Below are 72,089 nucleotides of genomic sequence, written 5' to 3'. Positions count from 1 at the left end.
GGAAATGCGAGGTCGAGATATATGCTTTGGAGAGCGAGGTTCGGAACTTGAAGAATGCTTAGGACAAGTTTCTTCCGTTTCCACACATGTCCGTCCGAGATTCAAGCCCTTTCTACTCAAATTCAAGCCAATGCTAAAGGAGAAGAAGTGGCTCATCTAAGGGAAGACTTGAAAAAGCTAGAAGGCATCGTTCAGTCTATGGGAGATTTCCAACTTGTTCGCGTTCCCAAGCAAATTTGACTTCTTTTTCATCTCAAACCTTTTTATGATGACAAAAAGGGGGAGAGATGCAAGCTTTGAACAACTTTGAACTTATCTTGTTTAATTTTTTAGTTTGTTTGTGTGTCTGGATTTGGACTGAATATGGTGTGGATTTGAATTTGACTGTTGCTTTGATGTTAAGTATTATTGACATCTTGTGAATGACTTTATATGCCAGACTAACCTACTTTATGTGGATGCAGATTCTAGTGTTATCATTAAGTCATTAATCTTTTGAGATATCCATATTGCTTGAGAAATGTTTTGCAGGTCAAAGTTTTCAAATGCGGGGAAAGTTTTGTCACCATAAAAAAGGGGAGATTGTTGGAGAAATCTTTCGGAATATTTTGAAGGACAAAACGTTTTTTATCGAGTCTAGTCGAAGATGCAAACTCTTCTATTCAAAGTCGAAGACTTCGGACTGCCGGACTCAAGACTTAAAGTCTATTCTCGGTGACAGTTTCTAATCCATTTGAAGTAAGGCTATCCAGATCTGTTTGATTCATTATGGACTTAGCCTTATCGACTGGAGAAGATCTCTTGGCTGGATATGAGATAACGGATTCCTCTATTTAAATCAAGATTGATTAAGGATCCGATGATTGGCTAAGTATTCTTGGAAGGTTCTTCTTATGGAAACCAAGATCCTGATTGTATGGGCGAGCAGGATTGATGGGCTATCGACATGTTCCTTTAATAGCTCGAATGATCTTCCTAATGATTACGTCCAACGGGAAGATTGGAAGAATTCCTTTGGTAAGTGCCAACAGGAATGATGGCATAAAGGAGTATAAAAAGAAGACGTTCCAGTTGTTCGAGAGGTGTGCACGATAGAAGAATTCCAAAGTCTGAAGCTCTTTGATTCGTAGTCAATTCATTTACTGAGCGAAAACCTTGTATACATAAGAGAGTTCATATTGTGAGATACCTTGAGGAAGTGTGGTAGAACATCCATACTGTGGAATCAAGGAAGAACATTGCTGTAACATCTTTTGTTAATAGTGAAATCCAGCTAGTGGGCTGTCAGTGCAGAAGAGTGGACGTAGGCTTGGAACAAGCCGAACCACTATAAATCTCGTGTTGAATTTTCTCTTCCCTACTCTCTGTTTTACTTTGATCATAGTTCGTTTCTTTATCCAAAGGATAACTTCCTTTCTATTGATTGCCTAGTATTGCTTTCAAATCAAGAGAGAATTATTTTTATATACCTATTCACCCCCCTCTAGGTACTTATACTAGCTATATCAAATTTTAGGGTGCCCAAGTTGAATATAGGTCACTTAAAATTTTAAAAACAAATAAAAATGGGTTTGAAACATTAAAGCCTCAATTGATATGGGTCTATATGGGTTTGCAACCAACCCATAATTTACCCATTTAAGTTATTAACGTAAACCCAAAATGTAACCTACGGGGCTCCTAGGATCGCCATTGTCCTCGTCGCTCGTTGCTCGGGCATTATCTTCCTCCATCACTCATTGCAATTGCTCGTCTGTTGAGCACCGCAATAATCCTCTGTTCTCAGTTTTAGATCTCCCCCCCACAAGACTCAAAATTTCTCAAATCTAATGCCGACGAGAAGGTCCGCAGCCTTGGTGTCGAGGTCTTGGACCTCCAAATTACCTCCGGTGGAGGTTCGCAACCTCCGATTTGAGGTTAAGGACCTCTATGGCTTCAAATATGAAGCCATGGACCTCCGCCTACTTTGACTATGGTATTGAGCTTGGTTTTCCGAAGGTCCTTGAACTCGAGTTGAAAAGGCGACGACCTGATGAGGGTGGCAGTGTGGTAAGGGTAGTATTGGTGTGACAAAGTGACCAATGACTATGCTTAGGAAGAGGCGTGCATATGCTGTTTGGGGAAGAGGACGACACTCTGCAGTCTCCACAAGGAGAATGCTATGCCACGCCATGGCGTTGTCTTGTGTTTTACAATTTCCTTTTTGCCCTTTTCTTAAGAAATTAGCTTTCTAACTTTTATTTTTTTTATATTAGTATTTTGGAATTCTATTTGCCAATGAAGTAAATCATGAGATTTTTCTTTGTGACCAAGTGAATCATAAGATCAAAAAAGGGCCATTCAAACTTCGAAAATTTATTACAACCGACAACAACATCATAGCACATGCATATTTTTTTAGTTCTTTATGTGCATTTCAATCTTTAGGTTTTTTTTTTTTTTTTAATTTACTCACAAATATTATTTAGTTAATTTAGTTTTTTAATTTGATAAAATAATCGATCCAAGTAACATATTCTTATGAAGAGCTTAAAATGGGTTAAATATATTTTGATATGGGTATTCATGTGTTTTAGTAATATGGGTAGGGCTAGGTTTGAGTCAGACTTAAGTCAAGTAATACATAAAAATGGGTCAATTTGGATTGGACCATTTCAACCTAACCCACTCATTTGACAGGCCGGTATGATATCCCTGACCGAGAGATTCAATGTTGGGTTGTAAGGGGGTGAATGATAACCATTATGTTTTAGAAATACGTTCTGGAAGAGAAATATAATTTTCTATTTTTATTTCTAGAAGAGTTTTTAAGCAAAAATAACCGTTTGATAACGACACAAAATTTCTACTCTAAAAATAGAAATTCATTTGATAACGACACAAATTTTTCTTTCCGAACGGTGGTGGGCGCGGCCGGCAGCGGCGGTGGCCAGTTCCACCGTTGATTTAAGAGAATGAGTAGTAATGATCTTCAAACCAATGGAAGATAAGGGCCTTTGTGTAATTATTTCACACAAGCTTATTGTTCCTTTTTCTAAATGTGACGAAGTTTATTGGGTATTAGTACAGTAATTTGTTCAAGTAATAGTGTCAGAGATATAAATATGCAAGAAATGGAGAAATTATGATCATATAGTTGCATTACTTAAAAAAATTTCTAACTAATTGGCAAGAAAAAAAGGCTTATCACTCAACTACATTCCACGCATAAAATTTTTCATGTTTTTAATATGCTTTCTATCATTTTCCTTATCATTTTCCTTTTCTAATTCAAATGTAGATTTTAAAATTTTGAATTTTTTATTGTCGTTTTGTCTTTTCATATTCTAATGGGTCAAGATTATAATATGGAAGTGGGGCTGAAGTCTACAAAAGAGGCCAAACATACAATGCATACATATATTCATAGATGTATTCTAACAAAAGTAAAAATTCAAGACTCTACTCGAATAAGAGATGCTTCATTCCTAGATCCAGTTTAGATGTTCACATGTAAATCAAGTTTCATTGGGTTTCATTTGGGTTAGATCAAAAGTTTGTACAGTTGTGATCATGTTCGAGGATATGTCGGCTATTGTTTCCAACGCCATCGACTTGGCATCTTCACTGGCAGCGCGGAGGTCTGACAGTGGCATGGCCCCGGCCATGCAATGGTCAAGCGCTACGAAGAACCTTAGGGCACCATTGTGGGCTCCACCAAATAGGGATTGCTAGAGCCCATTTTATCGTGGCCAGTTGGACCAGGAAGGGTTTTGATACAAGTGAATTTATTGCGCTTTCAATTAACATATATACTGGCTTGGCTACCCGTGCCATGCATGGCAAATAGAAAAAGAAAAGCATGAAACTTTAGTGATTTTACTATAATGAAGAATTTATTCTAAAATTATCGGTAAGATGAACTAATATGAGCCCTTTCTTACGATAGTTAAATATTAAAATGCCCATTCATTTGATAACTTGTGCTTCTATGATAGTTGGCAATGATTTTATAAAAAATTTCATGTGATAAAGTAGGAAATCCAATATTGTGTGCTCAAATCTCTTTCGAATTACATGTTTCTACCCTTAGTGTTCTGAAAAATCCTAGTCTATGGGTAAGGGAGAGCGTTCCAACTTTTAAAATTGAAATATGCTCTCATCCCCAAAATTCCTCATGCTTGTATAAGATGGTTTTCATCAATTTCATGATATCTCACATAAAGAGAAAGTGATTTGTTTTCATTTCTTTCTCTTCTTGATTGTAATTTTGATCATGCTATTTACTGAGTTTGAATTTTTATTTTCTAAAGATACTTAACCAGGTCAAATACAAAAAAATACAAATTTTCATCACTATGACCATTTGAACACAACCTTTCGAAGGTACGAAAAAGATGCACAACATTTTTGGTCCATAACTGGAAAGTCTAGACCTTTATCCGAAAGGTCCTATTTTGGAAAAAAAAAATCGTGTGCTTCTTTAAGGAGGAGTTTTTTTTTTTTAAAGAGAAAATAAAGTGATTTTAGTGTTATGGAGACACCATGAAATCAATATTAAGTTAAAAAGGGACTGTATTTTGAGGTTGAGGATGTGCTGGTTCTAGTCGTTACCGGTTCTAGTTGTGCTTTTTTTGTCATAGTGGTAAAACGTCGTACTTTGGCCTACTTAAATATCATTTATTATCATATATTGCTCTCATAATTGATTCTTTCTTTCTTTCTTTCTTTCTTGCTAATTTAATAGTTATTGACAATTTGTATATGTAATAGTAGAAATCTTCTTGAACTTTGTAACACAAATTTTTCATATTATTTTAATACTACTTATGAAATAACTATGGTTCTTGAAATTTGATAGACATTGACAATTTTTTAATAATTTTCCAAAATTTCGTAAAAAAATTTAGAGTAAATTTATTTTGTTTTGATATAAGTTTAAATATTCATTTTTAATTTGCACTGTGTCTTTTTTGTAGTGCTTTTATCTTTCCATTAAGCACATGTAGAAGCATGTAATTTTCAACACTCAATCAACAACAACAATGGATAGTAAGAAAAACACACACATACCACATATCTCCCATGCTTTATTTATTTATTCGGAACATTTTAAAATTTACAAGCCCTCTACTTTAGGGCCATTTCGATCGGTCATCCCCACATAAAAATATATAATAAAAAGGGGGGTTTCACAAGCTTCAAGGGAAATCTGTCTCCTCTAGCAGAGATTTAACCAAAAATGCCTGCCTTACGAGGACTTGCTACCTAGGCACCATCCACAAAACTTAACGGCATGGGAGATTGCGTTCGTTGGTTGAACCGTAAAAGGTCCTGTTGCCTATTCGAGCGTTCGTCGCAATGCAAACGTCACGGGCTTGGTTAATATCTATTATCCTTGCTCTGCTTTCGATAGATTTCGATTGAGATCGATATTCTTTCTTTTAGGATTAAAGCACGCGTTGGGCACGATTGGATTGTTGCCTTGCTCTGAGTGCTGCTGGTTGATCTGCTTCGAATCAGGCGGTGAATTCGAGCCTGAGACAGCGTAATTTTACTTCCCGATTTGTTGACCACCGAGTGTTTGATAATATGCCTCTTAGTCACTGACATTGAATGGATTGCTGTTTCGTTCGAACCGAAGATGCGCAGACGTAGACTCATTATTTTCTTGGTGCATTGATTCGATCTGGGTTATGTTTCATCATCATCAGCATTGATTCTAAACGTGTTCTGTTCTGTTCGTCTCTTCTTTGTATTTGGCATGTTTCTTTGCTGCGTTCGATCACAATAGCCACTGACGAGAGGAATCGGCATTCAAAATGATGGTCCAAGCATTCCGTCTCTAAGTTCTGAGGTACTGGTTTGATTGCGGCGCTTGTTTATCCAAGTACGTTCCTGTTCCTATGCTCTACGTTTGAGTGATTATGGTGTGCGTGTGAGTGACGGTGACCCGGTAGGGAATGGAGAGGCCAGTAATGAAATTGAATTGGTTCCGTGGAGAACCAAGACTGTGATGGAGATCCGGAGATGGTTGCCGGCATTGACGGCAGACGTTGAGGGGAAGGAGGTTTCCGGGAAGGAAGATGGCATCTCTAGATCTCAAGGTTTCGTTGGCAATATAGTTTTGTCGTATTTATTGATGACGCTTCATTCAGCTTTTTGAGTAAGGGGAAGAAATCATCGATCTGTAAAATCTGACAGCATATGAGCGGTTTTGAATATTGGAAGAGTTCGATTTGATGCTCCTTCCTCCAAGTTCTTTACAACTTGTCAAGTACCAAATTATATTTAATACGTTTCTCTAAATAGCATGGCATGTTTATAAAGGATTATGTTTTTGAAATGAAACTCAGGTTGTTATAAAGAAACTTTGTCGGTTGACTACCTTTTCTAGAAGGTTTGATGTTTTGCAAAAAATATGGTAAGCTTAAAAGTCAGCAGTACTTCTCAAAATTTAATTTGAATTTGGGTCAAAATCAGAACTAATGATTATTTGGATTTAATGCGAATCACTAAATTCAACCTTTTGACGAACCTACATTTGGTATATTTTTAGTAGGCTTGGCTTGCTAACTTGCATGTTTTGCAGCATGTTAAATATTTGACATAGCAAGAGTCAATATTTGAAGATTGTCAAAGGGAATTCATGCATATCATTGGTAACAGTGGTTACCAATGTAAAAAAAAAAAAAAGAACGGTATTTTGAAATGCAAGTTGTGACATGCTTTTAAATTGAAAGCTTCAATACCATTAACGTTTTTCGGCTGCTTCTTTTAACATTCTTTACAAGTATAGTAAAGTGTTGTATAGAATTGCTTTTATCGATGGGAGTTACTTATATTATCGTGCTGGTTATTGTGTTTTGACGTTTCATAGTTGGTTCCATCTAGAAGGTACTGAAAATCAATTGAAATCATTTTATGGCATATTTTCTTGTAGAAACAATGAGAAATCTTTGCAGGTGCATTACAATGCCAAAAGATTAATGATTGGATAGCGGGAACCTGAGAATTTATTTTTTATTTGAAGATTTTGGAAATGTTAATTGATTTTGATCAAAGGACTGGAGTACATCATTGATCTTGTGAGATTTTGCAGGACAATTGCACCATTACTAATGTTTAGAAGATTTAAACTTATGAATTCTTGCTTTGATACAATATGAGATTTTGTGGGATTATTGTAACGGTTCTAAAAGCTTAAATTATTAGATAAATACATGGTTTAATATTTATTCATTTTTGATCTCTTTTTTTTTTTTAAATGTGTAAAAAGGAATTACTAATTCTAGTAAGAAGTCTCGAGATTGGATGGCCATCTTGGGTATGACGGTTTTGCTAAAAGGATATCTTTCAAGGAAAATAACATAAAGTATTACCGCAAGGTTAATATCATAAGTGAGGCATAAGTGTCAATTGAGTCTCTGAATTTTTTTGAAGTATATAATTTTACATAGAAATCAAAGGAGGACCGGACTTTAAAATAGCATTAATGGATCACATGAGGACATGTTATTTTCGGCTATGTCATCACATTGACCCATCCCGATAGAATAGCATATAGCATTTGTAGTGATGGTTGTCTGACATTGATTGAGAGGGGGGTCACGATGGTTATGGTTCAATGTTTGTTTTTGTTGGTGGTGGTTGTTTAATGTTTTAGCAGCCTTCGAGTTATTTTATAAAATTTAGTTTTTTCGAAAAAGTCTTGCAATTAACGTTGCCCAAGTGAAAGATTGTTGAAAATACTTATGAATGTGGGTTAACATTAATTGCACAATATTTTAGTTTGTGAAACGGATTGTTATAAAGTTAATAAAACGAGACAATGATAAATCACCAAGTTTGTTCATGTAATTATATTATATTGGGCTTAGCACATCTTAGTTACGGCGATTGTAGTTGAATGGTCAATGTAGGTCAGTGTTTTAACAATGACTTGTGATAGATGGCTCTCTTAGAATATGCTATGTAAATATGTTATAGTCCTCTCTCCTCTCCTAATTTCATACGCTTACTGTTTATCCAATGAGACCGCCCAAAGGAGAAGAAGGACAGGAAGACCTACTCTCGAATTCGTACGATTTCATTTGTTTTAATCAGTTCGAGAATGATGTTTGGCTAAACCAGCTACATGTTTTTTATTTAAGGATAGGTACTTCTAATTATGTATACCAATTTTAGATTGTTGAATCTCTTTCATTATCAAACCCAAAACATGGAGTGAAATGGCAAACTATTTTTTCAAGCCTAGCCCTAAAAAATATTGTGAGAATTTCTTTCATCAATATTCCTACCTTGATGCATGAAAATTTAAAGACAAAAAGAAAAAAAGGGGCCAAACTCTTATATGAAAAAGAAAAACAAATACGTCACATATGGGCATAGTAACGTGAAACACCACTAATTCTCTGGTAATTATTTACACTCATGTTTCGTTTTTTTTTTTTGTCAATTAAAAATATAAATAAATGTTGCGTATCTGGGCAAGCTTCGGAAACACATGTTTTTGCATTGGGCGGGCTTGGGCCTAGGGAAGGTCCCTGGAAAGTCCGAACAAGTCGCTTTGGCCCGAGCCCGTCTAGGTCCGCACGGTGATCAGGTCTAGTTCAAACTTTAAACCCATGGCACATCAAAAACAATTCCTACGTTAGTAGCTGTACGTCGACTGACTTAGCAAAGTTTGCTGATATAAAATGCTTCTACGCAATTTTGACATGTTTATGGAATATTGGATTATTTGTCACTCCTCCCATATATTTGGAAATCCATTGTGATTTTTCACAGTCTAACCGATGTGGTGAATGAAACTATTTCTTTAACTTTTTTGTGCATGTAAAAGCCGTTTTGTTCATTAGATTTGATGACTTTCTAGCCGAAAATAAATAAAAAATAAAAACAGAATTGTGGTGACCTTAGGAGAAATGCTAATCTTTGCAAACATATGGAACACTGGTTCCTTTTTTTTTTTTTTTTTTTTGAGCCCTTTAAAATTTTAATGTTATATGCTTTCACAGACAGCTTTCTAAACCTGGGAAAAATTATTCAGGTTTAAGAGAGAGAGATCTATGCAAAGATGCAATGAAAATGCAAGCTCCTGCACATTGAAGCATAAATAATCTTTCTTACTTTGATACTTCCTCGGCATTTTATTGATTTGTATATTTATAGATGAGGAAAAAAGAAAACCACTTCCCCAGACAATCGTATTGTTGTCTCATAGTCACATGATTGATTGAATTATTACGCCATGCTTCGGTGCTAATGTTGGTTCAACGACAATGGTCTTGTACTGTGACATTATATACACCTCCCAAAATTAATCCATAGACTGGCCAAGTAGGATCTCAAAGAACGCATTGAAGTATGATTGCTCCCTCACCACATTGAGGTCTGACACAAACCTGCACCTTATCCCACTGCAAAACTCCAGAAAATGTGCCGTCATGGTGTACCCATCATTCCATCTAGAACCAGACCCTCACTCCTCACTGGTGGCCAACTTGCTCATAGTGACAGGCCTTGCCTAGCCAGATGATGGGACCTCTCACATTTGTGCAAAAGAGGTGTGAGCAAAGGATCATGACTTTAGAGACCTTACCTAGTTGTGCAAAGGCAAAAGGAGATTCAACAGGAAGAATGGATGCACCTAGATCTAATGAGAAGCTCAAGTAACCCCGTGACTTGTGAAGCTTACGTTAGTGATCCGGGTTTAAAATTGATCAAGACAACTTGCATAACATTTTTTAATTAAAAATAAAATGCACTGAATCAGTGCATTTGATTTTTCTAGCGTAAGTAAGTCTCATATTTATGAATATTTGGTTCATGCAAGTAAAATAAATTAATGACAATTCTTAATTGAATTGAATTGTATGTTAAATCGATTAAATTAAAACCCCAGAGTTACAATTGGTATAAGTTTGGGATATTTTGTGCTAAGTCTTTGGTTTAGTAAGCCCATTAACTTTCCTTTTAATAGGCCGCCTCAAGAAAGGTCGTGATAGCACTCCTCCATGAGAATAATCTAAGGTTCAATGACTTTATCTAGAATTTATGCGTAAGTATAAATATAAAAAGAAAAGAAAAGAAAGGAGCTTGTTGAGCTTGAATGGAGAGCGACTGTGACCATGCAAAAGCCCATGGAAGAGACTCAGCCCATGTTTTCACCGCGAGGATTTCCTCTGACCGTTTTCACAATTCCTGTCTAAGATGCTAGTCACACGCTCGGGTTTAGGGGAGGCCATTTTCGTCGTTCACATCCGAGAGAGGGAGAGAGAGCAGAGAGATTTTTCAAACAAAAGTTCGCCCTTGGGAGAAACATTTCACCGTCTTAGCTGCACCACTGGCGAAAAAAATCCTGTGAGCGAAATAATCTCCCTCTATCTTGTTAGTTTTAACTCTTCCAAACGCCACTCACCATTTCTATCTGTGGTTTGCATTCCAGTTCGCCTGTAGAGCCATGTCGAGACTCCCCTGTTTGACTCTGTTTCAGGATCTAGGAGCTTGAATTGTTGAGTTCCCGCTCACTCTACTCTTATCGGTGTGCTTCTTCATCATTGACGCCTCAAAGAATCTCTGCTCTTATATTTGCTCACTCGCCGAGGGGGTATATTCGTTTCGAACAAAGTTACAATCGTGTCTCTTGTTACGGTTCTTCTTATATGTAAAGAAATAGGTATAGATATAAGGTCGTGATTATTCGAAAACTGGCATCTAATGAGTCTGTTTTGATTATTTGGGTCTGATCTTTGCTGATTGAAATGATCAGAAACAAGTCGCACTTGAAATCTCATACGTGAGTCCCCTTTAGCTGAGAATCGCTTCACCTATTCGATAATTGCCTGAACAAAGCTTGTTTGGATTTGCCTCCGATTTTTGTTTGTTCCGAGATTATATGAAAGTGTATCATAGGATAGAAATCTTTCCTTGATTGTGAACCACTATCCTCTTATTATCCTGCCATTGTTGAGGCCCAATGTAAGTGTGCTTTTGTTATGTGTTTCCTGCACATTATTGCTCTATTCTGTTAATCAGAGTCCATGAGTTGTTGTTTAGGCTTGAATGAAATTCGAACCATGATTAAGGATTGGTTAGTAGTTGCAACTCCTGAAGATGTTGTCTCCTTTGTTAGGATTGAGATAAGCACTTTGCATTTGTTTCCGTGAGTTGCGTTAAAAATGGACACCATGTGTTTGTGAAAATGCTTAAATGAAACCACGGACTTAATCGAAGAACTTCCTCTGAATTATTATCATTCGTATGTTCATAGCATGATTCGAATCATGATTGGTAATTTCGATTCACCCATTTCAACCCTGTTTCTTAAGTTTTGGATGTGTGGTCAAGAGTAACTCCGATTTTTCTTGTGTTGTTCTATGTTTTCATATGTGTCCTGGTGCTGTTCAGTGGCAATTGCCAGAGAGGAAATAACTCAAGATCGATGAGTTGAACGTTAATCTCTTTCATTTGTTTGTCCATAGAATTCCTTCTATCTGCTTGATTCGGTGGTATTTGGGTGTGACCACGAGTATTGGGTGACTGTTGATTGAAATGATGACTGGCGGTGGCCACTAACAACGGTGGTGGCGGCAGCATCGGTCTAGTGACTGGAGATTGTTGATAGGGAAGCGTGTCATTTTCGGTTCAAGAAAGAATAGACATGAATTAATGTCGAAGTTTTGGTTTTCTCGCATGCGTGGGTTCCGAGGTTGCTAGGAAGAAGACGATGGGGGCAAGAAAATGAAGTAAAAGAATTGTAATATTTATTGTTCAACTTGTATCAGGTTACTTCATTGCACTGTATCTTTTACTCTCTCTTCGTTACTGTCTTAGATTAATTGATTGTGATTCTTTTATATTTATTTTCCTATGTTATGATTTGCTTTCTTTAGTTGAATGGTTAGGTTACCTTTTTTTAGATCATAATAAACACCGATAAAAACATTGCATGGACACATTAGTCGTGAAACTAGCCAACTATAGAGTGTACATTCTTTTTCTTATATTCGGATTTCACTATCATTCTGTATATTGGCAATGACTTTTCATTAAAATTTCAAAAAATGCCAGATAGACGTCAGATATTGACAATTGAAACGTAATCACAAACTCCAGATTAAACGAAAGATGCAAGGCTGCATCTACAATCCGATCATCCAACCCTTCTTTCCTACTCATGTCTGACAAAGCCGTGCAAATAATCCTAGTACGGCCACTTCAAGAAATTATAAAGGAGCCTTCACAACTCTATGCCAAGAAGCAAATTCACACCAGATGCCAAAAGAGCAGTCGGATCTATCAAATACAATTAATTCTGACAGCTACTAGGTCTTTCCGTGGAGGAAAAAAAAAACGGATTCACAACTCCAACAAATCAGTGGAATGGTTGTTAACAAAACATATGCAAGAAAAGACAAGACGAAAACAGTCACAAATTGCGAAACAGGGACCTAATTAAGCGAGCCACATCAGGAATTTGTCCATGCCAACAATACAAATTCCGCAGAATATGGAAACTTAGAAAAACGAAATTGCAAAACGTGGTTAAGATCGGGACCGGCATAAAGGAATCAGAACAATGCAGACTTCGATCATGTCTGGATTCATACCCCGGAGTATCCATCAGGGCTCGAGGCCAAAAGTTTGATGTCCCAGAGGACCAACCTAATGTGATCATCATCAGCAAAGCCTCACCGACAGGTTCATCTTCATCTCCGCTAATCATTTCCTCTCCTCTGCAAATGAAGCCGAAGCTCAGCCAAGTGTGGCTGATAGGTAGAAGGAAAAGGATGCTCATGCTCCTATGGTCCAGAGCGACGGTTCATTATGGCTAAAATTGATGACGAACATACCAATGCCACGAGACTGATGAGACCTTGCCATTACTTGCGACAAAGGACAACCAAGTATAACCTTCGTGCCACTTTAAGCAATATTCAGAGATCATCTGACTTCAGAGTTTTCCATTTCTTAGCTTTGTGCATCTTAGCCTTGATCGCTATCTTCTCCAAAGCATGTGAATTTTTTTGGTCGAAAAAAAAAAAGCCATTGTTTCAGCCCCAAACACATGTAGCACTGAAACCTATTGGAATTATTAAATATTAAATTATGCTTTCATCTAATAGCTTAACCTTTTAGAATATCGGCCATGATCTTACAAAATCTTACATGATATCAAAGTTAGAGGTCTTGAAATCAAATCTTTCCAGGTTACATTTTCGCCCCAATTAAAAATGTCCACGCTCAATACTAGGCAAAAGGATTAAACTAAGCGTGAGGAATAGTATCAGAATAATTAAATATTAAATAATGCATTCATTTAATAGCTTAAGTTTTTAGAACAGACTGTTATGATCTCACAAAATCTCACAAAGTCAACAATCTCAACATTCCCAAGATGCTTCGTCAAATTCTCAGATTCTTTGTTTTGTGTCACAGTGCAATTTCTCTTTATCATAGTGATGGTTATCCAAATCAAGCTCAAGCTGCATACAAGGAAGTACTAAGCCCGAGTAACTTAAAAGTTAGATGGGCATAAGGTTGCAATATTGAACATGTTAATAAGGAAATACCTAGAATCTATCAATTAGGTAATCTCTTCACCATAACTAAATTGATATGATTGTTTTTTTTATACCGAAATTTCTTTTTTAAAGAGGCGAAATTAGATTGAATAGGACATATCAATGACTATGTGCTATAACATAGTTTTAAATCTTGATGGTCAATTTTTTTTCCTTTTCCACTAATTCTTAGATGATTAGGACGAGACATGTACAACTCTCTCAAAGTGTTAAATATCCGTCTTACTATTATAATTTTATGTGGAAGGCAATTTGATAGCGACTAGGTATGGGTGTGCGTGTAATATATATGCAATAAACATTAATTTGGATTTCGTGTGTCCTTTCTTTCTTTTTTTAGCGTGGACTTATTTTTCATCCGTATCATGATATAATTACTAATCTCGTATAGACTTATCGAGAATTTCATTCTTTAATTTTGTTCCGCATGTTGATGCTCCTTACTTATATAGGAAGTAACAACATCATAAGTGCAGTAATTAGAAGAGAGAGAGGAATAAATGTACGCCTCGTTCCAAAAATGAGAGTGGCGAATATTCATATTATCAAGGACCATGTTTTACATGTAAATGGCAGGCAAGAAAAGGGAAACTAAAACATGATTAAAAAACGTACGGTAATTTAAGAAAGTTTCACATATCAGAATCTACTATTACAAAATCGGCATATATGTATTTATAAGAATTTTAGGGACAAAGGTTATTATTATAAAAAAAAGTCGTTCTGACATCACAATAATTTAAACTTTACTCATTTTCCAATCAGAACTTAAAATATTAGTCAAAATTCTGGAAATAGTCCGCGTGATTTTTTATTTTTTATTTTTTTTTATTTTTTTCCGTTAATGCACCCTCCCAATTGACAATTACCGACGTCAATCTTTTGGTTTTAACGGAAAGGCAAATTTTCCTTTTTTCGGAAGCAAAACGCGAATAATTTTTCTTCGATGTTTTGTGGGGAAATCAAGAGGGCCCCCCGGCTTGGCTTAAAAGCCAGGCATATGTCACGGGCCGATCGATTGGGATCGTGACTGCGCGGCGACTCGGGCAACTTTGGATCACCCAAGCCAAGCCTTGCTCGATCGAACGCTCACTCGCTCGCCTTACCCGGATCGTAGAGAGAGAAATGATCTAGAGAGAAGAGCTCTGGAAAGAAGACTTGCTTTATATTGCGGAAGTAGTGGATGTTTACAAATGAACGAGGACACCCCTTTTATAGTTGAGGGCCTCAGATTACATCCATTGATCTAGAATTCTATCGGCGGACGAGATCGCACCACCTCAACTACCGACATAATGTCGTCTACCATTTACCGACATAAATGAAAGGAACAGACTCCCGTAATATGACTCAATGACGGTATCGCCCGCCCTTGCAATGTTCGGGGAGAAGGCTCGGTGGGAATCGTGTGACGCGGGAGGTCCACGGGCGAGTTGGGGTCGACTCTGGGGAACCTCTCGGGTCGTCCATCTCTAGGCCCGTGACATTCTCCCCCACTCAATCGAGCGACGTCCTCGTCGCTCTCAGCTTGGCGAGTAGCCTTGCGGGCTTTGGCACGGTCTCTCTTGTGCTTGTTTCTCTTCGCTCGGACGCTCACGAACGAAGGACCGCATCCTTCAATGATGAAGTCGGACTTGGTACGCAGCTCGGTCTTCGGCTTGGACGGAGCACGCGGTGCGCACTCAACCTTAGGGAAGAGCGCTTGGATTGGCATGTCATGAGTCGGAGTAGGATCCAACTCGACCTTCAGCTTGACCTCGGACAGCTTGTTGATGCGCATGACGGCCTTCAAGCTCTTGTCGAGGCGTCGGATCGACTCGATGGTCTTGGTGTCGACTACCCTTTTGATCATGGGGATCATCGACGGGCACTTTTGGTCGAGGATCATCATGCACTTCGTCCTCATGTCGATCATGGCTCCCACACTCTTGAAGAATTGCATGCCAAGTATGAGATCATAATCGTCAAGAGGGATTACCTCGAACGCCATTCGACCCCTCCATCCACCAATCTTGACGTCCACGTCGGGTGTTGCTCCAATGCCATGGAAGTCGCCTGAATTGATGGGCTTGTACGACTTCCCGGATGGCTCCACGTGAAGTCCCAAGGCCTTTGCAACCTCGGTCGACATGAACATGTTGGATGCGCCAGTGTCGACCAAAGCGTAAAGCGTTCGGCCGCCCACCTCGACCTCCACAAAGAACATGTCGATGTTTGGGGCGATTCCTTCTTCTGGTCGGCGATCGGGCTTGGACTGAGTTGATCTTCCTCACAGCTCCAATCCGGATCTGCCGCTTGTCTTATTTGGGTTCCTCATTCTCTTCCTCAACGGTAAGGAGGGCGTTGATTCGACCCTTCTTCGGGCACTTTTGGGTCCAGTGCGGACCTTTGCAAATAAAGCAAGGGGAGGGCGGAGGTTGATCGAACTTACTCGCGTAGTCGATTGGTGGTCGACCTCTTTGGAATGACGGCTTAGAAGTCCCTTCTCCCCACGTCTTGGCTCGGCCGCCTTGATCATGCGCGCCACGGGGAGTGCTTCTTGTGTCGTCTTCGGGTCGATCCGACCTCCAATCCCTTGGTCGACTCCTTTGTTCGGTCTTGGTGAGGTCGACGAGTGACTCAGCCACGCTCAGCGCACGTGCTAGGTTACTCACGTCCCGCCGCTTCAACTCGAGCTGTGCCCATGGCTTGAGTCCATCCATTAACGCTTCGAGAGCCTCCTCTTCGCTCAGGTTGCGAATCTGGAGTTTGAGCTTCGTGAACTCCTTCACTTACTCTCGGATCGTGCCTCTTTGCTCGAGGCGATGGAGCATGCTTCGGGCTTCTTGTTGAGCGAACTCGGGGAAGAAATAGTCACGGAATTCCCTCACGAAGTCATCCCACGTGTTCACGGGATCAGCGCTGCGTCGAATCTCATCGCACCTATTGCGCCACCATAGCATTGCCGTATCAGACAATAACATGGAAGTGGTTCGTACCTTGGTCGACTCGTCTTGAATGTTGACGGCGCCGAAGTATTGCTCCATGCTCCACACGAAGTTGTCCACTTCTTGGGTGGACCGGTTGCCTTTGAACTCCTTTGGCTTTGGCACCTCGATCTTGGGCACCGCTTGAGTAGACACCGCACCGTTCGTGATGCTCAGCTTGCATAAGGCGAGCTCAGTCTTGAGCTCTTGGATCTCCGCCTTCATGGCTTCGACCTCGTCCCTACACGGGCTTACCTCCTCGATTATTTGGAAGCGCTCGTTCAAACCATCGATCGATGCTTCGAGAGCTTCGTCCTTGTCGAACAATGGAGCCACGGCTTGGTTGATGCCGGTCGTGAAGTCTTCGCGGAGCGAGCCCTCAACCTCCATGATCCGGTCTCGCACGTCGTCAAGACCTTCCATGATTTCGAGCACGGCACTCCGGACCTTCCCGATCTTCTCATCGAACGTAGCCGCAGCATCCACCGAGGCATCTCTCTTCTTTGCTTTGCTGCGCGTGTCCTTGACTGGCATAGTCTCTCCAACTATATTCGCATCTTGGCTTGACATTCTTTCAAACAGCTGGCGCTCTTCATTCTCTCGAACGAATCTCTCTTTAGCTTTGATACCACTTGTCACGGGCCGATCGATTGGGATCGTGACCGCACGGCGACTCGGGCAACTTTGGATCACCCAAGCCAAGCCTTGCTCGATCGAACGCTCACTCGCTCGCCTTACCCGGATCGTAGAGAGAGAAAGGATCTAGAGAGAAGAGCTCTGGAAAGAAGACTTGCTTTATATTGTGGAAGTAGTGGATGTTTACAAATGAAGGAGGACACCCCTTTTATAGTTGAGGGCCTCGGATTACATCCATTGATCTAGAATTCTATCGGCGGACGAGATCGCACTGCCTCAACTACCGACATAATGTCGTCTACCATCTACCGACATAAATGAAAGGAACAGACTCCCGTAATATGACTCAATGACGGTATTGCCCGCCCTTGCAATGTTCGGGGAGAAGGCTCGGTGGGAATCCGAGTGACAGCAGGAGGTCCACAGGCGAGTTGGGGTCGACTCTGGGGAACCTCTCGGGTCGTCCATCTCTAGGCTCGTGACACATACATGCACCATAATTGGCAAAAATCTAGGAAACTCAAAAGTCATATGAGATCAAATTGTACTTTTTGTACCGTAATCAAGGATGAGATGAGGAATTTTATTTAAAAAATACGGATGAATAGAAGGGTGAGGTGACGGAAGTAAGACCTCTAAAGAAGGTTCTAGAAGATGTTGCGTGGCTGGAGACGAGAGATTCTCTGTAACGGCATGGGAGGAGCACATCACTTCACTGAGAGATTAACGGATTTTGGTTCGAGGAGATGAAGAGCATCGGCTGATGGAGCTGAAGATGATCAAGCTACTTTTCCGTCACCCCCGTCCGTCGCCCTTCGCCGCCGTTCGTGATCTTAGCTGCGTTGGCTAATGAGCGGGACTCGCGTTGGTACCGGTTTGGCTTTGTTCATGGCCGAGCTGATTCAAAGGTTGCAATCCTTTGCGAAGCCAGGATTTCGTTTGTCGGTTGAATCGCGAAAGTTCCTGTTGCCAATTCGAGCATTCGTCGCAATGCAAACGTCACGGGCCAGGTAATATCTATTATCCTTGCTATCGAGATCGATGTTCTTTCTTTTAGGATTAAAGCACGCGTTGGGCGTGATTAGATCGTTGCCTTGTTCGGAGTGCTGCTGGTTGATCTCTACTTCGAATCAGGCCGTGAATTCGAGCCTGAGACCACCGAGTGTTTGATAATATGCCTCTTAGTCACTGACATTGCATAGATTGCGGTTTCGTTCGAACTGAAGATGCGCAGACGTAGACTCATTATTTTCTTGGGGCATTGATTCGATTCGGGCTATGTTTCATCATCAGCAGCATTGATTCTGAACGTGATTCTGTTCTGTTCGTCTCTTCTTTGTATTTGGCATGTTTCTTTGCTGCGTTCGATGACAATGGCCACTGACGAGAGGAATCGGGATTCAAACTGATGGTCCAAGTATCCGTCTCTAAGCTCAGAGGCACGGCGCTTGTTTATCCAAGTATGTTTCTGTTCCCATGCTCTGCGTTCGAGTGATTATAGCTTGCGTGAGTCACGGTGATCCGGTAGGGAATGGAGAGGCCGATAATGAAATTGAATTGGTTCCGTGGTGAACCGAGACTGTGAAGGAGATCTAGAGATGGTTGCCGGCGTCGACGGCAGACGTTGAGGGGAAGGAGGTTTCCGGGAAGGAAGTTGACATCTCTGGATCTCAAGGTTTCACGGCAATATAGTTTTGTCGTATTTATTGATGACGCTTCATTTTCAGCTTTTTGAATTAAGTGGAAGAAATTATCGACTCTGTAAAATCTGAGAGCATATGAGCGGTTTCAAATATTGGAAGAGTTCGATTTGATGCTCCCTTCCTCCAAGTTCTTTACAACTTGTCAAGTACCAAATTATATTTAACACGTTTCTCTAAAGAGCATGGTATATTTATAAAGGATGATGTTCTTGAAATGAAACTCAGGTTGTTATAAAGAAACTTTGTCGGTTGACTACCTTTTCTAGAAGGTTTGATGTTTTGCGAAAAATATGGTAAGCTTAAAAGTCAGCAGTACTTCTCAAAATTTAATTTGAATTTGGGTCAAAACCAGAACTAATGATTATTTGGATTTAATGCGAATCACTAAATTCAACCTTTTGATGAACCTACATTTGGTATATTTTTAGTAGGCTCGGCTTGCTAACTTGCATGTTTTGCAGTATGTTAAATATTTGACATAGCAAGAGTCAATATTTGAAGATTGTCAAAGGGAATTCATGCATATCATTGGTAACGGTGGTTACCAATGTAAAAAAAAAAAAAAAAAACGGTATTTTGAAATGTAAGTTGTGACATGCTTTTAAATCGAAAGCTTCAACACCATTAACGTTTTCGGCTACTTCTTTTAACATTCTTTACAAGTATAGTAAAGTGTTGTATAGAATTGCTTTTATCTGTGGGAGTTACTAATATTATCGTGCTGGTTATTATGTTTTGACGTTTCATAGTTGGTTCCATCTAGAAGGTACTGAAAATCAATTGAAATCATTTTATGGCATATTTTCTTGTAGAAACAATGAGAAATCTTTGCAGGTGCATTACAATGCCAAAAGATTAATGATTGGATAGCGAAACCTGAGAATTTATTTTTTATTTGAAGATTTTGGAAATGTTAATTGATTTTGATCAAAGGACTGGAGTACATCATTGATCTTGTGAGATTTTGCGGGACAATTGCACCATTACTAATGTTTAGAAGATTTAAACTTATGAATTCTTGCTTTGATACAATGTGAGATTTTGTGGGATTATTGTAACGGTTCTAAAAGCTTAAATTATTAGATAAATACATGGTTTAATATTTATTCATTTTGATCTCTCTCTTTTTTTTTTTTTTAAATGTGTAAAAGGAATTACTAATTCTAGTAAGAAGTCTCGAGATTGGATGGCCATCTTGGGTATGACGGTTTTGCTAAAGGATATCTTTCAAGGAAAATAACATAAAGTATTACCACAAGGTTAATATCATAAGTGAGGCATAAGTGTCAATTGAGTCTTTGACTTTTTTTGAAGTATATAGTTTTACATCGAAATCAAAGGAGGACCGGACTTTAAAATAGCATTAATGGATCACATGAGGACATGTTATTTTTGGCTATGTCATCACATTGACCCATCCCGATAGAATAGCATGTAGCATTTGGAGTCATGGTTGTCTGACATTGATTGAGAGAGGGGTTACGATGGCTATGGTTCGATGTTGTTTGTTTTTGTTGGTGGTGGTTGTTTAATGTTTTAGCAGCCTTCGAGTTATTTTATAAGATTTAGTTTTTTCGAAAAAGTCTTGCAACTAACGTTGCCCAAGTGAAAGATTGTTGAAAATACTTATGAATGTGAGTTAACATTAATTGCACAATATTTTAGTTTGTGAAACAGATTGTTATAAAGTTAATAAAACGAGACAATGATAAATCACCAAGTTTGTTCATGTAATTATATTATATTGGGCTTGGCACATCTTAGTTACGGCGATTGTAGTTGAATGGTCAATGTAGGTTAGTGTTTTGACAATGACTTGTGATAGATGGCTCTCTTAGAATATGCTATGTAAATATGTTATAGTCCTCTCTCCTCTCCTAATTTCATACGCTTACTGTTTATCCAATGAGACCGTCCAAAGGAGAAGAAGGACAGTAAGACCTACTCTCGAATTCGTACTATTTCATTTGTTTTAATCAGTTCGAGAATGATGTTTGGCTAAACCAGCTACATGTTTTTATTTAAGGATAGGTACTTCTAATTATGTATACCAATTTTAGATTGTTGAATCTCTTTCATTATCAAACCCAAAACATGGAGTGAAATGGCAAACTATTTTTCAAGCCTAGCCTAAAAAATATTGTGAGAATTTCTTTCATCAATATTCCTACCTTGATGCATGAAAATTTAAAGACAAAAAGAAAAAAAGGGGCCAAATTCTTATATGAAAAAGAAAAAAAATACGTCACGTATGGGCAAAGTAACGTAAAACACCACTAATTCTCTGGTAATTATTTACACTCATGTTTCGTTTTTTTATTGTCAATTAAAAATATAAATAAATGTTGCGTATCTGGGCAAGCTTCGGAAACACATGTTTTTGCATTGGGCGGGCTTGGGCCTAGGGAAGGTCCTTGGAAAGTCCGAACACGAGTCGCTTTGGCCCGAGCCTGTCTAGGTCTGCATGGTGATCAGGTCTAGTTCAAACTTTAAACCCATGGCACATCAAAAACAATTCCTACGTTAGTAGCTGTACGTCGACTGACTTAGCAAAGTTTGGTGATATAAAATGCTTCTACGCAATCTTGACATGTTTATTGAATATTGGATTATTTGTCACTCCTCCCATATATTTGGAAATCCACTGTGATTTTTCACAGTCTAACCGATGTGGTGAATGAAACTATTTCTTTAACTTTTTTGTGCATGTAAAAGCCGTTTTGTTCATTAGACTTGCTAGCCGAAAATCAAAAAATAAAATAAAAAACAAAACAAAATTGTGGTGACCTTAGGAGAAATGCTAATCTTTGCAAACAAATGGAACACTGGTTCCTTTTTTTTTTTTTTTTAGCCCTTTAAAATTTTAATGTTATATGCTTTCACAGACAGCTTTCTAAACCTGGGAAAAATTATTCAGGGTTAAGAGAGAGAGATCTATGCAAAGATGCAATGAAAATGCAAGCTCCTGCACATTGACGCATAAATAATCTTTCTTGCTTCGATACTTCCTCAGCATTTTATTGATTTGTATATTTATAGATGAGGAAAAAAGAAAACCACTTCCCCATACAATCTTATTGTTGTCTCATAGTCACATGATTGATTGAATTATTACGCCCTGCTTTGGTTCTAATGTTGGTTCTACGACAATGGTCTTGTACTGTGACATTATATACACCTCCCAAAGTTAATCCATAAACTGGCCAAGTAGGATCTCAAAGAACGCATTGAAGTATGATTGCTCCCTCACCACATTGAGGTCCGACACAAACCCGCACCTTAGCTCACTGCAAAACTCCAGAAAATGTGCCGTCATGGTGTATCCATAATTCCATCTAGAACCAGACCCTCACTCCTCACTGGTGGCCAACTTGCTCAGAGTGACAGGCCTTGCCTAGCCAGATGACGGGACCTCTCACATTTGTGCAAAAGAGGTGTGAGCAAAGGATCATGACTTTAGAGACCTTACCTAGTTGTGCAAAGGCAAAAGGAGATTCAACAGGAAGAATGGATGCACCTAGATCTAATGAGAAGCTCAAGTAACCTTGTGACCTGTGAAGCTTACATTAGTGATCTGGTTTAAAATTGATCAAGACAACTTGCATAACATTTTTTAATTAAAAATAAAATGCACTGAATCAGTGCATTTGATTTTTCTAGTGAAGTAAGTCTCATATTTATGAATATTTGGTTCATTTTCAAGTAAAATAAATTAATGACAATTCTTAATTGAATTGAATTGTATGTTAAATCGATTAAATTAAAACCCCAAAGTTACAATTGGTATAAGTTTGGGATATTTTGCGCTAAGCCTTTGGCTTAGTAAGCCCATTAACTTTCCTTTTAATAGGTCGCCTCAAGAAAGGTGGTGATAGTACTCCTCCATGAGAATAATCTAAGGTTCAATGACTTTCTATCTAGAATTTATGCGTAAGTGTAAATGTAAAAACAAAAGAAAAGAAAGGAGCATGTTGAGCTTGAATGGAGAGCGACTGTGACCATGCAAAAGACCATGAAAGAGACTCAACCCATGTTTTCACCGTGAGGATTTCCTCTAAAATTCTAGTTACACGCTCGGGTTTAGGGAAGGCCATTTTCGTCGTTCACATCTGAGAAAGAGAGAGAGCAGAGAGATTTTTGAAATGAAAGTTCGCCCTTGGGAGAAACATTTCACCGTCTTAGCTGCACCACTGGCAAAAAAATCCCGTGAGCGAAATAACCTCCCTCTATCTTGTTGGTTTTAACTCTTCTGAACGCCACTCACCATTTTTATCTGTGGTTTGCATTCCAGTTCGCCTGTAGAGCCATGTCGAGATTCCCCTGTTTGACTCTGTTTCCGGATCTAGGAGCTTGAATTGTTGAGTTCCCGCTCACTCTACTCTTATCGGTGTGCTTCTTCATCATTGACACCTCAAAGGATCTCTACTCTTGTATTTGCTCACTGGCCGAGGGGGTATATTCGTTTCGAACAAAGTTACAATCGTGTCTCTTGTTTCGGTTCTTCTTATATGTAAAGAAATAGGTATAGATATAAGGTCGTGATTATTCGAAAACTGGCATCTAATGAGTCTGTTTTGATTATTTGGGTCTGATCTTTGCTGATTGAAATGATCAGAAACAAGTCGCACTTGAAATCTCATACATGAGTCCCCTTTAGCTGTGAATCGCTTCACCTATTCAATAATTGCCACAACCAAGCTTGTTTGGATTTGCCTCCGATTTTGGTTTGTTCCGAGATTATTTGAAAGTGTATCATATGATAGAAATCTTTCATTGATTGTGAACCACTATCCTCTTATTATCCTGCCATTGCTGAGGCCGACTCTAAGTGTGCTTTTGTTATGTGTTTCCTGCACATTATTGCTCTATCTGTTAACCAGAGTCCATGAGTTGATGTTTAGGCTTGAATGAAATTCGAACCGTGATTAAGTACTGGTTAGTAGTTGTAACTCCTGAAGATGTTGTCTCCTTTGTTTGGATTGAGATAAGCACTTTGTTAATGTCTCTGTGAGTTGCGTTAAAAACGGACACCATATGTTTGTGAAAATGCTTAAATGAAACGACGGACATACTCGAGGAATTTCTTCTGGATTATAATGATTCATATGTTCATATCATGATTCAAATCATGATTGGTAATTTCGACACCCATTTCAACCATATTTCTTAAGATTTGGATGTGTGGCCGTGAGTAACTCCAATTTTTCTTGTTTTCATGTGTGTCCTGGTGCTGTTCAATGGCGATTGCTGGAGAGGAAATAACTCAAGATTGATGACTCGAACGTTAATCTCTTTCATTGGTTTGTCCATAGCTTTCCTTCTATTGGATGTGACCGTAAGTGTTGGGTGACTGGTAATTGGAATGATGACTGGCGGTGGCCCCTAAGAATGGTGGCAGCGGCGGCATCGGTCTAGTGACTGGAGGTTGTTGATAGAGAAGCGTGTCATTTTCGGTTCAAGAAAGAATAGACATGAATCATTGTCGAAGTTTTGGTTTTCTCGTATGCGTGGGTTCCAGGGTTGCTACGAAGAAGATGATGGGGGCAAGAAAACGAAGTAAAAAAATTGTAATATTTTTTGTTCAACTCGTATCGGATCACACTTTTCCTCCACTTTGGAAAAATTTCATTGGCTTGACTTCAAAGTCATCGCTCTTCTTTTATTTTGGTGCTAAAGAGAAAAGAAGATAAAGTGAACTTAGTGCTCAAGCTAAATTTGGACTTTTTTTTTTATCGAAAAAAAATTGTATTCATTACAAAAAAAAAAAAATGCAGAAGTATATAGTTTTAATAACAAAGTAAATCGAAACAGAGTATGAATATTGAAAAACAAAGCCAAATCGAGAACACAAGGAGAATTGATGGAGCAATTGCAAAGTTATGTACAAACTCGTTCCACATGAACAGATCTGTCAAACAAAATTGGCAGTCGATCACTGGATCTCGTGTTTTTGTTAGTGATAAGCACACGTAAAAAATTTGGACTTGAATCATTGAATATAGTAGACTATAGCTTTCGGTGCTAAAACCACTTCTCAAGAACTGCTCAAGCTTAGCAACTATCGTGCCAAGGATCCAACATATTTTTTTATTGGCATATTTTACCAAAATATTAGTCAAGTGGCACTATTAATAAGAAGTTATAAATTACAATTAACCAATCGGAGCATCTAATAATTATTCGTTCATAAAAAAATTCTTTAACATAATTAGTTAAAAGTTCATAGCATTTGATATTGAATAATTAGTTTTGAGGTTGATGATAGATGCTTTCAAAGCATCTTAACATTTTCTCCCAAAAAACAAACAATTGTAGATGAACTGTTGCTGGCTCATTTATTTGAAAAACTGGTTGACATTGCGTCTTCATTTATAAGGTATCAATACGTGTCACTTTATGTTAGTCTGATTTTTTTATTTTTTTTATCTTCTTACCCATTTCATTTCTATGATTGAAAATTGAGAATTTAAATATAAATGGGAGGAAAAACTATAGATTGTCAACAATGTTGATCCACATAATTCGGCATTAGACATTATGTATGAATAACCATTTAATATTACAATTTTCCATATAAGTCCACAGTACTATTCTTATTTAGAATTTCAATCTTCAAAAGATATTAGTTATGCGATAAAACAAATGTAGAATTTTTATACACCACATATAGAGACAACCCTAATGAGATTTTTAATTTAAACCAATACATTTTTTTTTTATAAAGTAGTATATTTTTAATATGCATGAAGACTTTAATTTCACAATGCTTGAACATCAACTTGATTGCTTGATCATGTGCAATATGTGAATACATGCTGCTTCCTTGTTTAAGTCTGCAAATCCCTCACAAACACTAATATATCAAAGACAAATCCTGCAACAAATAGTATGGATACCATAATACATAAGGAAGATGTTGAAATTTTTTTGAGAAATTTGATATGATGCTAAATTTTCTATACCATAACAAGAACTTAGTGTGATTTTAAGTTTTGATTTTTCAATATTTATCTAGATAATTGTGAATGATGCAACAAAATGTTCATTATTAAAAGGTTTAACACATAGCGAATTTCAGGTGCAAATAAAGTGAGAAACGAATTGTGGAATCTAAAAACGAGCATGGAAATTCTGGACCCGTGCTATTTCACACGAACACCTTAGTATTCATACATGCATGGCTTTGGGACTTTGGAAATAAATCGCAAGAGTGGCAAACATGGAATTTGATTCAATCAAATGAAAACATGAACGGAAAGGTCAAGGAATCAGCAGGCTTTACCATGATGCGCGAATGGCCGAGTGTGCCCTTGTTTTGTTCGATGCAAACAAGCTTTGTTTAATTCAAATAAGTTATGCCTAAATAAATGTGTCTATTGTCTGAATACAAAATTCCAAAAAAGAAAAAGAAGAGGAAGAAGTGACTGTAGGACTAAGCTAAGCAAATGTTTTTGTTTGAAGATCTGATTGCACCACTATTGGCAAACTTGATGCTTAATTTTCTCATGAAATGAATGAAAAGTCCCAAGCAAAAATTTATGTGTCCCCATTTTATATCTCTTGAGTGGTCATGATGTAAATTACTATATAGCAAGGAAAAGCTCCTTCTCAGAAGTGGAATGAAATTTCGAGGAAGACCACAAAAGTTGGCTTCATGAGTGAGCCCATGACCTAGATCACGAGAATCCACTGCCCTAAAGTTGTTTGTCTGGTTGTGATCTTTATTAGTCCCTACTTTTGTCGGCCACAAAGAAACTCGTGTCACACAGTTGTACGCGGTCTTCGTTCTCCAAAGTTCGAATATATTATTCTTTGTTGACCCTGCCCCTAAAAAGGTAATGCATCTTTGCCTCTAGTAAAAGAATAAACCAGCAAGAAGATCAAGGGGTTGCTGAACCTAAGTTACACCGACACGGCACGACACGACACGATATGATACAATATGTTAACAAGTCATTTTTCAAAAATAAAAAATTTCAACACGCTGGGACACATTATATATTAAATAAATATTTTTATTTTTAATTAATTTGAATCTAATTTATAAATAAATAAATAATTAAAAAAGAACTTATTATAAATTTACACTAATCATTCAACATTTTCGATAAGATTCTAAGTTTTTTTTATTTCATTATCCCAAATTTACTTTTATTTCTTTAAAATCAAACCCCTCCCCCAAAAAAAAAAAAAACCCGCGGGCCCAAACTCCCTCCCTTTTTTTCCGTCGACAGACCCCACCCCCAAATTTTTTCACTTTTTTTCCCTCCCCACCACCTGACAGCCGTCCCTTCCCCTCCCTCCTGTCATTTCCTCCTTCCTCCAACACGCAAGCCCCTTTTTTTAATCTTTTATTTTCCTTCACAGTTCTCAAAACCCTAGCAGCACGGCACCTTCTTCTCCTCCTCCTCAGTCCTCGCCGCACGACGCCTATCTCCGAAAGCATCGAAGACTCGCAAGAAAAGCACCAGCATTCGCCGAAGGAGCGGAAAAGGGAGTAACCCAGAAAAATTTCAGTGGAAGGGATCGGAAAAGAAGGCGGAACGCGCGGTCCCTGTGCGCGGAGAGGCTGCACACCGCCGCGAACTCCTCCTCCTCCCCCTTGCCGCCGCCGCCGCCCCGCCCCACTCGACGACGCCGCCCTCCCCCACGAGTGCCTCCCTCGTGAAGTTCCTCCTCACGGCCCTCGCCTCACTCTTTTCTCTTTCTCTGGCCGTCTCTCGCCGTCGCGGGCTCGCCTTCACTCGCGGCCTCCACCCTTTCGGACACGCGTGTCGAAGCATGTCCGAACGTGTCCGAGCGTGTCCGAGCGTGTGTCGACGTGTCTCGGAAGCTCCGGCAACGTGTCGGTGCTACCTAGGGGTGAACTACCTGAAAACAGAGTCTCAAATTTTCAGCAAATAGTCGTTGCCGATTGGTAAACTCCATCATCCGATGGCTTCTTCATTGAAACCCAAAAGGATTTATGATGTCTTCTTGAGTTTCAGAGGTGCAGACTTGCGTAACAACTTCATTGGCCATCTTTACCAAGCTTTACACCATAACGGAATATACACTTTCCGGGATAGTGAGGAATTGAAAAAGGAGATCAAATATCGCCGGTACTTATGAAGGCTATTGAAGAATCATGCATTGCCATCATCGTTTTCTCCGAGGACTATGCTTCCTCAAGGTGGTGCTTGGAAGAGTTGGCGAAGATTATAGAGTGCAAGGAGCAAAAGAACCTCATTGTTCTACCGGTGTTTTATAAAGTGGACCCAAGAGAAGTGAGAGAGGGCAGAAAGAGTTATCAGAGATCTCTGGCTAAGCACGAGTTTAAGTTCGGGAAGGATTATGAGAAAGTGAAGAGATGGAAGAAAGCTCTTTCCGATGCTGGGAATTTGTCCGGGTGGCACTTGAATGATGGGTAAGTAGAGTGGAGTCCATTTTTTCTATAAGAAAAGTAATCTTTACAATTAAGTATGAATATTAAAAAAAATAATAATACACACGTGCTTATAAGTATAGATGCTTCATCTTATGATTCCTGAAAATTCTTATGTCTGTTAAGTTTAAGTTAGTAATTCCATAAGAGAATTGGTGAATCTAAGTGTAGTTAAGAAAGATAAATAAAATTTGGCAAAAGATAAGAAAAATTGATAATTAAAAGAAGAATAAACTTGACAAGTAACTCAAATGAGAATTGTTAACGTAAAATTAGTTGGTAACTTAATTGAAGAAAATTTGGTAAGTCACTTAAATTAAGATTGACAATCTCAAAAATGAGTAAGTAAGAAACTCAAATGAGAGCTAGGAACCCAATAGAAAAGTTGGCAAATTAAAAGAACAAGTAAACATTGATAAGTAGCTGAAGTGAGATTTGGTAATCCAAAACTAGTAAGTCATTATCTAACATTATCAAAGATGGTAAGTCACTCTAATTATGTTAGTAATATCAAATAAAAATTAGTAAATTCGAGGCTGTAAGTTATGCAAATCAAATTTTGTTAGTTTGTATGAAATGGGTAATGTGCAGTTTATAGCAAGTAGTTGGTGATTTTATGAAACTATTGGTAAGTCACTAACAAGTTATGTGAAAGAAAAAGTCACCGATTTTTTTTTTTTTTTTTAATGGCAGTTTTTTTACAATTACCAATATTTATTAAAATTCACCAGCATGAAAAAAAAAATCTAATTTTGGGCATCAAATGATAGAATTATGCCTTTAGCTTTTGCTAAGCCCTGTTTCATTCGGGTAAGGTTTGTGGCTCTTTCTTTTGGATCCTTGTTGCCCTCCTCAAAGTGTAATAAAAGTTCTAGAAATTTTATCAATGGGCTATTGAGGTCTTCTCGTTTCATTTTGGTAAAATTGAGTTCCGTAGATTTTCGATTTTGGTCGACCAAGTCTAAACACGTTACAACTGGTATTTTTAGTTCAAAAAATCACATGTGGCTTTTCATAGAACAGAAACTTGGCTTTTTTCAATAATAGAAAATCGACACTGGGACTTTATCGGCTGAAAAATTTACTGGCTCATTTGAACAGAATAAAAATTAAAACTTGATTGACCAACGGACAAAATGTTAGTAGTATTATTGCACTTTCCCCATTTCTTAGGAAGGAAAAAGTTCACAACGCTTGATACAGGATGATTACTGTTTACGGGCCACCTAAAGGCAATAACATCGTGCTTCAGGGTATTTAATAATTTTGGAATCAAAATTATAATCACCGTTTAATGTTCTAAGGAGCGCTTTTTGATTAAGCGTATAAATAAATCACTTTTTTGTCATGTAAATTGTCATGTATAAATCAAGAGAACATGAATCACTTGGATAACTAAAGGTTAAAACCTCGAACTTATTTTGATTGGTGTGGAGCTCTTGGAGTTCTAGTTCACCTCGGTGGGAATACATTGGCTGTCATTATCTGAAAATGTGAGCACTGCTTTGTCATTGTTAGCAGTGTGCTCTCGTTATTTGTTTATTCAAATCGCTAAAATGATTCTACAACTTGTTTTTCTGTTTTTGTCAGGGACGAGTCAGAGCTTATACAAGAAATTGTGAACAAGATCTCCACTTACCTAGACCGTCCTTTACGTGTTGCTAAGCATCCGGTTGGCATATATTCCCGAGTTGTTAAGTTGAAATCGATATTAAAACTTGAGTCTAATGATGGTGTTCTCATGGTGGGATTATGGGGACAAGGAGGTATAGGGAAGACATGTTTAGCAAAAGCTCTTTACAATGCTCTGTTCAGAAAATTTGAGGGTGCATGTTTTCTAGCAAATGTTAGAGAAACTTCAAAAGATAGCAGGGGTTTGGTTACTTTGCAAGAAATAATACTAAATGATATATTATTACCGCAACAAAGATTAAAGGTGTCCAATGTGGATGAAGGTATTAATCTAATACAACGTAGACTTGGTCGCAAAAAAGTTCTCCTCATCCTTGATGATGTGGATGCCTTGTGCCATTTGGATGCTTTAGCAGGAAAAGGCGAGTGGTTTGGTAATGGAAGTAGGATCATCGTTACTACAAGAGATAAACAATTGCTAACTTGTCACCGGATAGATCAAGATCATGTATATAAAGTTGAAGCACTAAGTAACAGTCAAGCTCATGAGCTGCTTAGTAAGCATGCTTTTCAAACACACCAAATCAGAACAGATCTAGTGGATGGTGCTCTGAAATATGCTAAAGGCCTTCCTTTAGCACTTGAAGTGCTGGGTTCCTTATTATGTGGTACAACAGAAGATGTATGGGAAAGTACAATAAAGAAACTTTCTAGGAATCCTAACAAAGCCATTAATAATGTGCTCAAAGTGAGTTTTGATGGATTAGATGAAAATGAGAAAGAGATCTTTCTCCACATTGCATGCTTCTTTAAGGGGTGGGCAAGAGAGCATACAAAGAAAGTTCTTGACAGTTGCGATCTTGAGACAATTGTGGGATTTGATATTCTCATTAAGAGGTCCTTGATAAGCATTGAGGGTGGCATCCTACAAATGCATGACTTGATTCAGGCAATGGGTATGGATATTGTGAACCAAGAATGTAAAGATGATCCTGGAAGACGTAGCAAACTATGGTTGTATGATGATGTCATTGATGTTCTGTCACGTGACATGGTAAGAATTGTGAATAAGATCAAAATTTTGCTACATTTTTTACTCTTTTACTGAAAATGCATAGTCTAAATTATTTGTGTATTTACAGGGAGATTGTGCTGTAAAAGCCATAGTGTTGGAACTACCTAAGCCAACAGAGATGTGTATCAATCCTGATGCTTTTACAAAATTGAGAAGGCTTAGATTGCTCATCTTGCACAATGTGCATAATTCTTTTCAAGGTCCTATATGTCTTCCTAATGAGCTTAGATGGTTTGAATGGCCTGGATGTGCTCACCAGATTCCAAAATTTTCAGCTAGTCCAAAGAAATTAGTGGGACTTAATATGAGTAAAGGCAATATCACAGGAGTTCTTAAACAATTTAAGGTAAGCATTACCAACATAGACCTTTTTATTATCTACTTAATTTGTATATGTAGATGCATATTATATGTATAGTATATGAAAGGAAGTGTTGGTTCCTCTGTTTCAGGCACCGCTTTGCTATTTTCTTTCAAATGACCCTAGTTATTTATGTTAGAGAAATTTTTACGTGCAGCAAAATTGACATTTGAAAAATTAAGCGAAAAACTTCATTAGAAATACTCAATGAAAACATTTTTGTTAATAAAATACAAAATCAAAAGAAGTTTTATACATATATGTGGAAAGAGAAAGATATTGCAAGATTTGAAATTTTCTTACGAAGCCCATTGCATCATTAGAAAATTCAAGTTTTCATATTGAAATATGTGACCGACCAAAAAAAATATTGAAATATGTGAGAGATAAAAATAAAATAATCAATTTCATGTGTATGTCCATTATATAATATCTGTGGAATAAGTAATTGAGGATACTTGATGGAAGGAATATAAAAAAAGAAAAAGATTGAAATCTTTTAAAGTAGGAGATCATCTTTACCTTATATATAGTATAGATAAAGTTTACATACTTTTTATACCTAATATCTCTAACTACTAACATAGATATATTTCAAAATTAGATCAAATCTACCTAGTGAAAAATTCAAAATGCAATTTGCTGTCGGTTGTTTATGTATGAACTTTATTATTTAAAAAATTGTATAGTGATCGAACAAAAGGGAAATAAAAATATGACAAACCTACCGGTTGACATGTATGTAGAAATAAAAACACCCAAGAAATGGCTGGTTTAGTGGTAGGCCACGTACCCAATGCACGTTCCTAAATGGCTAGGATTTGTCTAGCATCAATAAAATTAGTTGAGTCGATGGTTTGAATCCAAGTAAGGCATTGTTAGTTGCTTAAATCATTTCTTAAGGAGCAGCACTTCTAAGTGGACATAATAGAATTTTTATTAGGAACTTTGCCAGTAATGTGTGCACAACTAAATCAATGTGAGTGATCCAGTAGGGGCATTCCACTAGTTTCTTAATAGAAAGTTAGAGTTAGATTTTGAAATGAGTATATGAAATTTTTATTTTCTTTCGAATGTTTGTCAAAGTTGCATTCATTGTCCTTGCATGACTTCAAAAAAAAAAAAAAATCAAAGTTTATTAATCTTTATGCAAGTACATTGTGAAAGTATTCATATCCCCTATTCATCTACGATATATGGTTAAAGACAAACCTAGCAGAGTCTTCGTTCCTATGCTAGCTACATCGCACTTCACTTTGTTTTTGTCATTGCCACATGACATCACACGTGGAATAGTTTTGTCACATGGCCCACCCCACACTCGCCATGTGGCACTTCACTATGCTTCTATGGTTGTCACGTTGCATGACGTGTATTAATTATGAATATGTCTTTCAATTTCCAATGCATAGTTGTGTGTGACATGGTTTCTCATGTGGCCTATATTCACATGCTTGCCACATGACACTTCACTTGAATTTTGTGATTGCCACATGCATGACACACGAGATAGTTTTATCTCAAATTAATTTTCATCTGCCAATGGAGGGTAGATTTGGGTGAGGAGTACTAGTTAAAGATTTTTTGTTAGACAAAAATTAGTTTGGGATAAATATTTCATCATTGTACTAATTAAGGGCTTTTTGTAAAATGAAAATTAGTTTAGAGTAAATTTGCTAATGATTTGGGATTTTTAATGGTATTTATTCTAATTTTTTAAATAACTCTTAACCCAATTTTATTTGTGAACTTTTTTGCATTGTGTATCTATATATTTTCAATTTTTTTCAAATAATATCTAAAATGTAAAATGATGAGAGTTAGCTCTAATTTGCTCATCTATATATGCGTAAGTACTGGTAAAGTTTTTAAGTTTTTAGTAATTTCTCAAGACAATATTTAATTCTCGCAAAATCAGTTTAAAGTAACTTTGAATGAAAAGTTAATTACTAGGTTAAGAAATTCAATCGGAAACTTGACTAGTGGGTTCCAAGTTGTCCGATCTACAAAAGCTCCTTTCTTCCGTCCACAAGAAAGGCGTTGTGGCCTGAGCATATGTAATTATGACATATACGCTAGGTCAAGATAGATTATATAACAGTCAAGGATATATAATTATCCCTGAGATACCCAATCTCCCCCACGTGTTGTGTAGCCAATTTTATAATCCTCAATCAAGCTAAGCCCCTACAAAAAAATTATGATATTATTAATGATCAATATATAAAACCATGGACAATGTGAATGATGTCCGAAATTACATTACCACCATTTCACGAGTTTCGACTCCCCTATCTATGTACAACAACTTACATAGGCCTATTTGTGGACGCCACGACAAATCATTTCTTCTTTAAATAAACAAATTGCTCCATATATCGACGACTTAATATATAATAATTTCATAGTGTTTATCAAAGTTGGTTTCTCTGTTTTTGCAGGACTTCCAAAATTTGAAGTACATCAAATTCAGTCATTGCGAGTCGATGGTTCACATGCCTGACCTCTCGTGTACTCCAAATATTGAGGAATTGGATTTCAGTCATTGCAAAAACTTGGTAGAAGCCCATGAGTCCATCGCATATCTTGACAAGTTGCAGGTGTTGAATTTAGGGGAGTGCTCTGAACTTAGTGTTTTTCCCAATGTGCTCAAGTCTAAAAAATATTCAAACTTTCAATCTTTGTCATTGCACAAAGTTTGAAAGGTTCCCTGATATTCCACATAAACTCGAAGGCTTTAAAAGGCTTATCTTAGAAGGGATCGCTATTAAAGAACTTCCCACATCAATAGAAAATCTTGTCTCTTTAAAGAAATGCGTATAAACATTGCAAGAACCTGGAAAATCTTCCATCTAGCATTTATAAGTTACAAAACCTTAAAACTTGAACGTTGAGTGTTGCACGAATTTAATCGGGTTTCCAAAGTATGAGAATTCAGTTGATTCATGCATGAAGGCCGGACTTTCAAATTTACGCAACTTAGCCCTTAGAGGATGTAATCTGTATGAAGTAGAGTTTCTTGAGAATCTTTCCTGTTTTCCCCTCTTGGATACATTAAATCTGATGGAGAACAATATTATTGCCCTTCCTCCATCCATCAAAAAGCGTGATCATTTGTCTTTATTGCAAGTTGAAAACTGCCATCAATTACAAAAGATTCCCGAGCTTCCCCCGTTTTTGAGTTTTTATGCGGATAATTGTGAATCTCTACAAAAAAATGAAGACTTATTCTCAATTCATCAATTTGTCCACAAAAGTTTGGCTGATGGGCTCGACACACACCAGGTTAGATACTCTCTCTCTCTCTCTCTCTCATACACACAAACACACCATATTGATGTGGAGTATATTATGCTGGGTCCATTGTGCATATTGCCATAGCAGAAAATGCAAGACCGAAGGCTTAAGAAAAAATACAAACAAGTATGAAGAGGTTCTGCATGTATATGCATGTAACTTCAGTGGCTCCTGTACTTTTATGGGAATGATTTCTATCGCATGAGACTTGTGTATTAATGCAAGCAAGGATCAATGGATCTTCTCATTTGGTTACTAATACTAACTTGGATACTTTCTATTGGTCTATCTTTGTAACAGAATCAAACAAATTTCAGAATAGTTCTCCCTCAAGGAGAGATGCCACAATGGGTCCTTCCTATTGAAGAGGATTCCGTGTCTGTCATGGTTTCAAAGGACTTGTATGACAAGATTCTTGGATTGGCATTCTGTGGCATTCTTGGCGATGTTATACCCAACACTAACATTTTAGTGCGCGCACATGTTGATGGTAAAGAGCAGCGTCCAATATCCGAAGGGTTCCCCTATCCATTGCATTCGGAACATATCTACCTTTGCTATGTCAAACCATCTAACTTGTGGGGAGTAATTGATTTTGGTCAAATTGATGGGAATAATGTAAAGTTGAGCCTTACAAAATCGACAGAAAGTGAAAAATTGGGGACTCCGAATAATATGCAAGCAATTAGGGAACGATTTAAAGGTGGATCTTCGAGATAATCAACTTATAGACCTAGCTTTACTCTATGAAGTCGGTCATGAATCAACAAATTCAATAGCCGGGAGTTCACTCATGCACGAAGATAATTCGAGCGAAGCAGATCTACAGGAGGACTTGCAAGATTGTCAAGTGAGTGGTGAGGAGCAAAGTCAAATAGTACCAACGAGAAATCATGAGCTTTTCTCCCTCGAGGCATGCGAACCAAGACCATGGGGACTTCTAATTGGGTTGGTAGAGATGAGTATGGCAGTGTTTGCTCGCTGCTTTTGTTGTTAGGATGATGGGAACTTACCAAGGAAGCAATTCTTAGGTAAGTGAACTCAGCTGATCTCCGTTATAATGCTTTTTTTCCCCTTCTCATTTTTTTTTCTCAATAACTCGATGTTAGTTCTCACTTTTACCCATATATCCATCTAGGTATTTTGTGTCCACCTCAACTAGTGTCGACTTTACCAGCTACAACGATAGAAATGATCAGCCTTGGAGAAAACTAGATGAGGGAGCTTGGGATGTGCATTTTGATGCTGGCGGAGTGGAGGGACAATTTGGAAGAGAGAGACACAAACATCCATTGGAGTATATAGAGGACGAAGGCATCAGAGAAGAGAGAGACGCACGCACCCAACAACACTCTCCGTGGGTTCTCTATCTATCTTTGTTCTCATTTTCACTCTCTTTCTTTGCACTTTCATTTCCACGTATTTTCAATTCAATTCATTTCCTTTATTTGTAATTTTGATTTCCAGTGCATCTGCTTTTCTTCGCACTTCGTTAGCCCATAGATTTATCTCTCAATCCAAGTCCTCATTCACCATTTTTATACTCAAATACAGAATTATTGAGCGATCCCACTCCCTCTCTTTTTGCTTTATTATTATTGTAAATAAATTTAAACACGTGTTTCATAACAACCTTGAGGGCATAGTTATTTTCACTATGTCATTTTTTTTTTCTTGATAACTGACTTTTTGAGAATTATAAATGTTGAATTTTTTGTGAAATAAAAAGAGACATCTTTCTCGACAATTTAACCTTCCGTCTGATTATGCACTCCCATCGTCCCCTCTTAAACCTTTTTTTATTTCTTCTTTTTCTTTGATTTTTCCCGTTGTTGTAAAGCTTCTTCCTTTTCTCTTCTCCTCCGCCATAGCCCAAACTTCCAACTCCACCGACGCCTCATCTTCCATCCCCACACCAGCCATCTCCGACGAAACGGAAGATCGCCACCTGCCAAGAAGAAGAAGAAGATGTTCGTCTTCCCGAAACGGAGTCCCTAGCGAACCCGACGGCGACGGAGACCGGCCAGTGGAGGCGACGGGCTACCACCGCCGACCGAAGCCATGGAAACTGATGACGATTCTCTCCTGAGGTTCGTTCTGGGCTTCGTGCAGATTGCTATAGATCAGGTAACGCCTGGCACGTCCGATTTTTTTTTTTTTTTTTTTTTGGTTTAAGTTAAACGTAATACTTGAGATGGATTTTGAATTTCTATTCGGTTGGTGCTGCAATTGCGCGGGAACTTGAAGGGCGTGTTGTTGAATTTGTTTGAGAGACGCTGAATCGGTGTTTCTTCGTAAGTTTTGTCTGTGGATGCTGGATAGTGAATTCATAGGTTGTTGACGTTACACGCTGCAAGATCAGCGACAATCTCTGGAAATGGTATAGCTTTTCTTTCTTTGTTTTCATAGGTGGCAATTTACTGAAAGAAGTAGGTGAAGTCTAGGTTCGAAGGAAAGACAAGCGAGGAAGACTGAAAGAATGGGAAGGAGGGTGTACATGGGTTGGTCCAGTCCCCTTCTCAGGTGAAAAATTGAGCAAATCCGGGTGCTGTAGGTTGGGAGGGAGGGAGGGAGGGAGGGATTTGGGTGCTTTTGAGGTGTCTAGGAAATGTGGATGTGTAGTATGTACTCATCATACAGATGTGCAGCGGGTGATTGGTTTGTCAGGAGAATTGAATTCTGAGAAACTTCGATCACTGGGATAGAGGGTTCTGTCTCTATGTTTTATGAGGTGCTTGAAGAGGCAAAACCATGGAGGAATGAAGAAGATGCAGTGAGATGGCAAGGAACTAGGAAAGGTTGCTCAATAGTGGAGTCCTTTAACTACATCTTGACATTGGCAACTAGGGAGAATCAAAACCCAAATTTACTTGGAGTGTGAGAGTAATATCAACATCGGTTGTGTCCATGGATAACTGGTTAGGTGGTTATTTTCTTTCCCCGTGAACTGTGGATATGAAAAGAAATAATCACAAGAAACACGGAGTTTACATAATCTATTCAGTAGAACAGAGACAAAAGCACAAGAAGCTGATTGTCGATTCTGAATTCTGAGGCTTTTGCAATAGTTTAGGATTCTTTTTTTATCCTTATGTGCTGTGGTTTTTATGAAGGAAAATGACTGAGAAGCTAAAACTCCTAGATGCTTCTTGAATTTTTGAGTGAAACCTGATTAATGAAAGGTTAACTTCTGAGGTACCAATAATAAGACACACTGGAATGAGTAACATGTAGTTTCTCATATTAGTTGCTGTTTTTGCTTTGGTGTTGTTAGAGCCATATCAATTTGAGTGTTAGGTGGGATTTGCATCTGAATTACAGGATGAGTATGTATTAATAATCATTACTTGGAAGTTTGTGACCAGTATGTTATACTGGACCCGCAAGATCTTGATCTTATAGCTGCAAGATATGGATTCATTCCATTAGTAGCTGCATATTGATACTGAAATATTTCTACTGTTGGCAACTTGATGCTGATTTCTTCCTGAGTTACCTATTGTCCTCATAATTTGTTCTCCTAACAAGTAATGAGACCTATTTGCCTCTTTTGTATAAAGCACAGCATTGAAGTTCCGGTCATGTAAGAAACTGGTTTCGGTAACTAGGTGCATTTCAGATATGTTGTTTATTTTCTATTAAGATGATTAGTATTTCAGTCTTCATTAGTGAATGATCTCAAATTTATTTATGTTATAGTTTGATTGAACAGCTGTGTGATTGTTGAGGATGCATGAAATGTTTGTTTATCATTGCCATGATTAGCCTGCCAGGTGTTCGTTAAAATTGCCTAGGGAAAATTGAACATCTCACCGGTGTCTTTTGCAGTGAGACATGAAATGTGATGTTTATCATTGCCATGATTAACTCAATTGGGGAGAGGGCTTGTCAACCTCTGTTTGGATGCTGGTGTGTGGTGAGGTAGTTTTGGTGCATCAATTAGACTCCATTGAGATTTTCCCATATGGGCAGTTGCTGTTTTGTCTCTAGTGAACATGCATGCTCCAAAAAAATCCTTTTTTTACCTGGTCATCTGTCAAAACACTTGGGTATGGATAGTGCTCCATACTTTTTTGGAAAATGACTTCCACCTTTAAAATTAGGAAGTCATTTTCCTTAATTTTAAACTGGGTATTTTCTGGTTGACTGAAGTCATTTTTCTTTGACCAGCTTATTTTCCCACACCAAACACTAAAAAATGGAAATAGAAATTTTCTGGCAATATATTTTCCTTCAAACAAATAGAGCCCAAGTCAAATTTGAGTTTCATCTTTCCAAACTACCTTTGATCATAGTAGAAATATAATTGGTCTTTAAGGACCACATACTTTATATATAGATACTCATTTGCATCTATGCATAACCACCTAATTATGCACGTGTGCATCCCCTTTAACCTTTTTTTTTTTTTTTATTTTCATTAATTCCCCTTAAACCAGGTTGACTATATATATCCTAAAATAAATTTTTGTAATTCTTTCTTCTATCATTCTTTTTCTTTGTTTTAATTCTCTCTCCACCTTCTTTCTTTGATAACTCCTAATCTCCTTCCTTATCTTCACCATAGGCAAACTTTGAACTCCATTGACGCCATTTTCAATATCTCGATTGCTCATCTTTCATCCGACACCAGCGAGCCTTGACGAGTGGAAGATTGCCACTTGCCAATGGAGCTGACAAACAGAGGAAGTTCTTCGTAAAACAGCCTAGCAAACTGAAGGTGACGGAGACTGGCGAGTGGAGGCAACGGACTACCACCACCGACCAAGCCATGGAAACTGATAACATAGCTTTGGGTGAATGATTCTCTCCTGAGGTTCTGGGTTTTATGCAGCTTGCTATAGATCAGGTAATGCCTGGCACAGTTGATTGTATTAAGTTGATGAAATACTTGAGCTGAAGTTTGAGTCTGATTCCTTTGGTGCTATAATTGTGTGGGAACTTGAAGAATGTATAGTTGAATTTGGACAAGAGATGTTGAATAAGTGTTTCTTTGTAAGTGTTGTCTGTGGATGCTTGGTAGTGCATCCATTGGTAATCGACATTACATGCAGCAAAATTAGCAACAATCCCTAGAAGGTATAGGTTTTCTTTCTCTCTTTTCATAGGTGGTAATTTATTGAAATAAGTAGGTGAAGTCTAGGTTTAAAGGAAAAACAAGCAAGGCAGAGTGCAACAAAGGGAAGTTGGGTGTACATGGGGTGGCTTAGTCCCCTTTTCAGGCAAAAAACAGAGTCAATCCGGTGCTGTAGGTTGAGAGGGAGGGAGGGATGGATTTGGGTGCTTTGAGTTGTCTAGGAAATGTGGATGTGTAGTATGTGCCTATTATAAAGATGTGCAGCAGGTGATAGGTTTGCCAGGACAATTAAATTGTCAGAAGCTCCGATCACTGGGATAGGACTCTGTGTTAAGTTTCATAAGGCTTTTGAAGAGGCAAAACCAGAGAGGAATGAAGAAGATGCAATGAGATGGCAAGCCACCAGGAAAGGTGTTTGCTTGACAGTGGAATCCTTTTACCACCTTTTGACTTTAGCACCTAGGGAGAATTTAAAACCAAATTTCCTTGGAGCAGGAGAATAATGTGAACATCGGTTGTACCCATGGATAATTGGTTGGGTGGTTATTTTCTTTGGCACTGTGGTGTGGATATGGAAAAAGAAAAAAATCATGAGAAACACAGAGTTTACATAAGTTATTCAGTGGAATAGAGACAAAATCCCAAGATGCTGATTGTCAATTCTGATTTGCGAGGGCTTCACAACAGTTTTAGGGATCTCTCTTTATACTTATATGCCATAGCATTTGTAAAGGAAAATGACCCAGAAGCTAAAACTCCAGGAAGCTGCTTGAATGTTTGAGTGAAACCTCATTAACGAAAGAAAAGCCTCTGAGGTACCCATGATAAGACACACTGAACTGAGCAACATGTAGTTTCTTAAATTAGTTCTTGTTTTTGCTGTGCTGTTGTTAGAGCTATATCGAGCCATACTAAAACATTTTTACCGCCGGCAACGTGATGCCGATTTCCTCTTGATCAGTTTATGGATCGCCAAAGCGCCTAAGCCAAGCCTGGTCAAACGCTCACTCGCTCGCCTTATTTGAGAGAGAAAGTATCTAGAGAGAAGAGCTCGGACTTTGTATTACGGAAGTAGTGGCTGTTTACAAATGAAGGAGGGCACTCCTTTTATAGTTGAGGGCCTCGGATTACAACCATCGATCTAGAATGCTATCGGCGGACGAGATCGCACCGCCTCAACTACCGTTATAATGTCGTTTACCAACTACCGACATAAATGAAAGGGAACATTAGGTGGGATTTGCATCTGTATTACATCCGATGAGTATGTGGTGAGACATGCATTTGTTCCATTGGTAGCTGCATAATGATACTGAAACATTTTTACTGCTGGCAACGTGATGCCGATTTCCTCTTGAATTTGCCTTTATACATGCATGCATGAGAGAATTTTGACTCTCATTCTCATATTTTTTTTTTATAGTTGAGGGCCTCGGATTACTAACAAGTAACAAGATCTATTTCTTTTCTTATATAAGGCAAAGCTTGCGTTGGACAGCCTTGAAGTTCCAGTTGGGTAAGATACTGGTTTTCAGTAACCAGGTGCATTGCATATATGTTACTTTATTTTCTAATTAAGATGATTAGTATTTCAGTCTTAATTAGTGAATGATTTCAGATTGGACTCTTTGATTGAACAGCTGTGTGATTGTTGAAGATGGGAACGTTATTGCGGCAGGAAGAAACCGGACTAACGAGACACGGAATGTATGTTTATCATTACTTCTCCACCCTTTTATATGGATTTTGGCCAACAGCACTTTGTTATTGTTCCAAATTGATACCCTCAAATTATCCACTTGTAGTTTATTGTCGATCATTTTATGTTTCTCCCTTAATATGTATTTATTAGATAATAAATTAATATATCTGAGCAAATCTGTTAATGAGTTGAATATTCCATGCATTGTTAGGTTGTAAGGGCTTTTGTTCCCATTACCCTTCATAAAATATGGCTACATTTAACAATAACAATAATCTTGCTTTATTATGCACAATGTTTTAAGTTTTTCATTTGCCGTTGTGCTATGTCTGTAACCATATTGCGGTCTTTATATGCTTGTGTGAAGTTTTTAACATTGTTAGGCCGTATGTAGCTAGAATTTTGTTATAGTTATATGGTGTAAAAATGCATTGCTACCATTTTATTGCCTTTTAACATGTCAGAATCTGCGCCTTGGGCAGAGTTCTTCATACAATGGCCATTTACACAACTAGTTTAAGCCTGGTTCTGGTTGAGATCATCTCTTATCTAATATTTCTGTATTCATTTATAGTCATGAGGTGACATTACTATAGATGAATTTATGGATAGTAATGGATAGTTGATGCCAAAAATTTATGGCCCTGTTAGTATCTTGTGGAGCTTAATAAAAAAAAAAAAAGGCACCTTGCTACAGGGGTATAGTTAAAAATACTGTTAGAAAAGGTGGAGGTGGCTGATTCAATGAGAAGCCTCTTTTTCCATGTGAGATTCTCAGCAACTTCAAGCGAGCAAAACTTATCGACTTAATGTAGTATATGCCTTGATCAATCATACATGTACTCTTAATCAGTTAACTTAATGGAGAAAACACATTTCTCAAGAATTGCATTTCCAAAATTTATGTTGAAACTACACTATGAGCAACTGTCTCTTTGACAAAGCTCCTAAGTTTTGATATGCTTGCTTTGTTTTTCTCCTTGTGCTTTCATAGGCAACAAGACATGCAGAGATGGAAGCTCTTGATGTTCTTCTTGGACAGTGGCAGAGGACTGGATTTACAGCTGCAGAAGTTGCAGAGAATTTTTCAGCATGCTCCCTTTATGTGACATGTGAACCATGCATAATGTGTGCAGCAGCATTATCGATCATTGGTATATCTGTTGATCATACTGAAATAAAACTGAACTCTGCTAAAAAAAAATTATTTATAAATGATTGGATGACTCTTGCCCTTTTTAGGTATAAAGGAAGTATATTATGGTTGTGCAAATGATAAATTTGGAGGCTGTGGCTCAATACTGTCTTTGCATTCAAGTAGCTCTGAGGCATGTTTTAGGTCAGTTTCTGAACTTGCTTTTGCTGCTGGTGTTGTATCGACATAGCTTTACTTTGAAATTGTGACAAATGACAATTGACAAATAAAGCTTACTGGAGGTTTCTGATTCCTTATGTTGATAACTGATGGATGTGGGTTCATAGCGATTGTGTATGTTGTCACGTGTCGAATATTGTAACATATAACCATTAAAATAAATGGAGGTTTATGGAACTAATTTTCCATATTTTCAGTGCTTTCCTTCGTCTAAATGGAAGAAAGTGGTGTTTCTGGAAGCATCAAGAAGTCAAGTTTATAATTATTCTTTCTTTTACCGCTTTGTTTCCTTTTTCTTAAATTCTTTGTGACTTGTTAAACATTTCGGTATTCTTTATTTGCCTAAAAAGTTTACAGTTCTGAGAAGTGCTACAAGTTAAGCTAACATTAGTTTCTTTTTCCTTTTCCCTCTCCCCCTCATTTCTTCATTTCTTCTTCCTGACTTTTTTCACTACAGCGAGATTCTTTGATGTCTTTAATGTTATCATGTTTAAATCGAGAAATATAGTATCTTCAAAGAAGTATGATATTCTAACTATGAGGAAATTTATGCTTTCTGATATGCCATAGGCAACGTACTTGATAAAGAAATCTCATTTCTTGTCTGATAGTTGCAATTGTCTCTTCTTGCATACATGAGAGCATGTGCCCGCTAAATGGTGGGGTATGGCTTGTGTTTCCAGCTTGATTTTTTTATCTGTCTGTGCTGTAATGAGCTAACGTTTCATGTTTCCTGAGCTTGATCAGAGCTCATCAATTTTTTACTCTGACTTTGTTGACATAAAAGTTAAAACGTAGTGAAAACAGGATCTGTTTCATTGTGATTTGAGCAGTACATGAAGTTGTGTAATCTAGATTATGGACATTGTTTTTCTTTCAAAGTGTTAATTTTGAAAGAATAAGCTCAAGTATGGGGGAAGAAGCAAGAGATGTACCAAGGATGCATCTAAACAAGAAGTTAAGGGGGGGAAAAACCATGAAATCTCATACTTTAGATCTTGAAATTTATGGTTATGTTGTGATTAATAATCTGATTATGAGTCAAAAGCATTGGGAATTCTGGATCAAAGGGTTTCAAATGTTATGGAGGAATAATGGCATCAGAAGCCATTTCTCTTCTGTGAGATTTTTATGAACGAGGGAACACTAATGGTATAAATGGCAATCAAGCATTTTAACCAGTTGAAATGTCTGTTTGAAAGAATGTTATTATACTGCAGTTTGCACCTATTTACACTAGATAACCTAAGGGAAATGGTAGGTCATTTTCAGTGGACCCATAGTTAAAAATACATTTTAAGAGGCTTCTATGAGCATAATAGAGATATCCTACTTTTGAACCAAAGTTTTCTTTATCAATCAATGAAGTTGAGCATTGTGCTTGCTGGCCACTTGAAGACCTTCCTGAAAAATTTATCTTTTGGTGCCTAATATGGTGGTCTTCCTAGCACTGATCCCCTTCCATAATGGTTAAGAAGAATTCAGGAAGCCTCTTTATATTTCTTCTTCTCAATCCATTCTCTCAACCAGCAATAGAAAGAACTGTAGCTGGGGCTTTTGGTGATTGGAAATCTTACTGAACAACTCTCTCTCTCTCTCTCTCTCTCTCTCTCTCACACACACACACACACACCCACACTAGTCCATATGTAAATTGTTTGCTGCAGTGAAGATACGTTGTTGTATCCTTGGTCTGGAGAATTATCTGCACTCCCTGGTAAATAAAGCTGACCCAATGGAATGTTTTGGAATGACTAAGGGCTAGTAAAATTGCAAGCATAGAACTAGTGGGCCATTGGATAAATAAGAACCCATTCAGAAGTTTTCTCCATCAAGGATAAGGTGCTTAAGAGTGCTCATCTTGACATGGTGCATACAGTTATCCAGACTGACATTCACTGAGTATGGTTGTCTGAGTGGAGCGGTGTTCAGCCTTATTATAATGATCGCTATGAATTGGTGTAGAATTGGCCTAGTAAACAAAAGGCAAGAGTTTCAGATACCCATTTTTTTTTTTTTGGCTAATTTTCAGATGCCCTGCTATCATATGTAGCTTCCTCTAGACTCGGTACACCTAGCAAGATTGCCATTTGAAAAATGGAATGTCATGTCCTTGGTTAAGGAAAAAGACGAAGTGCAGTATCTTAATAGTTGATAATCCATCGGTTAGACTCGTTATTCCTATTGTGAATTACTAAGCATAAATAGTTCTTGGTCGAGCAACTGTCCAATTTGTGCTCTTCAATTGCATATATTTCAAAAGACTGATTGGACCATAACCTTTTCATCCCTCTGCGATAATTAGTATGCTTTGAAACTGATTATATATAGAAAAGATGGTTAAATAATTTTTCTTTGCAATGATAAAATCTAGTTGGTTCATGTTTTTCTTTGTTTTGTTGAACCTTGTTGCATGAAGTATCATTTCTCTCCTCCTTTTTTCCCCTCCTTTTCCATTCATTTTCTATTTATGACATTGTGGAATCTATGATTTGTTCATATATATGTATGCTGAATGCTAATATTTGATTTTCAGCTCCAAAGCCTCACAGGTCACAGGTTACTCAGGCTTAAAATTAGATCTACGTGCATTGATTCTTCCTGTTGAATCTTCTCATGCCTTTGCACTACTAGGTGAAAACTTTGAACTTATGATTCCTTGCTTTTCTGAACATCATGTACATCATGTAGAGATGGAACGATTATTGGTTACTTGTGCATATAACAAGTGTAGTGCATGGTGTGACCTTGCTGTATTTTAGCCTTTTAGCAACAGAATGGCATGGATTAGGGCGCTGTGGCAATGTTTCTTGCTGTGGCAGTATGATATGATGCTCATGCAACTTTTGAGTATACCTACAGCTATAAATTCCCTTGTATGGTGTTTGCCAATGACAACGAGGCACTATTAAGGTCTTAGAGATGAAGTTAGACAACATCCTTGTTCTTTGTTCCTGATTGTTGGTTTATTTTGATTATTTTGTTCATTGTTCTTAATCCTGTCAGTTCATCTCTTCATTTGACTAAAACCTAAAGTCAAACTCGCAGTTCAAGGTAGTTCCTATTCTTAAGGTGAACTCATCGCAAAATTACTTTCAAACTATAGTTTTGTGACTCTTTGTATTCTACATTAAAGTGCAAATCTGGATGTGAGATCATTGTTGCAGATTCTGGCATAGTAAGATTCTCTGCTGTTTGTGTGTGATCTCAGAAACAGTTAATGGTTATTATTTTGTCTCAGGACCTTAAAAAGTTGCATAATCATAGTGTGTTCAGACAGCTCTTTAAGTGAAGAGATCCCTGTGAATAGTATTTACGATAATTAGCATTCTATATATGGTATGAGGATGTAGTTAAACATCTAGAATTCTATAGCGTCTCCACAATGCGTGCACCATTTACTGCTTTTCCAATTACAGGATTTCATCAAGGACCTGAAAGAAAGCGTAAACGTCCAGATCAGTTTTTGCCCCGATGTTCATTTTATGTGACTGACAATGCATGCGCCATTTACCGCTTTTCCAATTACAGGATTTCATCAAGGACCTGATAAAGAAAGCGTGAACGTCCAGATCAGTTTTTGCCCCGATGTTCATGTGTTTATTGAGGGTTGCAGCTGTGATCTTCCATTTTATGCTTTAACTTGATCATCATTGTAGGCATCAATCAACCTTTTTTTTTTTTTTTTTTTAATAACGAGCTTTATTTGGCTAATTTTATTTGTGTATAAACTTCTTAATTCTAGTCTAGGCCCTATAACTTTTTTATGCTAATTTTCTTGCATCATCCAACCTAATCATGTAATCTCTGATCCTCTAGCTTTTAATTATTTTGATTTTTTTTTTTTTTTTTATGAGCTTTCGAGCTTTGAGGTAATTCTAGGCGTTTTATTTATGTGTCTAAACTTCTTAATTCTAGTCTATATCATGCGTGATCCCTAATGGTCAGCAACCTAATGGCCTGGTGCCTAGCCACAGGCCCAAGCATGTCGGTCTGTCTTGTGCCCTACCACAATAATATCCTCTTGCATGTACATGTTATATTCTAAGAGACAAGACTCCAATCCTACTCAAACGAATCTCTTCTAAGCAACCTTGGCCCTATGAGTATGCTTTGATCCTCTACATAAATGTTGGGCATTTAAATTGTGATAATCATTTTTTTTTATGGTAATTTTTTTGGAAGATAAATTATTTTTTTTTTTTATGAGCTTTCAAGCTTTGAGGTAATTCTAGGCGTTTTATTTATGTGTCACTTCTAACATGGAAGGGGAGGTGAAGGGTTCAAATCCTCACATTCTTGGGAGGGATGGGGTGGGGACATGTTATATTTGGGTTTTGACTCCCATCCTGCAAGAGACCTCTTCAAAAGTTGGCCTTAGAGTAAGCTTTGATCCTCTAGGAAAATACTGAGCATTTAGGGGCACGAATGAAAAAAAAAAAATGGAAGATAAATAGATTTTTCTATTTTTATTTCTAGATGAGTTTCTAAGCAAAAATTATCCATTTGATAACCACATAAGATTTCTATTTTCAAAATAGAAATTATTTTATAACAACATAAATTTTTTTCCCTTTTGGACAGTGGTGACTAGTGGTGGTCGGCGGCAAGAGACAGCCGGTCACCAGGCGGCGGCGGTGACGATGGTGGCGGCACAATTGGCGGTGGCCTTGTGGCCGATGGGCGGCGGCGATCGGCGAACGGTGGTTGACGGCGACGGATGGATGACTGATTCATAATAAGAACGAATGATGTGAATAATTTTTGTTTCTTATTTATGTTCCAAAAATAGAAAAATAAAAAAAATTTACTTTCGATTTCTATTCCAAACTTATTGTGGAACAAAAATTTATTTCAGAAATAGGAAAATGAAATAATTTTATGTAATGGATTTCTATTCCAGAAACAAGTTTGGAATAGAAAAATTGTTTCTCAAACAAAAATTTTGGTTTGTCATGCACCCCGTAATATCAACTTCTTTGGCATAGTAAAAATTTGACAATAAGAGTTTATCAAGCTGTAAATAATAACAAACTTGATCAGTTGCAATTATTCTAGTTGTAATGTTTCCAATCAAGGGCCTACATTCTTTGTCGCTTAGTTGATCAAGGTTGGAGGAAGACCTTGAAACTTTATAGACAATTTCACCCTTTTAAAACCACCAGATTGAAGCAACTTAGCATTGTCTCCATCCTCGTATCCAATATATAAAATAAAAAATTCTCTACCTTTCAAGATTCAGTTTCAATCTAGAGATGCTTTAAAATATAGAGTTAATATTACGAAAAACTTCAAATTTTGGTATATCTATGATAAATTTATTATAAATCAAGTTTTTGACCATCAAAAACTTTAAATTGATACGACTATGATATATCTTAAAATAATTTTTTAATCATAAAAAATTCTAAACAGAGTCAATTGTATCAAATTTATCCTTCATTAATTTCCATTAAATTGGGTTAATATCAAGAAAAATCACAAACTGCTACGTTTGTGATAAATTGAAGATAAAACTCTAAACTTGTACATCCATCAATTGTTACATGTCATCCAACTCAACAACTTGATGGTAAAATTTAACAAAAATTAACTGAGGGTAAATTTATCATATGTGTATCAGTTTGAGATTTTTTATGATAAAACTTAATTCATGATAATTTATAACTAGTGTAACAGTTTAGGGTTTTGTTTATTGACTTTGAAAAAAATCATAGTCATCTGCAAATTACTTAGGCACATTTATGCTCCTCAAAACAGCAAGCCGAAAATTCCAATTTTACCGAATTAAATGCCTCCGTCATGTCAGCCTTGATCATCCAATAATTTTACTATTTCATGAGATAATGTCCCGCGTGTGTCGTCATGATGAGATTTCGCGCCATTTTCCCAAATCTCATATGCTCCTGCACACGTTCATTCCCTTCTTCATGGCTTGGTTCATCCGAAACCTGCACCCATCTCTCCAAGCGCTTCTTCAAACGTGCGAGTCATGCGACCCGTGACGGTCCCGCAGTCTCTGGACACCTTAGGAACGAAAACCCAGATAAAACTCGGGAGTTTCTGGACAAATTTCAATGCCCAGATGTTCGTTCGTTCATTCGAAGATGATCGTGGGTCGCGTGTGAACTGGCCGCCTTGACGACGCCTTGAAACTGTTCTACAAAATGCCCTTGAAAGATGCAATTTGCTGGAACACGATGATCGAAGGCTGCCTAGATTGTGGGGACTTGACGACGGTGGAAGAGCTTTTCGATGAGATGCCTGAACCAAGTGTTGTTTGTGGACGACGATGATAGATGGGTTCTTTCGATTTGGACAGGTTGAGAGGGCAGAGAGATTTTTCAAGCAGATGCCTATAAGAGATCTTGCTGCGTGGAATGCGATGCTTCATGGGTATTGTGAGAATGCCAGAGTGGACGATGCTGTGAAATTGTTTGAGCAAATGCCTTCTCGAAATGTGATTTCATGGACTTCAATGATTGGCGGGCTTGACCAAAACAGTAAGAGTGAAGAAGTTTTAATTGTATTTGAGAGAATGTTCAAGTTTGGTGTTGTACCCAATCAGACTACTTTGATGTGTGCATTGAGTGCCTGTGCAAATGCATTGTCTTTTCCTCTTGGTGCGCAGATTCATGGTCATGTTTTCAAGTCAAGATTCTGCCTTCGCGTGATTTGTATGTGCTTCTCTTATCATGTTCTACGCTAATTGCAAGCAAATTGAGAAAGCAACCCAAGTCTTTAATGAAGCAATGTATAGGAATGTGGTCATATGTACAGCTCTTTTAAGTGGTTATGGCTTGAATGGTAGGCATGAAGATGGCTTGAAGGTTTTCAGTGACATGATGAGAGCAAGTGTTCTTCCTAATCAATCTTCATTTGTAAGTGCTTTAAATTCTTGCTGTAGTTTAGAGTCTCTAGATTGAGGTAAGGAGGTCCATGCGTTAGCTATAAAGCTGCAATTAGGAAGTGATGTATTTGTTGGCAATTCTCTTGTAGTCATGTATAATAAGTGTGGAGCCGTTGATGATGCTGTTGTAGTGTCAAAAGACTCAGGGAGAAGAACATTGTCACCTGGAATGCCATTATTTGCAGGTGTGCACAACATGGCCAAGGGATGTGGGCTATGGAGTTGTTTAGCCAAATGATATGCGGACTGGTACAACCAGATGAGATCACACTCACGGACTGCTTTCTTCTTGTAGTCATTCTGGGATGTTACAAAAGGGGAGATGCTTGTTCAGATATTTTAGTGAGAACACTTCCATTGAATTGAAGCACGAGCATTATGCATGTATGGTGGATGTGCTAGGACGATGTGGGAAGCTAGAGGAAGCAGAGGATTTTGTAAGAAACATGCCTCTTAAAACTAACTCCATAGTGTGGCTTGCTTTGCTTAGTTCTTGTAGGATGCATTCTAACCTAGATTTGGCAGAAAGAGCTGCAAACTATATTCTTGACCTAGAACCACATTGTAGTGCTGCTTATGTTTTACTGTCCAACTTCTATGCTTCTGCTAATAGATGGGGTGATGTCTCACGATTAAGAGTGACTATGAGGGATAAAGGGATTGTGAAGCAACCAGGTAGAAGTTGGGTTATCATAAAGGGGCAAAAGCATTTATTTCTTTCCGGGGATAAATCCCACCCTTTGAGTGAGAACATATATTGGAAGCTGGATTGGTTGAAAATGAAGTTGAAGGAATTGGGTTATGTTCCAGATAAGAGGTTCTCTCTCCATGATGTGGAAGATGAACAGAAGGAAGAGTCATTATTTTACCATAGTGAAAGGCTTGCTGTTGCATTTGCATTGATTACTACTGTCGAGGGTAGTACGATAACTGTAATGAAGAATCTTCGCATTTGTGGGGATTGTCATTCTGCAATTAAACTTATTGCAAAGATTGTTGATCATGAGATCAATGTGAGAGATTCCAGCCGCTTTCATCACTTCATGAGTGGCATTTGCTCTTGTGGGGATTATTGGTAGCAAGGGCATGAGGTTATTTCTCCTGTCATGAACCTGTAAGCATCCTGAGTTTGCTCATTATGTTAAGCATTGATGAGAGTGGAGTAGCTAACACGAGCACTATTCAATATGGGCTTCCTTTTATTGTTGATGTAATAGACAATGAATTCATGTGGAATCCATGGCTTTTTTGTTTGAGCTTTGGTTTAGTCTAGGAGGCTAAGGGAGTTCAAGTATTTCTCAGCTGTATGAGTTGGGCATGTGGAAAGTTGGAGACTTGGGAGGAAATCTTGCTTTGGATGGCATTGCCATCCATTGCCTCCATGCAGGGATTTCTGTTGAGAATTGAGTATTATCACTTTGCTTATGGCTTTGATCCCACCAGGAAAAAAAAAAAAACTATTCACATATAAGATATGCCTTATGCAGAATTAAATTAAGTGAGAAAACCTAGAGCCTTGAAAATAGTTACTTTCCATCTCTCTCTAGCAGAGAGGAATAGAAATTGGGGCATTTATTGAGAAGGAAGTATTGCTTGGTAAAAGAAAAGACACCCACCCTAGAAAAGTAAATACCACTTGGTAAAAGAAAAGAAGCCCCCCAAACAAAAGAAAGGTACCTTCCCTGCCTCCTCTTTTCTGATTTGGAATTGAAAGTTGGTCCTTTTCTGAAAAATCCCATCAACTCTTCTCCTCTATTACATTCTTAGAGCCTCTCTGTCTCTTCATCAGGTATATGAGATACAACAAAAGCTTCTTCATCTTTGGATGAAATTCGACTTCACCTAATGTTCTCTCACAATTTTGCTGGATCTCTTCAACAAATTGACGGTACCAAGTGTGGTTACTTTTTTTGTGGTGCCAAAATTAGTACTCTCATGTTGTTTGTGTTGTCCAAGTTGAGCAGATGTTAGTGATAGAAATTGGTACTCATAAGAACAAATTAAAATTTCAGTGGTCTAGCACAATTGATCAGTTAACAATGCACACTTATGTATTGCACTAGAAGTGGAAACTATTAAGTGATTAGTCAACTCTTCATTTTGCAGTTTTCACTATCCTAAGAGGTCTGTCTCCCTAAGAGTTCTTTTGCTTTTCCTGTTGATTATTTTCTGTTGTGTGGGGTTGTAGTCCATAACTCTTGTGCCATCTATTTTCTCGTGTCTTGCTAATATTTGGCTTGGGCTCCCAATTGCCTGAGTCTTCCTGACCACAATGGATTCATGTTGAAGATGAATTTCACAGTATCTCTGCCAGTAATATTGTAGTACTACCTTGTAGGATTCCTTTTTTCTAATGATGAAAGCTGGATATTCATATTCCTAACAATGCATACTTGAAGTTAGTTCACTTGTTGTAGGTTTCAGGTTGTGCTTACCAAGTTTAACACTTTCTACAAATGGAAGTTAAGCTTGGCATTTCATTTGAAGCGGTGTGTGCATTAAGAGAAAAGATTATGGTTTTTTGTTAGACTCTTCATGTTTTTTGGTCTCCTTAAACTTGCACATTATGTCAAGACTGGAGAGTTGTCTCCCAAAATGTCTGCATAAACTGAGTAGATTTTTTCTTCTTTTGTTTTACTTGGTCCACGAAATGCTAACACTCCTCGCCCTTGAGTTACTTTTCATCTTGCTGTTGTGTTTATAAAGCATGACTTCATTCTGGTTGTATTTGAAGAATTAGTTTGTTTCGATGTTAGATGTATAAAACTTGAAGAGCTGACTCTTTTGACATCTGGTCAGCAATGTTGTGATTCTTTGACTGTTAGAAAGTACTGTTGTCATATGTAGGGTAAAACATAGCTCTTTCATTTGTTTACATGTGAACATGATTGATATCCAAGAGGTCTAGACTTGTCATTCTTTAGAGTCGTGTCATATTGTGATCTGATTTGCGATTAAAGCTTTCTTCATATTCATCACTTGCTAGCTTGTATTAGATGTTTATAACATAGCATACATATATGGCTGTGTGATGTCTTTATTCCCTCCCACATGATTCATAAATTACAATGGTTACTTTTTCAATGAAGGCTTCACAAGATAGTCATATAGACATATCTTGTGTCTTTTGCAGTGTGGAAATGATAAAAGAGGTTTCACTGGAGAGTGATTTGGCTATTTTGATTGTGGCCTTTACTCTGCAAGAAATAGAAAGAGAAGCATGTAAGCAGCTTTTTGAAGTACATGTAGAAAATTTTCATTAGGAGACGATTCTTATAACTAGTTTCTTAGAATTTTTTTTTTTTTTTGTCAAAAGAACTTAGTTAATTACTTAAATTTTTAAAGGAATAGAAGTCTCAAATGTTAATGGAGTCAGACCTAAAACTCGAATATGATGATCTTCCCCTAAGGCGTTGTCAAAGCTACATGCATGGGGAAGAATAGAGTTAATATTACATGTATAAGTATAAAATCTTACACGATTTATTGACATTTTCTAGGCATCTAGAATGCAACTTAACAACCGTATTAACAACCATTTACAATTTTAAATGATAGTTTATTACATTAGTTACAACCCATGACTACTTGACTCCACCTGCAAATAGTTGTATGAAGAAATAAATCCATTTTCTTAGTCAAGAATGAGGCTAATATATTTAGTTATCTCCCGCACTCGGCAAAGTTTCTAATAGTAACAGGTGAATGGGGTGCCCATACAGTCTGTGCAGAGCCTTTTTATTGCTGCTGAATAAGACATTTTTTCCCCACAACTCATTGGGAATAATTTCAATTTTTATGTAAATAATAGTTTCATACCTTTTTTAGCTGTATTTTAAATCATTCTTGCAAAGTAACTGAATACATGTAACTAATACATAACTGAAATAGCTATCCACTTTTCAAACCCGCAGTACTAACCATCTCTCCCAACAGATCCGTAATGTTTCCACCCTTCTCTCTTACTTCACTTTGGACTCATTTAAGGTGTTGAAGGGAATGGAGCAAGAAATCTTCAATCAATTCATGAAACTGAGTTGTCATGTCATTCAAATTGATCGAATCAGGAACTCCCTAGAGCATCGAAGTCCACAAAAGCAGGTCCCAAAGCCGAGACTCTTGAATAGGCAGTTGAAGCGTTGAAAAGGGAAACAAGTGATATGGAGGAAAGGATTAGATCTTATTCAGCGAAGATTGTGATGCCAAGAAGTGCTGAGGGACCAGAGGACAAATTTGAAGCCGGTTTGTATTCCATGCTCTCTATGCTCTTTCCATTTCACGTTAGAGGGTGAGTTGAAGTTGGAAGAAAATGAAGGCCTTGTTTGATAATCGGCTAATTCTTGACTATTTCTATTCTTTTGTTTCTTCAAATAAAAAATAAAAAAAAAAAATTGTTTAGTAATGTCAACTAATTTTTTATTCTCAAGAACAAAACAGTGGTCATGGAATGGATTTGGAACATAACTAAGAAGTTGAAAAAAGTTACTTCTTTATTCTCAAGAATAATTTCTGAAACCAAGTCATTTTTTTTTTTTTTTTTTCTTTACTTCTTCCTCCTCTAGCTGGTCGTCGAGCTCGGCGATGATTGGCGACCTCGGTGGCCTCATTGAGCCCTCACCATGGCTAGGCGAGGCTGACCTCACTAGGGCTGATGAGGTCCCCCAAGGCTCCGATGACCGGCTAGAGGAGGAAGAAGAAGAAGAAAAAAAGAAAAGAAAAAAATGTTCTAAAAATTATTAAAAATTTAAAAATTTTAAAAAAAAAAAATTTGAAGGTTGTACTAAACATATTCGTGTTTTTTTCTATTTTGGAAATAAGAATTTTGTATAGTTACTAAACGTTTAAAATTCTCAAAACTCATTTATGGAACAAAATCAGAAAAAAAATTATTTCTTTAGAAAAGATTGTTCTAAAAAATAGAATGGTTATCAAACGCACCTGAAGAGTTCAAGATTTGTCTAAAACCTCTATTTAACGGGGCAAACACTGACTCGAATGCTATCACGGTGGATTGATGAAGATCCACAATGAATGAAGACGAGATGGAAGGGGAATCGCTGTTCTTGCGTGGTTGATCGGCGAACAGTTTGATTGATTTCTCTAGCAAAATCAAGAAATAATGCTTTTCATGAATCGCATGATGCTGCAGAACCACTGGTGTCATGGAGGAGGTGTAGAGGTCTTTGGATGAAAGTGTGAAGCAATGGGTGATGCTATAGGTTGTGATAAAATGAAATCGGAGGAATTGAAGGTAAGCTTGAAGTGAGGACAATGTGTTGGTATGCATTTTTAGTATTTTCTTTTAATAAATTACGGCAAATATTGTCGGCATAAAAAGGATTTACAAAAGTGGCTTTATACTTACACCTTTAGAGGATACTACGTCCTAGCATTAATTATGAATTCGTAGACTATGTAAAATTTCCTATAACTGATGTGTACTACATATTTCTAATTTTTTTTTCTCTCTCTTTTGTTCTTGTTTATCTCTGTGATAATCAAGATTCAAGATGACTCGAATTTATACAATGACCGGGTGGGGAGAGACCGGTAATTGTAGAGAACTTGTCACGTGGTTCGCATGAGATTCTTTGGTAAAAGAGTTAGCAAAATATTTTAACCCATTATAAATGGATTGAAAAGGGTTTTAAAAACAAAGCGCGGTTATAAATGGATCTAAATGGGTTTACCTCATGCTCATAAAAAACACATTTTAATTGGGTTGTCTACTGCTTTTTAGCTGTTGGGCCATGCACATTGCAGCCCATATGTATTCTACTCAGAAAAAATTGCTTCTGCACATATTAATATCATATGATCGATTTTGCCCCCGACTGAGGTGAGCTTGTTTCAATACGCTTAGAAACAATTTGAGCTTTTTTATATTTTCAAATTTGAAAACGACAACAATATCCTTAATTTTTGAAATATTACGACAGAAAATGACACACACACATATATATGCTGGTATCGTTTGTGCGAGTCATGATATTAAAAATATAAGTACTCAAAAAAAAATTCCATTGCTTGTGAAAGATATTAAACTAACGACACCCATACCCTTCATGCCAACACGTTGGCCCTTCTTCAATTTTCTTAGGCATTTTATGATTTATACAACATTTTTCTTTTTAATTTACATACATAATTTTGCATACGCTGTTTTCTTTTTACTTTTAACTCTTTCAGATTCTTTTATTATGAGATCATTTTACTTAATTTGGTTTTTCTCATTTATTAGAATAAAATTATAACTTATTATACGACAGTTAATTCAATTATAAACTTTTCAATTTGTCAACTTTTGTCCTAAATCTTTTGACGATTTATTAATTTTGGCTGTAAATCATTATTACATTAACTCTGCCACAAATTCAGAGTTGAGTCACTCCCCTCTGTTCAAACTTCAAACTGCCACTTTCTTTCTTTTTTTTTGGTTTTTTTTACTTTTTTTTTGTCAACTTTTTTTTTTCACTTTGCTCGTCTTCAAAATTACATTTTAAATTATTTCATATTTCGACCACAAATTATTATTCATGGGTAATGCCTTACGTTTTTTATTTTTATTTTTTTAAAAAAGAGAAATTGTAAACTTTCCTTCTCAGCTGGACTTCACACGTTCTAGTATGAAATCAAATTTGGACGTGTCAATCTCAGCTCAACTTGACTCAAATTACTGACTTGGATTTGTTCCCAAGAAATTCAAGGATGATAATTTACAATGAGAATTTATGATCTTCCACAGATTAAGTTCAATTTTTGCGGTAATCACTGAACAAATTCCTCTTCACCTATAAATTAGAACATAGAATACAAATCAGAATTCATTCTTAGCCCACAATCCAAAAACTGATTATCATCTATTACGATCGACGAATGGAAACACAATTTTAAATCTGATCTGCTTGCACCATTACGATCATCCCCCTTGTTTGAAAATTTTATTCTACAAATACGATTTACCATGGACTATTGGATCATACACATTAGATAGATAGGGGTCTCATACAATAATCATCCTTTTAACAATTGAGATTTAATGGATCGAATTTAGACGTGATATTATTATGGTCGGATTCTAGAAACTAACCCTTATGCATTAGTGGTACAATTATCTATTGAACAGAAATATTGAGTGAACTTAGTGCATAAACAAAATTGACTTTGAACCATCCAAAATACTAGTCTCAATACGAATGTCTTCAACTTTTATGATTCAGATTTAATTTACTACATATATTTTCATCTAATAATATCTTACTTATTAGACCCTAAAACTTGCCTCAACATTGGACTTGTGGTAGTGGCATATGGCACTTTTAATGAGAGCTTAAAATTGTCCAAACTTCGAAGCCATATTGAAGCGACAGAATAATTGCAGTAGGAAAGTGCATGTGCAAAAAGAGAGATTGTTGAGTGCTCCAAAAACATTCTTTAAAATATTTTTTCTTTAGAGGAAATTTAAAAGTTCATAGCACTTAATATAGAATAATTACTTGGGTGGTTGATCACATGATGCTTTGAAAGCATCTAACATTTTCTCACAAAAACAAACTATTGTGATGAGTTGTTGCTGGCTCATTTATTTAATAGATTGGTTAAAAACAATAAGATAATCTAAATAATGTGGTGGTATGTAGGGGTGAGCGGTTCCAGGTTCCTTACAGGTTCCGTTTGAAACCTGGAACCTACCCTCGGGTACAAGGTCCTCATTTTTTGGAACTTGGAATCTACCCATCGGAACCAAGAACCTAGAACCTACCCCGTCACAAGTTCTAGGGTCAATTCCAAGGTCCAACAGGTTCCTTTTTTTCTTTTCTTTCATTTTTAATTAAAAAAATGAAAATGAATACAACAATAATAGACAAGTTTATCATTCATAAAACAGACTACAAAATGACAGTGGTATCAACGGAGGAAAAAGAATTCTTGGCAAAGCATTCAACTAGATAAAAGAGAGGAAATTGATGAAAAGTCTGCAAAAGAAACTCCTACTATCCAGAATCCCTTGATGCATTAACTTCACATATACACAACAATAATATGCTCCTGCAGTTATTTTGGGTGAAAGACCAAGAGTTCATTCTAAAACTGAAACAGACTCCTTGGACCTTGACTGGCATATTGGACGGAGAAGACCCCTACACCAAGAACTAGAGATCCGACTTATGTAAGACTTTCTCCCTAGGGAGCGTAGCGGCTAGGGGTGTGCAAAAAAACCGGGATCCGCCTGGACCGCCCGGAACCGGACCGGAACCACCCGGAACCGGTGGTTCTTGAGGGAACCGGTTTGGTTCCCGGTTCCAATTTATGGGAACCGGTGGGTACTGGTCCGGTTCCCGATTCCATGGGCAGATCCGTCCACCCGCCCACCTGGACCGGACCGATTAATTTTTAATATTAAAAACTGGACTTATAACAAAGGGTTTGATAGGTGGATTTGGACTTTATGGAAATAGCTCTCTCTCTCTCTCTCTCTTTCTTTTTCTTTTCTTTTGGCCTTTCCTGTCTTTGATTTCAATTATTTGCTAAATCATAGTGGATTTGCATTTACTCCTTCCTCCTTCATCTCTCGGTCATTAGCCGTCGGTCATCGCCCTCAATCTCCAACACCCCTTCTCTTTTTACGTGCATCATCAACATCATCTTTGTACTCCCATCCCACCTCTCTCTCTCTCTCTCTCTCTCTCTCTCTCTCTCTGCTAAAGAGTTTGTCTTCTTGGGTCGTCAATAGTGTATTCTCTCTGCAGTTATAAATTTGCATAGATACTCTCTCCAAATGTCCTCCTCCTTTTCTTTACTGTGTATTAAATTTTCACTACCCATTGTAGCGCCCAGTGTACATATGAAAATTAGACACAGGAAACAATTGTATTATTACCTAATATGAGAAAAGGAGACTTTGGTTCATGGAATTTTATTTTGGTCTTTGAATGTTGCCTCTTGGTTTCTAGTATATTACTCGATATGAAGAGTTTTCGTGGTGAGATTTAGAAAGTGATATTATTATTATTGTGAGACCGGTTCCATGAATCCACCGAACCGGACCGGACCTGGTCCGGTTCCTGGGTGGATTCATGCAACAAATGGGTGGATCTCGGTTCCAATTTTTCGGAACCGGTCTTTAGCAGGCGGTTCCTGATTCGAGGTCGGGAACCGCCCGCCCGGACTATGCACACCCACTACTAGTGGGTATTGGTAATGTCATAGTCATGTGGCCCCCATGGATAAAGACGAGGAACAAACAGAAAGGCTGGGTTCTTTTTAATTAACGCTAAAATTTGAACACACTTCCAGTAAGCATGAAGATGTTACTTTTCTTTCTTTTTTAGTAGGCACTAGCTAAGCTCCCATTATGAGTATTAATTTTATTTCTTGAAAATATTTTAGTATACGTATCATACCCTAAATTCATACTTGAATTATAGAGTATGATCGTCCATCTATAAAGGATGAAACCTTTAATGAAAACCAACCAATTATAAAAAGTTAAGTTCATCTAAAATCATTCATCAAGTGAAACTCATACTCATAAAACTTTAAAAACTTCACAACTTAGCCAGGCACAATTATCATTATTTATATGACATTAAGTCATGAATAATGCAATTTTATTTATAGGTATTGACTATTGCAACATGAAATTCATGGAATATCAAGAAACCCCATGGTCTTATCCATATATATGTATTTGCACAACCCAAGTCATAATTTTTCTCAAGCATATTGGCGTGAAAGAGATTGACCTATTGCGTGCAAACTATTATAAGTCTAGACTACTGGCATATGGGTCGGAGGCCTAGATATAATTTATTTATGAGGGCTTATTGGATGTTTTATGGACCTTTAGGGTAGCTATGATTGTAGAAAAATAATAAGGAAAGAGGGTTAGACCTATCATATACTTAAATTGTGCATATAATTATATATCTGATGAGTAGTCTTATGTTACATTACTATTTATCAAAGAGAAAACAGCCTCTCAGAGGTTGTGAAAGCCAATGCGATGAAGCCAGCAAATTTTGTCTTATTAGTCAGCCCAAAACAAAACCTAACGAAAGCGAATACTTCATTTTTCATTTAAGAAAAAGGAAAACAAAGACTAATTAGGTGGAAATCCATTCCCTCTCTCAAGCCGACACATTAATTAAAAATCTATCTCATGTTGAATGTCGTACTCATCTAGAACCTAACAAAAATTCAACATCAAACCAAGAAACTTCTGTCAATAAGACAATCTGAATGATGCCATCCTATGTCGTCTTCAGTGGACATAAGTCCCTATGTTGACACCAGATCTAACATTATTGTTTGCGTCTATGTCCTCTAGTGCAAGAATAAATCAACAAGAAAATTAAAATGCGGATGCACTACCCTAAAACGGTCCATTGGGGCTTATTGGATGTTTTATCTTACTCAAATCAATAAGACCCCTTGATATTGGCGATTTATGCTTTTTTTTTCTCTTTTTAAAATGTGACGCACTTTATTGGGTATTACTATTGTATATTGCTCAAGTGATGGTGTTAGAGATTTGAACGTACAAGATAATGGAGAAGTGATAATCAAATTGAAAAGAAAGTCTTTTAGGGAAAAAAATTAGGATTTTGGTGCATCATTTGAAAAATTGATAACTTATTGGCAACAAAAAAAGACTTATCACTTGACTAAATTCCATACATAAAAATTCTGAACTTTTAATATGTTTCTTATCTTTTCCTTTTATGCAAAATTCAAATGTAAATTTTAATTTTTTGCGCCTTATTAGATGTCATTTGGTCCTTTCATATTCTAACAGGTCAAGTTTATAATTACAAAAAATTTGTGGGGTGGAAGTCTACAAAGAGATCAAAAGATGTCAAATATTTTATGGTGGTGTGACCATTATGAGTGGTTCCGGTACTACAAAGAGCTCGAGGTACTGTTGTGGGTGCATATTATTTTAAATAAATTGTTATAGCAATGTTTTGAATACGCAACTACCAGGAAAATTATTTGCCTCTCTCATTTAAATAATTTCAGAGGATGCATATTGTTTCTCTTTTTTTCTTTTCTCGTTTTTTTATAGATGATATTTGTCTCTTTTTGGCGGCTGGCAGAACACACCCAATGAGAAAAAGAGAGAAATTTCTTGCAAAGGTTGGATTGGTCGAATAATTGGGAAGCAGTTATGATATACTTTTCTGGTTCAGTTTGCTCACTAAGTGCGTCATCGCCATCTCTTCTTATGCCTTCTCAAGCCTTTTATATACCTCGCTTCTCAGCCCCCTCTCATCACCTTTCTCTTCATATCTCAAAACACACAAATCACAAAATCACTTCCCATTTAATTTGAAGCAGTGTTCATCAAGCTTGGTGAAATGGCAATGTCGTCAGAGAATGAACACCCAGTGAAGGCTTTTGGATGGGCAGCCAGAGATTCTTCGGGACATCTCTCTCCCTTCAAATTCTCAAGAAGGTAATATACCTTTATTTTTCTTTTATTTGTTTCTGTTTTTTGCAGCTGAAAATCCCACAAAGGTGAGATCTTTTTTCTCAAAATGCATTAATTATCTTTTTTTTTATAGGGCCATTGAAGAAAAAGATGTGACATTTAAGGTATTGTACTGTGGTATATGCCATTCTGATCTCCACAATGTCAAAAACGAATGGGGAATAACTTCTTATCCTGTTATACCCGGGTATGAGTTCTAAAAAATGTCATCCTTTTTGCTTTTCTTAAATAATGAAAACTGTTGAAGAAGTAATTTTACTAATTAGTCATTGTATGTAGGCATGAGATTGTTGGTGTGGTCACTGAAGTAGGCACCAAAGTGACAAAATTCAAAGTTGGGGACAAAGTGGGTATTGGGTGTATGGTTGGATCATGTCGCTCTTGTGCAAATTGCAAAGACAATCTTGAAAATTATTGCCCCAAGATGATCCTGACCTATGGTACAAAGTACTATGATGGAACCATCACTCATGGTGGTTACTCAAACATCATGGTATCAGACGAGCATTTTGTAATTAAAATCCCTAACAACTTGCCTCTTGATGGTGGTGCTCCACTCCTTTGTGCTGGGATTACTGTTTACAGTCCACTGAAGTACTATGGGCTTGATAAGGCTGGAATGCACTTAGGGGTTGTTGGGCTTGGTGGGCTTGGGCACATGGCTGTAAAATTTGCTAAGGCCATGGGCCTCAAAGTGACTATCATCAGTACCTCTCCTAATAAGAAGGAGGAAGCCGTGGACCATTTAGGAGCCGATGGATTCTTGGTTAGCCGTAATATAGAAGAGATGCAAGTATGTTAATATCACAACAAATTATTTTCTTTTATAATGCATAGGGGCAAGGATAAATGAATATAGATTAATGCTAATATCTTTTATAAACTGCAGTCTGCAATGGATACAATGGATGGAATCATCGACACTGTCTCTGCTGTGCATGCTCTTTTGCCTTTGATCGGTCTCTTGAAAACTAATGGCAAGCTTGTCATGGTTGGTGCACCAGAGAAGCCACTTGAGCTACCTGTTTTGCCACTTCTCTTAGGTAGGCCTAAGCAAGTCTTTTTTTTTTTTTTTTTTTATTGTTCGTAGTAGAAAATACTACCTTCATTTTGGTGTTCAAGATGAGATAACGACACTTTTAAGATTTAGTAAAAGGTAACCTCTAAGTTTTTTATGGATGGGAAAAGTAACAAATAAGACTTACAATGATAGGAAGAAAGATCGTGGGAGGAAGTGGCATTGGAGGGATTAAAGAGACGCAAGAGATGATTGATTTCGCAGCAAAGCACAACATAGTTGCGGATATTGAGGTTATTCCTATGGATTATGTGAATACTGCCATGGAGCGCTTGTCAAAAGCAGATGTTAAGTATCGATTTGTCATTGACATCGCCAATTCATTGAAGCCAATCTAATGATCATTCCAATGGATTTCTACTTGGTTTAGCGTGGATGAAGATTACGTTTCTTTTATCTTGTTTTCTCGGGTTCATGTTTTACTACTAAGATGATATTTCCACTTCATAATTTGCTTCTACTTAGTATGGCAATCATTGTCCCCTTGAAAATAATGACCAGTACTTTGAATATATAGCAACCACGCTTTAGGTTGCTATTCTAAAAGTATGCAAAAGAGTTCCTTTTATGTGTATTAAGAAATTCATGCACTCAATGCCAATGCCCTTTCTCAATATTTTTTGTGACCGTGTGAAGGAAACATTAAACAACACCGAGGATTTGGTTGATTAACAAGACGTTTCAAGATCCAATTTCTCATTCGATAACAATTGTTAAAGCATAAACAGTATGCTTCACCCACATAATATGCCATACTATTTAAAAAAATATGTCGTGAAAAATTGAGAAAAAATATCGATGTAGTTTTGAAAATAATTTGTCGAGATTTCAAAAAAATAAAAATAAAAATCGTCACTGACTTGTGTCACAACACCACTTTGCATCCTCTACTTTAAAAATTGACACTACCGTGAGACTTACAATTAGACTTTAAATCACATCATATATCAGTCGATGTTATAGTTTACGAAATTGTCATTTTCTTCCAAAAATACATAGCAATAAATAAGTACATATGAAACTAATGCATTTGTCCATTCTCAACCATAAGGAAAACAAATATGTTACAAAAAAAGGAAAAAATAATCGCTGACTTGGGAGAGCAGGTTGATAGTTTACATCACTATTTTGGCCCAATAAATGCTAACCTGGCAATCTATGTTACAAATATGTGCATGGTGATACACTTAATGAAATGACTATAATGAAAATATCCTTGACTAGGTCCTTAATTGAAATAAGTATAACCGCTTCAAATCCTAAATTGAAATAAGGTTCACTTTGGACTCTTATTTGAGAAAATGAGGGTACTTAAGGTCCCTTTATGGAATTTTCCCAAAAAATTTGATCGTTCGCTAAAAATGAAGGAATGTTGAGCAAGTCGCACTTGTCCGGTCCTTGCAATCTGAAAGTACGATTGATTATGTTGGGTCTATAAAAAGCAACGCACCGAACTTCAAGCCCAAATTGATGCAAATTCAATAGCCCATCAGTGGGCAAAGTAGGCCTGAGTCCACTTTAATCAATCCGAAGCCCAGGACTTTAGAAAGTAGGCTCAGATGCACCAAAATGAGGCCCAAGACAGGGCGAGCCGCCGGTTTTTAGCGAGTCGACAAGGCTAGTGAATTCATGAGATTTCACGAGCTGGCTCACGATCTTCATTATATGGGCCATTTCCGTTGTTTTATATGCGATTTATGTATTCACATGAAAAATGTTTCTATATTTACTATGATTGAGAGCCTAAAACACTTGTTAATAAAATAACTAATATATTGCTAAACCGTCAGATGTAAAAGCGCTCAATTTTTATGTAACTTAATCAATGCAAAAGTTATTGAAAACCATATGTACAATAAGATGAGGAGTGGTGCTATCTGAACACCATCTTTTAAGGTGCATTTGCAAAGAATTTTTTTTCCCAAGAGCAATTATCAACTTTTCGAGAGATAATAGATCTTCGACATGATGTTACAAGTCAAGTTTTTTGTCCCAAGGGTAGCATTGGAATATAAAATTTCAACTATAACTAGTATAAGTAAGTGTTTGATGTATCACAAATTGTCTTTGATAAGCGAAAAAGATTATCCTATTTCGATTTTATGCAATTTTTTCCACCAAAAAAAGTCAGAATTTCTAAATTCATTTTTTAGGGTGTTGTGGAATTTCTTTCCCTTTTCTTGGAATTTCAATTTAAAAATTGAATAGAAAACAAATAATTGGCCCATCAAAGTGACAGGCCTTGCCTACCCAAACGACGTGTATCATATAATACCATACACGATGTACATTTTGCTCAAAATCATGAGTTCAGAGGTCTTTACCTAGTTGGGCAAAGCCTTGAAGGCAAAAGAAGATTCAACGGAAAGAATTAAAGCACCTAGATCTAATGAGAAGCCTAAGTAATCCGTGACCAATGAGGCTTATGTTAATGATCTAGGTTTAAAATTGATCAAGACCACTTGCATAATATATTTGAATTAAAAATAAAATGTATTGAAAGCACGTTAGATTTTTCTAGCGTAAGCAAGTCATCATATCTATGAATATTTGGTTCGCATAAGTAAAATATTCTCTCACATCTTAATTAGGTTTTTAATTGATTTACAATAGATTAATGATGACTCCTAATTGAATTGAATTGTTTGTTAAATCAATTAAATTAAAATTGCAAAGTTGCGATTGGTATGAGCTTGGGAGAGTTTGCACTAAATCTTTAGCTTAGGAAACCTATTAACTTCCCTTTCGATATTTCACCTCGAGAATGGTCGCGATAATACTCCTCCATGGTAATCGAAGGCTCTATGAATGACTTTCTATTTAGAATTTATGTGCAAGTATAACTACCGGTGAACTCTCAATGAAATAATCTCCCTCTATCTTGTTGGTTTTAACTCTTCCAAAATACCACTCCCCATTTCCTTTACCAAAAAAAAAATACCACTCCCCATTTCTATCTATCATTTGCATTCCAGTTCACTGCCTGTAGAGCCATGTCCAGATTCCTCTATTTGACTCTGTTTCCGCATCTAAGAGCTTGAAGTGTTGAGTTCCCACTCAATCTGCTCTTATCGGTGTGATTCTTCATCATTGACACCTCAAAGGATCTCTACTCTTATATTTGCTTAGTGGCCGAGCAGGTATATTCATTTTGAACAAAGTTGCAATCATTTCTCTTGTTACGGTTTTTATTATATGTAAAGAAATAGGTATAGAAAAAAGGTCGTGATTATTCAAAAATTGGCATCTAATGAGTCTGTTTTCATGATCCGGGTCTAATCTTTGCTGATTGAAATGATCCAAACAAGTCACACTTGAAATCTCATACGTGAGTCCCCTTTAGCTAAGAATCGCTTCACCTATTCAATAATTGCTTGAACCAAGCTTGTTTGGATTTGCCTCCGATTTTGGTTTATTTCGAGATTATAAGAAAGTGTATCATATGATAGAAATCTTTCATTGATTGTGAACCACTATCCTCTTATTATCCTGCCATTGCTGAGGCCAAATCTATGTGTGCTTTTGTTATGTGTTTCCTGCACATTTTTGCTCTATTCTGTTAATCCGAGTCCATGGGTTGATGTTTAGGCTTGAACGAAAGTCGAACCATGATTAAGGATCGGTTAGTAGTATAAACTCTTGAATCTCATTAGTTTGGATTGAGATAAGCACTTCGTTAATGTCTTTGCTTTCTTTGATTTTCCCGCGGTAAGCTCCTTCTTTCCTCCGCCACGGGCAAACTTCCAGCTCCATCGATGCCACTTTTAGCATCACACCTGCTCATCTTCCATCTAACACCACGAAGCTCTAACAAAATGGAAGATCGACGCCTGCCAACGAGGCGATGGACGAAGAAGTGCGTCTCCCTCAAACAGAGTCCCCAGCGAACCAACAGCGACTGAGGCAGGCCAACGGAGGCGACGGACTACCACTGCAGACTGAAGTCGTGGAAACTGGTGACGTAGCTTTGGGTGAATGATTCTCTCCATAGGGTCTGGGCCTCATGTAACTTGCTATAGAACCGGTAGACGTTTGGCTCATCCGAATTTGATTGAGTTGGAGTAATGCTTGAGTTGGATTTTGAATTCAATATGTATGGTGCTATAATTGCATGGGAACTTGGAAAATGTGTGGTTGAATTTGTTCCAAAAACACTAAATCGGTGTTTCTTCATAATCTTAGTCTATGGATGCTTGATAGTGAATTCATAGGTTATTGACATTACGCGCTGCAAAATCGGTGACAATCTCTGGAAGGTTTAGCTTTTCTTTCTTTGTTTTCATAGGTGGCAATTTATTGAAAAGAAGTCGGTGAAGTCTAGTCTCAAAGGAAGTGGGTGTACATGGGTTGGTTCAATCCCCTCTTCGAAAGAAAAAGAAAAAGAAAAAACTGAGCCAATCCGGGTCTTGTGGGCTAAGAGGGAGGGTGGGAGGGAGGGAGGGAGGGATTTGGGTGCTTTTGAGGCGTCTACGAAATATGGATGTGTAGTATGTTCTTATCATACGATGTGCAATTCGGAGAAAATTTGATCACCGGATAGGGGCTCGCTCTATGTTTTATGAGGCGATTGAAGAGCCAAAACCATGGAGGAATGAAGAAGTTGCAGTGAGATGGCAAACCACCAAGAAAGGTTGCTGAAGGGAGTCCTTTGACTACATCTTGACTTTGGCAACTAGGGAGAATTGAAAACCAAATTTTCTGGGAGTGTGAGAGTAATATGAACATTGGTTGACATTGTGGAATGTGGATATGAAAAAGAAATATCACCGAAACACGGAGTTCACGTGAGTTATTCAGTAGAATAGAAACAACGCACAAGAAGCTAATTGTTGATTCTGAACTCTGAGGCCTTTGCAACACTTTAGGATTCTCTTTTGATCCTAATGTGCCATAGCTTTTATGAAGGAAATTGACCGAGAAGCTAAGGGCGCGCATGGTAAAATTTTCAAAAATGATTTCGGCCAAATCAATTTCTCAATTTCTATTCCCTGACAAGTTTCTGAGCGAAGAAACCTCGTTTGATAACGACTCAAAATTTCTATTTCAAACAAAACCGTTTGATAACGAATAAAATTTTAATTTCTAGGAATAGAAATTGATTAGATGACAACATAGGAAATCCTCAAATACAAAATAATAGTCAAAATAATATTAAAACAACATAGGAAATCCTCAAATACAAAATAATAGTCGAAATAATACTAATACATTACAAAAGTTGAAAATACAATTTCATGGAATTTCCTATTACATGTGTTTACGTTTTGTCACGCCCGATCCTCGAGCACGCACACATCCTTCACTTGGTCGATTTTATAATGCGATATCCCGGACAAGTATCGCCGACCCTTTAGTTTATTAAGCATGCGGAAGGAGAAAATCCCCGACAATAAAACGATGGGATAGAAAAGGGGCCATATTTTTCATATTGAAATTTATAACCAAACTTTTATATAAAACACAAACCAATTCATAACTATTCACTTCAAAAGAAATTCTCAAAAGAAGATAGATTCTCGGCCATCCAGGCCATCCTCAAGGCCCCTCTCGGGATTATCTTCTCCTTCCAAAATCCTTCTACTCGGTTTCACCTCCGAGTTCTCTTTCTCGATTCCTCCTCATCGGCTCCTCATCGGGTCCCGAAATGTTTTCCCCAAAGCCGGGATGAGACTACGTCTCGCCGAGTTCCTACCCCACTAAGCCCGATTAGTAAACTACTATACTAAAGGCCGCCTAAACACGCACAAAAGGAGGGGACTTACCTTGGCCTCGTCCCACTGCAAGTCGGTACAATTCACATACCTTACGTATAGAATCGATACATCCAAAGAATTGAAACGCATCACTCAACTCAATAAATCACAAGGGTCCAGATTATAGGGCCAAATCGTTATGACACGTCCCATTCCATCACACAATTTTGTCTCATAATCCTGCGCATCAAACTCAACCATCATGCGTTCCAATTGTTAATTACACCCCCTCAAGGGTACGGCCAACTCTATTGGCGGTCTTACGGCATTGCCAGGCATCGCCTCCCCATGGAGCGCGGCTTCGTCATTACGTCGACGCATTCCCAAGGAGCATAGGGTCCCGAATCAATCACGACTGCGCTTCCGGGTGTCCGTGGGGTATCCCACATAGGGATAACGTCCGGCTCAACGGCCCGGACGATTTCTCGTAACCATCACACGATCACTCAAATATGGCCCGCACCGTGCATTGCACTCAAATGCTTCAATTAAAATGGTGAGCCCGGCCTTTTTCTTCGTATTAAAAATTCACCCGAAATTACTCGTGCGTGGGTACACTAATCAACTTGATCCAAAATTGATATTCATCCTTTTTTTGAAATCCCACTATTTCATATAGTACCAAAAACTATTTTTGGTGTCAAAACCCGACACCTGGGATTTTCTGAATAAATATCAAAATCCACAAATTTTGGAATTAAATACCAAGAATCCAATCAGCACTCAATTTGCATAATTTAACACTCAATTGCGAGAATTTAACCACGCCATTTACTAATCCATAATTCAGTCTCAATCAATTCCAATCAATTTAGAGTAAATCTCTAAAATATCACAATTTATTTAATTCCATGCAACGTGGAGCTCAAATAAATAAACTGGACTACGCCACGAAGATCAGCACGAGATTTCGGTCGTCGGCCATCAAAATCTTAATTTCCGAAAAATAAATAAATAAATAAATAATTTCGAAAATTAATATTTAAATACTAAAATATCCACTTAGGCCCGAAAAGCCTAATTGGAGCCCACTAAGGGTCGAAAAATCCCAAGGCACTTCCAATAATTAGTAAACCACGTCTACTTGCTAATTACACAATCAATTTATCTAAATCACATCACAATTGACTAATAATTGCTAATTTATTCTAATCTAACAACCTAAACATAATTAATTAAATCTAAATCAACCTTAAGCATAATTAGCCAACTAATCCAAGATTAGTGAGATTACTCACCAAATCGCACGCAAATCGGATCAATCCGACGGCGGCGGCGCGAGGAACGATTGTCCCCAAAGCACGGCTCGGGTTCGGGGCGGAAATGGCCCAAAACGAGCCAAAACCTCACTGCAAAACCCATTTTCTGCACTCTCTGTGCGCGGCTGATTAAGGGCGAAGGAAGGCGGATCCGGAGCTTGGTTGGGTCGGAAATGGACGGAGGGGTCGAACCGAACCAAGGCGAGGCTTCACGGTGGCCGGAGGATGGGTGGACGGCTCCGGCGGAGCTCCACCAGATCTGAAGCTTCGCTGAAACAGAGGGCTGAGCGAGGGAGAAGCCGAGGCAGGCGGAGCACGGGACGGCGAACGGCGAGGCGACGCGGGCCGGGAACGGCGTGTGGCGGCAAGGCGGCGCGACTGCAGCTCCTCCAAGCAACGCCGATCGCTGCTTCTGCTCCTGCTGGTCGGTTCTGATCGAACCAGAGGAAGGAGAGAGGGCAGAGGGCGCGCGGACGACCGTGGAGCAGCGGCGGTAGCTCCGGCTTCGGTGGGCAACGACGGCGACGAGAGGCGGTAACGGGCGGAGCTTCTTCGGCTTCCATGGTGCCGAGCAACCAAAGAGAAGAGGAAGAAAGGGGGTTCGTCGACGGAGGAGGAGAGAAGAAGAAGAAGAAGAGAAAACCAATTTCTCTTTCTTTTCTCTCTCTCTCTCTCTCTCTCTCTCTCTTATGTCAGCCACCAGCTGTCTTCCACTTCATTTTCCTTGCCAAAGATGCCCCTTCTAGAAGCTTTAGATAGGCCAAAATGTGGGGTAGAGGTGTCATACAATTCTTTATTTTTCCCTCTTCAATTTTACTTAAATTGGTTCACTTCTCAACAAAACAAAATTTCAATTGAAGTGCTCAAATAAATCCATCAAGCGTCATCTCGTCCATTTCATGGCTTTTTTCCCGTCATATAATCTAACTTGCATCCCAATTTCGAATTCAAGAACGGTCCTCTGAAATTTTCGATGAAAATGACCCTACTTATCTAGTCGAAATTATGACTCGAAAAAATCTGGATGTCACACGTTTATATACGTAATATTTTCTTTCGAAAAATAAACGACGTGGCAAAAAAAAAATCAATTGAAATTCAATTGTAGTGAATATGTCGTTATGTTTTTGCCGAAATTGATTTCACATTAATCAAATAAGTCTAATGATAGCCATGATTATAATAGTCTAATCTCCTAAAAAAAGTCCTAACTTCAAGTCTAATTCCAATTTCTTTCCAAATTTTGTTAAAAAATCCTCACCATGTTCAAAAATCGTCGCCAATTTTTTTTTTCAAAATTATCAACACTAGGATTATTTAAAAATTTATTATCAAAATCTGTATTTTCATCAACACTCTTACAAGAACAACAGATTCCTTATTAGATTTCTTTTCCTTATAAAAGAAAAATCGGATGAAACCCTAATGATTTGACCCCTTTTTACCGTCTTAATATGAAGTTTATGAATAAAAAAATAGTTAACTAGATAGAGCCGTTGTCTGGCGTACTACGGAAGAGTAGGTGAAGAAAGACTCGTTAGATATGAATGTGGCAAGTTGACTATTACCATGCGTGAAATCTCTTGCGTGCAACAAATGAAGCCTTGTCCATTCAATTCCCACCATTTGGCCCAATGGTTAAGATTTTCAATCAATATTGATTGAAATGATTATATTAAAAAATTATTAAAATATTTTGGACTAAATTAACTATTTCTATTTCTATTTCTATTTCTATTTCTATTTCAATATTAGTGATCTAAAATATTTTGGACTAAATTGAAAAGTTGAGAAAAAAAAATTTCTATTTACTTTTCGAAATTGAGAAGCTAAAATTTTTAGCTTCGATTTCTCACCCAAAACAATTTCGAAGCATTTCTATTCCGGGAAATGAAAAATCAATTTGCGTTACCAAACGGTTTGTTCCAAACCTGTTCCCGGGAACAGAGAAATAGAGAAATTGAGAAACAGAAATTTTACCATGCGCAGCCTAAAACTCCCGGATGCTTCCTTAATGTTTGAGTGAAACCTCATTAATGAAGGATAAACTTCTGAGGTACCAATAATAAAATACATTGGAATGAGCAACATGTAGTTTCTCAAATTAGTTGCTGTTTTTGCTCAAGTGTTGTTAGAGCCACATCAGTTTAAGTGTTAGGTGGGATTTGCATTTGTATTACAGGATAAGTATATATTAATAATCATTACTTCAAATTTTGTGACCAGTATATTAATCAGGACCTGCAAGATCTTGATCTTCCAGCCACAAGATATGGATTCATTCCATTAGTAGCTGCATATTGATACTGAAATGTTTCTACTGCTGGCAACTTGATGCTGATTTTCTGTTGAGTTGCCTATTGTCCACATTTTTTTTTTCTCCTTAAAAGTAAGTAGATCTATTTGCCTTTCTCGTATAAGGCAAAGCTTGCTCTGACAACCTTGAAGTTCAGTCACTAGGTGATATGTTACTTTTTCTTCTACTAAGATGATTAGTGTTTCAGTCTTAATTATGACGCTGCCATGATCTAATATTTCATGTTTGCTAAGCTTGTTCAGAACTCATACAATGTTTGTCGTGGAAATAAAAGTTAAAACGTAGTGAAACAGGATCTATTTCATTGAGATCTGAGCAGTACGTGAAGTAGCTAATCTAGATTACAGACATTGTCCGTTTAAGAATTAGTCTTGAAAGAACAAGTTCTAGTACAAGGTGAAGAAGCAAGAGACCTACCATCGAAACAAAAAATTTAGGGAAAAAAGATAAACCATGAAAACT

At 37.5% G+C, this 72,089-nt stretch overlaps 4 protein-coding genes and 1 pseudogene across 26 annotated transcripts; 4 read left to right on the top strand and 1 right to left on the bottom strand.

The window, feature by feature from the left end:
• Positions 1–14,877: 14,877 nt before the first annotated feature.
• Positions 14,878–15,774, bottom strand: LOC120296598. Its single transcript, XM_039318403.1, has one exon. It carries the CDS (start codon positions 15,772–15,774, stop codon positions 14,878–14,880), a length of 897 nt encoding a protein of 298 aa, XP_039174337.1.
• Positions 15,775–18,106: 2,332 nt separating this feature from the next.
• Positions 18,107–46,474, top strand: LOC104446809 (tRNA-specific adenosine deaminase TAD2). 23 transcript variants are annotated; one of them, XR_005551154.1, is made up of 9 exons: positions 36,622–36,789; positions 41,218–41,255; positions 41,380–41,446; positions 42,436–42,595; positions 42,684–42,780; positions 43,865–43,968; positions 45,353–45,450; positions 46,058–46,155; positions 46,348–46,469. XR_005551154.1 is itself a non-coding variant. In XM_039312518.1 (8 exons), the coding sequence occupies exons 2-8, from the start codon at positions 39,491–39,493 to the stop codon at positions 46,019–46,021; spliced, it is 624 nt and encodes a 207-aa protein (XP_039168452.1). In that variant the 5' UTR covers positions 18,107–18,180; positions 39,230–39,490; the 3' UTR covers positions 46,022–46,111. The 23 variants fall into 23 exon arrangements, 19 of the variants coding, with proteins under 19 accessions (XP_039168452.1, XP_039168444.1, XP_039168437.1 ...); XM_039312518.1 differs by lacking the exons at positions 36,622–36,789; positions 43,865–43,968; positions 46,348–46,469 and adding exons at positions 18,107–18,180; positions 39,230–39,511 and having other exon boundaries at positions 45,353–45,537; positions 45,966–46,111; XR_005551152.1 differs by lacking the exon at positions 43,865–43,968.
• Positions 27,178–35,382, top strand: LOC104444713 (disease resistance protein RPV1). Its single transcript, XM_039318394.1, has 5 exons — positions 27,178–28,279; positions 29,888–30,983; positions 31,072–31,350; positions 33,807–34,018; positions 34,980–35,382. Exons 1-5 carry the CDS (start codon positions 27,981–27,983, stop codon positions 35,380–35,382), a joined length of 2,289 nt encoding a protein of 762 aa, XP_039174328.1. The 5' UTR covers positions 27,178–27,980.
• A 2,470-nt stretch (positions 46,475–48,944) lies between the features above and the next one.
• On the top strand, positions 48,945–50,842 carry LOC104431397 (annotated as a pseudogene).
• Positions 50,843–60,984: 10,142 nt separating this feature from the next.
• On the top strand, positions 60,985–62,886 carry LOC104444737 (probable mannitol dehydrogenase). The gene is made up of 5 exons (XM_010058485.2): positions 60,985–61,184; positions 61,294–61,407; positions 61,500–62,013; positions 62,110–62,263; positions 62,434–62,886. Exons 1-5 carry the CDS (start codon positions 61,087–61,089, stop codon positions 62,634–62,636), a joined length of 1,083 nt encoding a protein of 360 aa, XP_010056787.2. The 5' UTR covers positions 60,985–61,086; the 3' UTR covers positions 62,637–62,886.
• The last annotated feature ends 9,203 nt before the right edge of the window (positions 62,887–72,089 follow it).

This window comes from Eucalyptus grandis, chromosome 1, assembly GCF_016545825.1.
Source record: "Eucalyptus grandis isolate ANBG69807.140 chromosome 1, ASM1654582v1, whole genome shotgun sequence".
NCBI classification, from domain to species: domain Eukaryota; kingdom Viridiplantae; phylum Streptophyta; class Magnoliopsida; order Myrtales; family Myrtaceae; genus Eucalyptus; species Eucalyptus grandis.
The sequence above is the reverse complement of the archived record's forward strand: the minus strand, read 5'-3'. Positions and strand labels throughout refer to the sequence as shown.

Excerpts from the sequence above, each read along its gene's own strand:
- LOC104446809 (XM_039312503.1), top strand. The coding sequence starts at position 36,724 with ATGGAAACTGATGACGATTCTCTCCTGAGGTTCGTTCTGGGCTTCGTG. Across the intron at positions 36,790-41,217 it reads TGCAGATTGCTATAGATCAG|GCAAAGCTTGCGTTGGACAG; the intron begins GTAACGCCTGGC and ends TTCTTATATAAG. Across the intron at positions 45,538-45,965 it reads ATTATTGGTTACTTGTGCAT|GTGAGATCATTGTTGCAGAT; the intron begins ATAACAAGTGTA and ends GCAAATCTGGAT.
- LOC104444713 (XM_039318394.1), top strand. The coding sequence starts at position 27,981 with ATGAAGGCTATTGAAGAATCATGCATTGCCATCATCGTTTTCTCCGAG. Across the intron at positions 30,984-31,071 it reads ATGTTCTGTCACGTGACATG|GGAGATTGTGCTGTAAAAGC; the intron begins GTAAGAATTGTG and ends GTGTATTTACAG. Across the intron at positions 31,351-33,806 it reads GAGTTCTTAAACAATTTAAG|GACTTCCAAAATTTGAAGTA; the intron begins GTAAGCATTACC and ends CTGTTTTTGCAG.
- LOC104444737 (XM_010058485.2), top strand. The coding sequence starts at position 61,087 with ATGGCAATGTCGTCAGAGAATGAACACCCAGTGAAGGCTTTTGGATGG. Across the intron at positions 62,014-62,109 it reads GTAATATAGAAGAGATGCAA|TCTGCAATGGATACAATGGA; the intron begins GTATGTTAATAT and ends TATAAACTGCAG. Across the intron at positions 62,264-62,433 it reads TGTTTTGCCACTTCTCTTAG|GAAGAAAGATCGTGGGAGGA; the intron begins GTAGGCCTAAGC and ends TTACAATGATAG.
- LOC120296598 (XM_039318403.1), bottom strand. The coding sequence starts at position 15,774 with ATGTTCTTTGTGGAGGTCGAGGTGGGCGGCCGAACGCTTTACGCTTTG.